The sequence below is a fragment of the Hippocampus bargibanti genome, linkage group LG03, assembly GCF_051943395.1.
Source record: "Hippocampus bargibanti isolate YZ-2025 linkage group LG03, ASM5194339v1, whole genome shotgun sequence".
Lineage (NCBI taxonomy): Eukaryota > Metazoa > Chordata > Actinopteri > Syngnathiformes > Syngnathidae > Hippocampus > Hippocampus bargibanti.
In genome coordinates this window covers 17,662,095-17,734,183 of record NC_142736.1, presented here as the reverse complement: position 1 = coordinate 17,734,183, position 72,089 = coordinate 17,662,095, and the positions used below count along the sequence as shown (strand labels likewise).

The following is a 72,089-nucleotide window of genomic DNA, read 5'->3' as shown; positions in this document are numbered from 1 at the left end:
CACTTTTTCTTCTCCAATTTTAATGGTCATTGTCAATTATGTTTCAGTTACATGTAATTGGACGATGATCACTGTATTTTTATGTTTTTCACTGAGTTGGCACTTTTTTTTAGGTAGAAATAAAAGTTTTCCCACCATCCGGCATATTACATCACTTTATGAGGGGTAAATTTTAAAAAATATCAAGGTTTGGTTTTATGATGCATTTGATGGCAGCCATGTGCACCAGTGGTTCACGCACCGATCTCACAATGCTGAGATACCGGGTTCAATTCCGGCTCTGGCCTCTCTGTGTGGAGTTTGCATGTTCTCCCCAAGCGTAAGTGGGTGTTCTCCGGGTGGTCTGGTTTCCTCCCACATTCCAAAAATGTGCATGGCAGGCTGATTGAACACAAAATTGTCCCGAAGTGTGAATGTGACAGCGGATTGTTGTTAATCACTGTGTTCAATGCGATTGATTAGAAACTGGTTTTAGATGTACCACACCTTTTGTTCAAAGACAGCTCGAATAGACTCGAGCAGTCCCGTGACCTTTGTGCGGATAAGCACATTGGAAATTAGATGGCTGAATGGATGTTTTTGAGTACACAAGTCTGATTTCCTGTTGACTTTCAAACACATCCATGTAACAAACAAGACATGCCTTTGCCAATGACAATTAGTATGATGCATTAGCAAAAATAATTGAAACTGAGAAGTAGTAAAAAATACCGCATAAAGTCCTCAATGCTGCCGCTCTTGTGGAGAACATCAGTCACATAACAAACAGCCATGAACACACAGTTTGAACAGCAAATCAATAAACCCATCATGTGATGATCAACAGCACCTACAAAGCACATCTTTCTTCCTGATTGCCTATATTTTGTTGGTACTGTGTTCAGAAGGACCTGAAGTCCTTTCAACATGTCAAACAATGTTAGGTTGACAGATGTTGCAGTATCATGGTGAGAATGTTACCTTCTGACATATATAAAATGTCCAATGAATTAAATTGGGAAATGTGTTTCTTTTCTGTCATCAGAAGTGGAAGCATAAATTGAATTAGGTTCCTCAGTTGACTCACCATTTGATGCCTGTTGAGTTCCGTATGAGCTTGTCGGTCCACATCTTTTTTTTTAATTGTAATTTTTTTTAAATACAGTAAAGTCTCGTTATATCGATATCGGATATATCGATAGTCCCGGTTATATCGATACTATTTCTATGCACGCACTGAGAAAATTACATGCAAACAGGGTCGGATATATCGATAGTCCCGGTTATATCGATATTTTTTCGGACTCCCTTGAATATCGATATAACGAGACTTTACTGTAAACGCTTGGCCAAAACAAACATGCGAATCAAACCTCTGAAGATGGAGGACACTGATTCGCTGTGGCGACCCCTTGAAGGGAACGGCAAACGGAAAAGAAGAAGAAATACGTTTATTTTACTTTACTCGCTGCCCATCTTTAAAATGTGTCTCAAAACTAATTAGTACTTTTGCCGTTTAATGGATTAGTTCAGAATCAGAATCAGAATCATCTTTACTGCCAAGTATGTAGAACACACAAGGAATTTGTTTCCGGTCGAACACGCTGCACTAGTATCATCATCAAAAAATTGCAAAGAGGCACTATACAGTTCAATTTGGGCAACTGTTTAAAGAGTTAATGGCTTGGGGGAAGAATCTGTTTAAATGTCTGCTGGATTTGGTGCGCATGGATCGGTAGCGCCTGCCTGAGGGGAGTAGCTGGAAAAGGTGGTGGGCAGGGTGCGGAGGGTCCAGAATGATTTTCCGCACCCTAGTTTGGATTCTTGCAGTGTGCAAGTTTATCTTATTTTCCAGATTATATGTCAATGAATGATTTTCATATTTTTTAAAAACATTTTCCATATATAAGGAGAACTGAATCATAAGGCGCATGGTCAGCTTTGGAAAAAAATGAAGGCTTTTAGGTGCGCCTTGTAGTGTGGATTGGAAAATACGGTATTCATTTAGCTCGCCCGTGATACTTGTTTGAGCACTTGGTATGCATCAATCGTTGTTTTAAAGTGTTCCATAAATACAATTGAGTTGAGTTGAATTGAGTTGAGAAGTGACCCATTTGAGCATGGTTCAAAACTTCGGGACTCACTTGCGACTTATTTATAATGTTTGTGATTGTTTTGAGGATGAGAAATAGCGTGACGTGGTATCACCATTAGTATATGACAGTGAGAGTTGTTTCATTTCCTTCTCAGGTGAAACATGAGGCCAACAGGGACCCAAGCATTCTATTAGCAATCTTTTAAGTGCTGAGACAAAGCACTCCACAGTTCCCAGCAGAAGCCTGAAAACCACTGAATGTACAGTATGCACTTGAGGCTTTGAAAAAGTCTCCTCCTGGCCCATTGTAGATGTGCAAGCCTGTTGCCCCACTTTTCACATTCTTTGCAGGTGTTTTGGTTTCGAAGAACATAATGTAGGGGGTTGTGCAGATTTGGAAGACATTTTAAATTCCGCATATACTAAAACATGCAGTGTCTGAGTAAATGTACTTGTCCTGAGACCAAATTTCAGAAGAAAAAAAAGCTAAAAGAATACTTGAAACATTTTTATTTTATGTTTTAAGTTGCTGTATCTTGTAGCTTTAATAAACGTCATATTTTAAATCAGAATTATTGTATAGGTTACATGTGTCCAACAAGAATGCATAAAATGATAGAAGAAAAAGCGATGAATCACCTGATATGCTGGACTTGACATCATCGGTTTTCCAAAAGAATGGATAGAGCAAAAATCTGTTGTTCTATTTTTCACATTTTTATCAAATCTGTATTTCCCACTACTTAGTTCAGAGGGGTTTATTTTGAAATAATAGAAATGCAAAGTATTCATTCCAGTGTTCAAAATTGACCCATCATAATGCGTACATTTAAAGGACAACCGACGTCTCCGGACAAGTTGTGTCCATAATTTGTAAAATTGCTTCCAATGACTTCTACTGAGCGTATTTTACAAAGATTCCATCGCATATAGCTATATTTTACGTTTTAAGACTCACTCTGAATATTCATTTTTTTTGAGTTGGCGACGAGGCCGTACGTGACGTCATGAAAGGACCGCCCCCTGACCGTAAAAAAGACGCATTGTAGTGTCCTTCCATCACGTCAATGTATTTTGCTGTACATGTTTGGTCTGAGAACCGTGTTGCAACCAAAGGCCGCCAGAAGAGGGAGTCCAAGCTCCATATAAGGAATTTATCAGCCTGTGGAAGCGGAGGTGGCCACTGGAGGTCGCCATTTTGTGCCTCTTTTCTGGTGATCCATTGTTGCCCCAATGTTGCCTCGAAATGGCATGGAATAAATTATTTAAACAATTGCAAACATGTATGCTTTCCTCTTCAGAACTATTTCAATCATATTCATAACTGGATGTGTAACAAGAAAGCATATTCTTCGAATCTGAAGACATTATTTGGATTCTCCAGCAATGCAAGACTTCTTGGCGTGACGTCATGAACTGGGGGCGGGACTTTCTGAAAACGGCCAATTCGCAGCTCAATTTTTGGCAGATTTTGGACACTTTACGTCAGGGGTCGGGAACCTTTTTGACTAAGAGAGCCATAAAAGTAAAATATTTAGAAATGTTTTTCAGCGAGAGCCACACGCACGCGTGCGCACACATACAAACGCTCGCGTGCGCGCGCACACACACACAGAATGTATTATTTAAAATAACTTTGTGATAGTACTCACCGTTAACATGGATGGTTTTCCGTTCCTCGTGTTTGGTAAAAATCCAGGAAAACGATCGGAATGAAATTCAATTTGCCGGTCCAGAGGCGAAGTTACTGCTAGCTAGCCTGCACACGGCTCATAAACTTCCACACTTGCTATCTGCAATCTATCGATGAGAAGGTTTTTTTGACTAAAAATATCATACCCTTTTGGGTATTTTAGATGCTATCAAATGTTTTTCTGATGTCAATTAAAAAACAAAAAAGTGACGTCGGTTGTCCTTTAAAGGACAACCGACGCCTCCGGACAAGTTGTGTCCATAATTTGTAAAATCACTTCAAATGACTTCTACTGAGCGTATTTTACAAAGATTCCACCGCATATAGCTATATTTTACGTTTTAAGACTCGCGCTGAATATTCTGGAAGTCTTGTTTTTGAGTTGGTGACGAGTCCTGGCGTCATGTCACGGAAGGAACACCCCTGTCCGAGAAAGGACATACTGTCGCAGTCCTTTCATCACCTCAATGCATTTTGCGGTACTTTGTTTGGTCTGAAAACCAGAATCAGAATCAGAATCAGAATCATCTTTATTGCCAAGTATGTAGAACACACAAGGAATTTGTTTCCGGTAGAACACGCTGCACTAGTATCGTTGTCAAAAAAAAACTGCTAAGTGGCACTATACAGTTCCATTTTGGCTACTGTTGAAAGAGTTCAAAGAGTTAATGGCTTGGGGGAAGAAGCTGTTTAAATGTCTGCTGGATTTGGTGTGCATGGATCGGTAGCGCCTGCCAGAGGGGAGTAGCTGGAAAAGGTGGTGGGCAGGGTGCGGAGGGTCCAGTAGGATTTTCCGCGCCCTAGTTTGGATTCTTGCAGTGTGCAAGTCCTCGAGAGTGGGTAGGGCGGTGCCAATGATTTTTTCCGCCGTCCTAACTGTCCGTTGAAGTCGGATTTTGTCCATTTTTGTGGCGGCCCCGAACCAAACGGTGATGGAAGAACACAGGATGGATTCGATGACAGCCGTGTAGAAATGTTGCAGCACCTCCTGTGGCAGGCCATGCTTCTTTAGCAGCCTCAGGAAGTACATTCTCGTGAACTTCACGTGAACTGAAATCGTATTGATCCGTGTTGATGGCGAAATTAGAAGGAAAACACATAAATAACGCAATGGTGAATCGTTGTGTAACTGGATGAGTAACAAGAAAGCATTTTCTCCGAATCTGAAGCCATTGTTTTGATTCTTGATATATAACGCAAGACGTCTTGGCGTGACACCACGAACAAGGGGGCGGGACCTTCTGAAACTGGCCACTTCCGGTTTCAAATTGAAGTAGTTTTTAGACACTTAAAGTCATTTTTATTTGTGTTTTGCATTTGACTATAAATATCATCCTGCGTGTGTTGGGTATTTTAGACGCTATAAAACATTTTTTCTGATGTCAGCTAGGAAACAGAAAAGTGATGTCGGTTGTCTTTTAAACTTGCAGTTGAAGTTTACAGTGTAACTCAGTGGTTCTTAATCATATTGGAGGCACCGAACCCCACCAGTTTCATATGGTCATTCACCGAACCCTTCTTCCAATGACTGTGCCTACTAACTGCAGTCTCGACTGAGGGGTGGACCTCTGTGGCGGAGGATCCACCCAACCCCTGAGACCGACTCACCGAACCCCTAGGGTTCGATCGAACCCAGGTTAAGAACCACTGGTCTAACTAAACCATAAAAAAGACAATTACACATGTATTTTAAACAACCACCAAACGTTGCATTTGAGTCTGCAAAATAAATTCTATACATCATCGGAAATGCCATAAAATAAATTTCATATAATTTATATGCCGGTTATAATGATTCAACAAATGATAATTTGAACACAAACGGCGAAGCAATTTAAGCAGAAAGACAAAATAGCCCAAAGCAAAGGGCACAAATTATATATCCTCTATATTGAAAGGTTATTCCTGAAATTTCCTGAATCACAGCTGTTGAATCAGTTTTTTTTATTTTTTTGTTTTTTGAGACATGACTTTATTTGACTGCCACCTCGTGGCCAAATTGTTTACACTAAAAGACAAGCCAATGAATTCACCATGATGGATCCTTCCATCTCTTTACTTTCCAATCAGCTTATCCTCATGAGGGTCGCGGGTGTGCTGAAGCCTATCCCAGCTATTTTCGGGCAGTCGGCATGGTATACACCCTGAACAGGTTGCTCAGGCACACATAGATAAGCAACCATTTGCACTCATACTGACAACTAGGGACACGTTGTTCTATTAACCTTCAAAGCTCGTCTTTGGAACGTGGGAAGAAACTGAAGGGTCCAGTGAAAACCCACGCAGGCACAGAGAGAACATGCAAACTCCACACAGGAAAGCCAGAGCCGGAATCGAACCTTGCACCTCTCCACTGTGAGCTAGGCCGTCAAGCTAACCAGTCAAACACCGGACCGCCCATCATAATCAATAAGCAGTTTTTTTTTCATTTTATTTGTTCATGTTATTATGACAGGTTTGCTATGAAATACAATCATTAAAATGTTTCAATATGAATGAATTAAACTATCTCAAAGCACCACTGTATCTATTGTTGTACATTGCCCCTTTGTGGTATGAAAAAAAAGGTTATCTTATACTAATTTAGGTGAAATTGTTATCAAATGTGAATTTATTGATACTAGTGCTCTTTATCTCATACACATTGTTGACAACGATGTGTGAAATATTGCTTGTTGAAAGAAGTCAATGTGCACTCCTCCAAGTTAGTTACAAACGAGATGACAGACATAGCTTCAGGACAGCCTACAACAGGGGTCGGGAACCTATGGCTCGCGAGCCATAGATGGCGTGTGTGTGTGTGTGTGTGTGTGTGTGTGTGTGTGTGTGTGTGTGTGTGTGTGTGTGCTTCTGTGTGTGTGTGTGTGTGTGTGTGTGTGTGTGTGTGTGTGTGTGTGTGTGTGTGTGTGTGTGTGAGAGAGAGAGAGAGAGAGAGAGAGAGAGAGAGAGGGGGGGGGGACATGGGGAGAGGGGCAGAGAGAGAGAGTAGGATGCTGTTTGGCATCGGACAGAAAGACAAAGAGGAGGAGTTTACTGTGCTATCCTAAGGCAAGTCTCCATTGTTCCCCCTCATCAAACACGCTGGTAGTGCTTTAGCCCCATAATGGCTACTGTGCTGGCCTGAGCCTCCGCACGCTTCACAGCTTCCTCTCCCTCATTGCTCATTCTCTCAGGCCTGATCCAGCCACATTCCAGAATGCTGATAAGAGGAGAGGAAGATTCACATAACCTGAAGAAACAAGAGGCCGATGGGGGCCTCTGATTTGGAATTTAGGAAAAAAATACAGAGAGCAGAAGAGATGGGGGACAGAAGATGTAGCAGAGGTGACTCACAAGGGTGTTAGGCGTTTATGAGGTGATTATGGAAGAAGGTGCAATCTACTCAGAAACAAATATCCCTCAATGGACAATGCCTGCTCTTGCTAACATACCAAAAACATACTATAATACAAGTGAGATCGTGACGAGCTCTGCATTGTGTTGATGTTGAAAGAGCACTTTGTTTACAGACTTTCATACCTGTTATTCATCAGTGATAGAAACCATGAAAGACAGCGTCAATAATAATAATAATACAAAACTCTCAATAATGGCTATAATTGACACGCAGAAAAAAAACACCTTTATATCTGCACATAAAGCAGACTAAAGTTCTGAAATCTGTTGTTGGATTTTTTTTTCAAACATCTATTGAAATAAACTTGCTCCTAAAATGGGACTCTGATGAAACCGTAACGTATTACTTATTCTCTACTGCCCCCTAACGTTAGGGAGCTTCAATTTTCTGTCCACTGTTTCCCAACGGAGTGTGCAATCGCACATATTTTACGGAAAAAAATCACACATATTATACTAGCAAATAAAAAAGTCACAAAAAGCGAATTCACGGAGTTGCTCAATCATAAAAAAATATATCAGAAAATGAGATCTCATTAAAGCCAACTTCTCTTTTATAAGCGCGATGTAACATTATCATCCATCCCTCCATTCTCCGTACCGCTTATAACAGTAACAATACCAAATGTATACATAAAAGAACACAGTCTAGTATACATAAAGGTTGACATAAAAGTATATGTTAAGCAACACAGTACAATTACAAACCAAAAAAACTGCTTATGGAGTGCACCCAAAAGGGACACCAGGAAAGAATGACCAAACATGCAGGATGCACAAAGACATGTACAAAGAAAAGTGCAAGATGTCAAGGCAGAAGCAACCGACCTCAAAAAATTATGCACCTTGCTTTTGAAAACTAAACGAATACACTAACAGGGCCAGTTTAAGTTGACTCTCACAGTCATTTCATAACCAATGGTCAAAGTGAAATGGACTTCTCTCACTGGCCTCAATTCACAAAAACGTTGAAACACTCCATGGTGCTATATCTAAAATTTGTGAACGTTTAAATCATTGTAAACTTCTTACAATACATTCATGGCATATTCACCAGTGCATGAAATTTGCTAAATTTCCCATGACAAACAATATGAATTCACTAGGATGATCTTAAAACTTGATGAAAAAACCTTGCAGAGGCTAATAAAAAATAGACAACCCCTCACTCCTATTCAAATGTCGAGGAAATCATTTTTAAACTTTTAAAACGTTTTAAACCGTTGATGTGAACTTTGTTGTTGTACAAGTAGGACATGTTCACAAATATTACTTATTGAAGAGGAACATGTCAATGTCTCAACTGAAAATGTCTTGAAGATGAATGTGATTGACATTTTTTTACCCCAGTATTCAAGAAGGCTTTGTGTGCTGTTGACAATTTTGTGTTTGGGAGCCTTTTACTGAGCATCACAATCAGAATCATCTTTATTGCCAAGTATGTAGAACACACAAGGAATTTGTTTCAGGTCGAACACGCTGCACTAGTATCATCATCAAAAAATTGCAAAGAGGCACTATACAGTTCCATTTGGGCTACTGTTCAAAGAGTTAATGGCTTGGGGGAAGAAGCTGTTTAAATGTCTGCTGGATTTGGTGCGCATGGATCGGTAGCGCCTGCCTGAGGGGAGTAGCTGGAAAAGGTGGTGGGCAGGGTGCGGAGGGTCCAGTATGATTTTCCGCGCCCTAGTTTGGATTCTAACTGTCTGTTGAAGTCGGATTTTGTCCGTTTTTGTGGTGGCCCCGAACCAAACGGTGATGGAAGAACACAGGATGGATTCGATGACAGCCGTGTAGAAATATTGTAGCACCTTCTGTGGCAGGCCATGCTTCTTTAGCAGCCTCAGGAAGTACATTCTTTGTTGTGCCTTTCTCAAGACAGAGTTGGTGATGACCTCCCACTTTATGTCCTGACAGACTGTGATTCCCAGGAACTTGAAGGTCTCAACGGTTGACACGAGGGAGCTGGATAGTGTGAGGGGTAGCTGTGGTGATGGATGTTTCCTGAAGTCCACGATCAACTCTACTGTCTTGAGCGTGTTCAGCTCTAGGTTGTGACGGCTGCACCAGAGCTCTAGCTGCTCCACTTGTTGTCGGTAGGCAGACTCGTCGCCGTCTTTGATGAGACCGATGACCGTGGTGTCGTCTGCGAACTTTATGAATTTGACAGCTGGGTGCGTTGAGGTGCAGTCGTTCATGTAAAGGGAGAAGAGCAATGGAGAGAGGGCGCATCCCTGCGGGGCTCCAGTGCTCGTGGTTGGTGTTGAGGATGATATTTTTCCCAGTCTGACCTGTTGTGTCCGTCCTGTAAGGAAGGACACATCTTCATCTTTATTAAGTTCATATGTTGCTTGTTCTGTAGCCACAAGGGGACATAAGCCAGTGTCTTCTTGTGCCGGTCCCAAGCCCGGATAAATACAGAGGGTTGTGTCAAGAAGGGCATCCGACGTGAAAGCTTGGACAAAACAAACATGCGAATCAAACCTCTGAAGATGGAGGACACTGATTGGCTGTGGCGACCCCGTGAAAGGAAAAGCCGAAAGAAAAAGAAGAATTCCAGAAGGCTTTGATACATTGCCTTTGTATACTGTTCACTGTCAGGGGAAATGACTAGACTGGGTTTGTCTTATTCAAGGTCTCAGTCACACTAACGATGAGGTGTCGTAAAAAGGGATGTCAGCGATTTTACACCCAATGGTGCTTTCACTATACACGGCAATAAAGTTAAATACCCTTACCTTTGAATTCCTAACTCCTAAATCTCTGAGTACTTTGCCTCTCAAAGAACAACGACTCTTTAACAGTTTGGGAAGAGTCTCCTTTAATTCTCTAATTCGTTGACCTCTCCCCCTTATTAGAAACGGCCATCTCGGCTGGCTTCATTGTCTCCTCTGCACTGATAAGAAGTCTATTATGAGATTCCTTTCACATTTACAAGGACTCATCTATGAGCACCATTAAATTCAACGTCTTTTACAGTGTTATGGTTTTTCAAAGTCACTCTTTTTCACCTGAACACTCACACAAACTCAAAATGCAGAGTCTATGTGATTCTTTTATTGTCTCACTGATGAAGAACGTTTTATCTGATGGTTCAGATTAATGGTTGGTCAAGGAATAAAAGCACACACCAGTAAGCTTTTGAAATCTTCCATTTTTGGAGAGAGAGAGAGAGAGAGAGAGAGAGAGAGAGAGAGAGAGAGAGAGAGAGAGAGAGAGAGAGAGAGAGAGAGAGAGAGAGAGAGAGAGAGAGAGAGAGAGAGAGAGAGAGAGAGAGAGAGAGAGAGAGAGAGAGAGAGAAATATCTAGTTAGAAATATTAAGCTGTTTTCGTTCTATTCTCAAATATGAATTTTTAATCCTAATAAAAAGAAAATATTGCGTCGTTCACTGAAAACCTTGCGTTCAGAGATAGAATATTTGTGTGCTTAATAAATATTAATTTCCCTACAATTCCATACAATTCACATTAAATAGTACAGTATTTGCGCCACAGTTGGACGGCACTTTGATTATTGCAAGTCATTAGTGCCCTCTTCTGTCAAATATTGGTCATCACACTCAATTTCATGTGTAGATTATGACATTTTTAAAGGTGTGATTTGAAATTTGATTTGAAGACAACTTGTGAAATTGATTATTTTCATCATTTGTAACAGAAGCAGAAGATTTATGTTGTAAACATGTAAGTATGCTATTATTGTTCTGTTTTTTTGTGCAGATCCCAAATCCTTAGGCTACATTTACATATATACATACATATACATATACTTTGTTTCTCCAGAAAAAAATGATAAAACGGGTAGAAAATATGGAGTACAATTATTGCATTGGGGGAAAAGAGTGTTTGCTCTGTTTTCGAGATTATAGTTCAGGGTGCCATTCTCACTTTCAGAAATTATGATGTCCAGTTACAAAAGTGGAGAGGAAACCAAACCGGGAATAAAGTATGTAGAACAAAAAGCGTGAGTGAAACCCCCTTAAGTAGATCCGTGATTTCTAAAATCACGTCTGGATGTGTAAAGAAATCACAAATACTGTACACTGTAGGACAATTTGGTTCACAGTGACAGGCTGTATGTGAAACAGACACATGCATTGTTGATTGTGTTGAACATTATCGTAAATTTACATTGGTACACTGTACACACTGCGCAGTGGCTACTTTACACTGTGGCAATGTCATTTCCTCAGTGCTCTCCATTCAAAATATAATAAAATATATTTGAAGAATGTTAGCTGGGTTCTTGTTCATCTATAATTTACATTTCCCGCAGGCTACGTGTGATTAAGTTAGGGATAAAATAGTTCTAGTTGAAGGAGAATGGGCTGACTTTTTTCACGACTCTCATCTAACCACAACAAAAGGCCTTCTTCAGGGCGAAAAGAGAAGGTATATATAAAAAGAAAAAGTAGGATAGTGTCAAAAAGAGAGACAACACTCTGATTGCTGTCATCAATCTTCTGTATCTCTGCAGGCACAGAGGTCGTTTAGAGATTGTGCAGCATTGCAGTGTGTAAAAGACCGATTCTAGGGCACCTGAGGGTGGTGAGCATGAAAAAAATAGATTGAAAGCACAAAAAGAAAAAATGTTAAATGTGATGGAGGACATTACCAAGGTAAGATTTGCAATAATAAAAAAGACCACGCAAAATTAAAAAAATCTAACACATTTTTATATATATATATATATATATATATATATATATCAGATTGTCATGACCCAATTCAAGTCAATACCAAATTATTTTTTTTAAATGTTTCTACATCACAACGTCACTCTTTGACATTTAAAGTTCAGTCTCGGATTAACGGCCGAAATAAGACAGTTTTTAAGACGGAACTAAGGAGAATCAATAGTGAATGTGACTACATAAAAAAACAATATCTGGTGTCAAACCAAGTCAGGCGGCAGTTGCAGTTGAAATGTCACTATGTTGTTGAAATAACTGTTTCAGTTACAACGCAATCATCTTAGCGAGAGAAGAAGAAAAAGATGAAGACACAGATTGTGGGTCAAGCATCAGACCGGAGGCTGGTGAGTCACATCTGTTCATGAATCTGATAAATGTTTGAAAACTTGACTTGCCTGCCTGCTCTCCAATCTTGCTCTGTTATTCACGTTTTACTTCATTATCTCTCACATGTGGGTGGATGTCCAGTCACATGCACAGCTGTAGTTTTGGTTTCATTCTTTTTTAGCACTTTTGATCCACATTGTGTAATGCAGTGGTTCCCGACAGGTGTGCTGACAATTTAACAAATGTAATTTAATTGATGATAAATGTGTTTGTTCATTTAAAACATATACATTATACATAAAATTGTGTTTGGTGATATGCCTGTTGCGTTAAATGTTGTTCTTCCTGGTTCAGCGCTCCATTTGTATAGTCTAAATATTAAATCAGCAGGAAGCAAGATGATATACAAAAAAAAGGAATATTTATTATCAGGCAGCTCGAGGATGTTCTCCAGGGGAGAAGCTATGCCAATGGACAGCGATGTCACTTTGGAAAGGACCTATCATCTGCTTGATACTTCTTCTTTCTTCTTTTCCTTTCGGCTTTTCCCTTCAGGGGTCGCCACAGCGAATCAATGTCCTCCATCTAACCCGGTTTTGTGCATCCTCTTCTCTCACACCAGCTACCTTCATGTCCTCTTTGACCACATCCATAAACCTCCTCTTCGGTCTTCCTCTCGGTCTCCTGCCTGGCAGTTCAAGGCTCAGCATCCTTTTCCCTATATAGTCGCTCTCTCTCCTCTGGACATGTCCAAACCATCTCAGTCTGGCCTCTCTGGCTTTCTCTCCAAAGCCTCTAATATGAGTTGTCCCTCTAATGTACTCATTCCTGATCCTATCCAACCTGGTCACTCCCAAAGAAAACCTCAACATCTTCAGCTCTGCTACCTCCAGCTCTGCTTCCTGTCTTTTCTTCAGTGGCACTGTCTCCAGTCCAAACATCATGGCTGGTCTCACCACCGTTTTATACACTTTTCCTTTCATCCTAACTGAAACTCTTCTATCACACATCACACCTGACATTTTTCTCCAGCGCCTCCAGCCTGCCTGGACACGCTTCTTCACCTCTTTTCCACACTCTCCATTGCTCTGGACAGTTGACCCCAAGTACTTAAAATCCTCCACCTTCTTTATCTCTTCTCCCTGTAGCATCACTCTTGCACTTGGATCCCTCTCATTAACACACATGTATTCCGTCTTGCTGCGACTGATCTTCATTCCTCTCCTTTCCAGGGCATATCTCCACATCTCTATTTTCTCCGCCACCTGCTCCCCGTTCTCGCTACAGATCACAATGTCATCTGCAAACATCATGGTCCAAGGAGATTCTTGTCTAACATCTGCGAGATACAATCATGAATATTTATTATTAGACTGAAACATGATAGCTAGATTTCTATAATAAGTACAAGCTGAGTACATGTATACTGTCATGATCTGGTTGACGACCAACGGGGGGCGCTGTCGCCCCCGCCTCCACCTCACAGGTGCTGGTCGTCCCGATCAGATTGGCGACCAGCGGGTAGCGACGTCAGCCCTGCCTGCAGCCTCGCAGGTGTTGGTCGTTTAATCATTGACATTTAAAAGAACACCCGGCACGACCATCCGGTGCTGATTCATGACATATACTAATTAACATATACAGAAAACTAAACTACATACATATATGGACTTACTAATTGATAAGAATAAGTAGAAATGAAATAACATAGGATGTTTTTAGCATGTGTATCTAACTAATTCTAACAATGCCGTGCATTTTTTTAAAGCTGCGCCCTCACTGAATTAAGTTTGCATGTTCTCCATGGGGCCTGCAACGGTTTTCTCCAGGTACTCGGTGTCCTCCCATGTTACAAAAATATGCAAGACAGTATTACTGAATACTCCAAGTTGTCCCTTGGTGTGAGTATGAAAGCAGATGGCTGTTTGTCTTTTTGTGCCCTGCGATCCAGAAGCCCCCACGACGATTGTGAAGATAAGCGAATAGAAAAATGGATGGATGGATAAAAATATTTAGGGTTCATTCTCACTTTCCACTTGAAGTTTGTTAAAATATGAAACAGAATAGAGAGTCACGTTCACATCGATACAATGAGGATGACTTTCAGCATAGACGCTTTTGTGTGTTCAATTACGCATTTAAGTTCCATTCCGTCGTCACTATTACCCGTAGAATGTCTTGTGCCATAGGGCAACACTTGTGCAGCCTCCAGATATCAACCATCCATGAAATGAGGAAATCTATAATGCAGTTCATTATGTTTTCTTTAAATGGTACAGGCTTGTCGAGCAACCATCAACCACCCTCCAACCAACCTTAATAATATAATATATATATATATATATATATATATATATATATATATATATATATATATATATATATATATATATATATATATATATATATATATATATATATATATATATATATATATATATATATATATATATATATATATATACTTGCTCGTTTTTATTCACACTGTCTACCATCTGTGCTTCGCTCTCAGTAAAACAGATGAACAAAACGCATTTTACATTGCATATTCACAGGTCAACTAATGATGTTACAAGTAAGAACAATGCTTCTTTCATTCTGAAATGATAAACATAATAGTCTGCAAATTCGAGCTGACTTCCTATGATCTAAAGTAGGTCTGACATATTACACAATGCAAGTTGCACATTTCCTGCAATGATACGTTCAAAGCAACGATAACACCTTGGCTGATGAAAAGTGGAAGTCTGATCATAAACATGAACTTTGTGGTATGACTTCCCATTTAAGTACAATTATCATGAAAGATTTGAATCCAAGACTGGAATATATGCGCCTTAAAACTGGACAGAGAGACTGGCATCCTGTCAGTAAAGTACATTTGTCATATGTCTTAATTACTGAAAAACGTTGATTTCTGTCTTATACAGCCAGTATATGGAACATTCATTTTCTTCATGAACTAGATCAAAGTACATTTCAAAAATGTTTGAATGAATGACTTCAGTTGATAGTTCATAATTCTACATATTGAAGAAAAAAATAACGTGTGGTGAGAAATGCCAAGCAGGAGTGGCAATATTAAGTACCCCCCAGCTCTGTTCCTGTGCTAAGTTGAGTCATCAGACTTGCGGCTGCACATTATAGACAATCCGGTGAAGAAAGAGGTGCACCTAATGGCGTGTTGGCTCTGATGATGGGGAAAGTTTTGGTTTTTTTGTTGTAGGTGTGGAAGAGTGGGTCAACTTTTCATTCAAGTGTCCAAAACATGCACCTGCAAATTTGATGACGCGACTAAAATGTTGATGATTAATCTCTGGCCTTGGGTGTCCTGGTGCCAACTACAGATCTGCCATACATTTATACTTGAACACTGTTTTATGGGCATTTCACGATAAGCACCTAAATCCTATAACAGAACAGAACAGAACGGGTTCTAATTTGGGGCACATTTCTCCCAATCATTCCCTTCCAGCTCTCAATGTCATTGTGCACATGAGCATGGAAAGCCTTCAGCAGAGCGATGGGATCCAAAGTGGGAGTGCTCACCATTTCCCGCTCCAAGAAGTCCAAAAAAAGTGGACACTCTGAACTTCTGTTTGTTGCATTAACTACAAAAAAAGAGACGATTTCAAGGAATATTGTTCGATGTTTATTTCACCTACGGAGAAATGCACTGTGTTGTCGTGAACATTTTTCTTTTAATTTGTGCTTCAGCAGCAACAAGTAGAGGGCAGCCAAGCTGAAATTGTACAGAGTTGTGAGCATGGCAGACCTCCAAACCGATGGTGGCAAACAAAGTGGCAGCTTCAATACACATTCCAAGTGATGATGATTTCCGTTGTGGTATGAGATTCATTGACAAGTACCACATTTTGCGGATGTAAAAACGTATTGCCAACATCATAGAAGTACAGTCGAGTACTTGCAAGTACTGTTGTAAATTGTTGCAAATTAAATATTCACATTTTAACTCATTTTCACAATACAGTGTACTGTACTTATATATGGGAAGAAGAGTGGAGCAGATGTTTGTTAGGAACAAAAATATTTAAGAATTTAAAAAAAGAAAGAAATTAGCACATGTACTGGTCACACATGAATGGGGGCAAAATGTCACCATTAGGGTTACAGTCTATAGATGTGAACCTGATACTTTAGCAGAACGGTACTTGCTAATGTGCAATATTTTGGTATGTAAAGAAAGTATGATCTTTAGAAGGCTGTTGCACCCCGTTTTTTTTAAACTTCATCGCTACCCCGGTCCATTGGACTAAAAGAAATGGAAGTTAGTTTTACGAACTCCATAGCCAACAGTTTATAATGCAGGATTTGTTTTATTTGTACATATTTCCCTAATGTTTGTATGGTCGGATAAAACAAACGTTGTGCTTCATGGCCACAATTCCAAAATATATGTTTGTCCACAACAGCATTCATCCCCAAATGAATATCATTCCAGCAGTGAAAAATGCTGCTTATAGCAGAATACTTCATCAACAGAAAGACATGCCCATTTCATGGTAAGATCAGAGCATTGTCATCAAATGGTGAGTATAGTTTTGCTTTTTTGATTGTTGCTGTGCTGATGACCATTTTGTGTTTGGGAGCCTTTTACTGAGCGAGTTGCTTGTTCTGTAGCCACAAAGGCACATAAGTCTTTTTGTGCCGGTCCCAAGCCCGGATAAATACAGAGGGTTGTGTCAGGAAGGGCATCCGACGTAAAAGCTGGGCCAAAACAAACATGCATATCATACCTCTGAAGATGGAGGTTACTGATTCGCTGTGGCGACCCCTTGAAGGGAAAAGCCGAAAGGAAAAGAAGAGTGAAGTATGGTTGTGGTAGCAATATGCTGAAGGTCTGTTTTTCTTCTTTTGGAGCTGGGACGGGAAAAAACGAATAGTATTCTAAATTCTGCTTGATTGGATTTAAGTGCCTTGTATTCTATAATTAGACTGCTTCTGGGGTGGAAAAAAATATTCCTTAGCAGCATCAAGCACTAAATGTATCATGGATGAATTTCTTGCACTATTCTACATAATCACTGTTTTGTGATATTATAGGTGTGCAGGTAGGCAAATGACAATATTTACCATGTATTCTTACTGGCACTGTTAATGTCACAAACCTTGTTTCCATTTCCCATCTTACTGCCCTGTGTGTCATGTTTGCTGGGAGGCAGCCTCCTTCTGATGATGTCACAGTGGATAACTAATTAGGCCACTGCATTGACGGCTGTTCTTTTTACACACAGTCATAGTCAGTGTTAATACTTTCATTTCCGACAAAGACAACTCAAGGAAAGCACATTATTGTGACAATGGATTCGTGTTAAAACATCAGAGGAAAACAGTCAGGAGGACAACAATGTGTGACCTGCTTCATTAAATCTCATCAGTGTGAGATGAGTAAGAGGTGATAATTGAGTGATAACAGACAACAGACACTGAACTTCAGGGAGGGCTGCCTTAGTCATGATTTAATTTCACCCTAGAAATAGGGTGAAATTAGTGATTCAGATCATTATCCATTGCACGGATAATGATCTGAATCACGTATCCTTGTGAGGGTCACGGTGTGTATGAACCTATTCAAGCTGATTTGGGGGATTCGGCGGGGTTCCCAAATTGGATGTCAGCCACTGTAGAAATGTCAAAAAAAATGTCTCTGTTCATATAAAAACGTGGGCTTGAGCAATATTTTGAGGAATAGAATAACGAATAGTTGAAGCAAATGTATCAATAATAATAAAAACCATCATCATGACTATAAATGGGTAGAATCTGGACTATAAATCTCCTGCAATTAATTAAAAAATACATGATTGGCTGAAGACTAAATGTCCATAGATGTGAATTATTGTTGTGATTGGCTGGCAATCGGTCCTGCACCCTGCAATAGCCTCCATGTCAATTGCAACTACAGTGAGGAAAGCAATAATATTGGATCTGTTATGAACGCTTTGGTTGCAATTGCATCAAGGATTTTGTGTAATATTCGTTATTAATTAATTGTTTTGTTATTTGTTGCAGCATTCATCTGTTTTGCACCACGTCGAGCAAGCACTTCATCTCGGTGTTTGCAAATGCTCTGAAATACAGTATTTTTCAAATATGTAGGCAAAAATAAAACTATCTGGGTGGGTTGAAATCCACCAGCACCATCTTTTTTTGCATTCGCTATTTATTACATGGCTTTAAAAGTCACAAATGTGGCAATAAAACAGGATGCACAACATCACAATTAATCTACAGCATTTCATCAACATAATCATAAGCATCACCAGTCACCACAAAGCACCATCAACAGAACGAATGTACAGTGGGAAGAAGTTGAAATAAAAAGACGAGTGCATTGGTAAATTCATTATTTCATTCAATTCAATCCTTAATACAAATGTACTGCATGGACGTAAACTTGTCGACTCTATGATCTATGTGCTGTAGGTCTATGAACACCTAGTCGTGCCTAGGCAACGGCGTGAACGCGCATGGCAGCCTGGCTCGTCGCAGAACCTCCTCAGCTGCATCTGCTCCCTCTGCTGTCTTGGCTTTTACGATTAATCGTGGGGATGGCGTTGACAGCGGGAGGCGACGGATGGGCGCTTGTACTCGTGTAATGGATGACACGGTCATATGAAATTACCTTTAAGACTGGAAAATACCGCCACCCACTCTACAACCACGACGTCTGTGGAGCAAGACGACGTAGCGAGGCCGTGGAAAACTCAAATGTTTACTGATGGAATCCTCAATTACTGGTACATGGAGAAACCGACAGGGAGGACTCGCAAATAATTAAAACGGAATCTGCTGCTGCTAAAAAAAATTGGAAAGAACATGCATCTGCATCAGGTGCTGACGGGAGCGGTGAACCCGGGGGATTGCTGCTACTCGGTGGGCAGCGTGAATGACGTCCCGTTTACGGTGAGTTTTATTTTGATATTATTTTACCCGAGTTGATGGGAACAAGACATGCTCCGTGGTTGGTTAGCTAGCTAGCCTCACACCAGCTGCTACACGGGGGCGATCGAGACCGCTGAAGCTAAAGCTATCGGCTAACCGGGTAGGAAGCTAGCAAATGCCGCACTGTAAGAATCCCAAACACCCAAGACTTCCCTTGCCTTCCTCATTGATAGTCTGCACTGCGTTAAAAACACCTTTAATGACTGCCATTTCCTCGCTAACATCGACACTTGTGTATTACTGCTGTTATTTATGTAGCTGATTAAATGTCATTTACTCAATGACCTTTATAAGCATGTTGTCACGTTACAATTACTGCAAGGGAATCCCTTTGCGCATCCATTATTGTAACTAGAAAATACTGTACTTTATAGTAGTCTGGATGTAATCGTGCTCTTAACGGGGAGGGGTCTGTGTGCTAAGCGTGAGCGGCATTATAGTATTTGGTTGTTGAAGTGACTTAGCTCGCAACCATTTGGCGTTAAATCCTTCTCACGAATCATTAGTCATCCCAGCATCAGCCATGACGTAGACGACCTTATATGGATACACACGTGCTGGAACGTTCATGAGTCTCGGAAATAATACCAAACTTCTGCGATGCTCACGAAACAGTGTAAATGCACATTTTCTCGCGCTTTTTAGGCACGCACGGTATCGCACGCCCCCACCCCGAAATACTGTAAAAGCAAAATCTCTGTAAACGTGACTTCTTGTTGGAAGGGACAGTACATGGGATCTTTCTGAATCCCTAGTCATTACAGACTAAACAGGCGTTTCCGGTTGGGTCATTGGTTTACACCAATGTCAGCTGTACACCAAGGCACTACCCCCACCACCATCAGCCATCAACAGCTACGAATGGGCCCAGTGTGATGGACTCCAGATTAGTTGTTGCAGTGATGTCATTCATGTGAACTAGCTACAGACACCCCACAGGGTTCCCATCCCTTGGTGTCATCTATCCTTTTCATGATTGTTTTCACATATTAATTCATACCCAGTGGCATGTACTGCTTGTAATGACACCTTGATCATGTTAATTGACCAAGACTTATGTAGTGTTTGAAAACAAACAATTTAAAGTTATTAAATGCAGACGTGTTATAAAATTTGAGTGTACTTAACAAATGTTCAGGGTGTCCCCGCATACTGCCCAAAGACAGCTGGGATAGGCTCCAACACCACTGTGACCTCATTGAGGAGAAAGCAATTCGGAAAATTAATGAATGAACGAATTAACAAATGTACTACACTAAATTAAAAGAAAAGCAATTAAGGCACTCTAATATTCTGCACATTTTGAGCATTTAATTTTGTGATTTTCTCTCATACTCTCATACTAATCTGTTTGCATGCAGGCTAAGGCACTTTCGGATTTAACAGTAGATGCATAAACTTTTACATGGTCTTTTTGGTACAAATACTCTTCATCTTGATGTCTGGCAGCTTCCCCACATTTCTCTCTGTCTGCATCATAATTGGTCAATATTGCATTTTATCTAGCAATATAAGAATAGTCTCACAGTGGCCACTGATGGTCAGTAATTTGGAATCGTCCACTCAATCCCTTCCAATTACCTTTGACATTTCCCTCTCTGGAGCATTTCGCTGCCGAATGTGAAGCGGTTGGGATGAGAATCAGCACCTCCAAATCTGAGACAATGGTTCGCAGTCGGAAAAGGGTGGAATGCCCTCTCCAGGTCGGGAGGAGATCTTGCCTCAAGTGGGGGAGTTTAAGTATCTGGGAGTCTTGTTCACGAATGAGGGTGTGAGGGAGCGAGAGGTCGACAGGGAGATCGGTGCGGTGTTTGCTGCGATGCGGACTTTGTACCGATCTGTCGTGATGAAGAAGGAGCTGAGCCAAAAAGCAAAGCTCTCAATTTACCGGTCGATATACATCCCAACCCTCATCTATGGTCACGAGCTATGGGTTGTGACCGAAAGAACGAGATCCCGGATACAAGCGGCCAAAATTAGCTTTCTCCGTCAGGTGTCCGGGCTCTCTCTGAGAGATAAGGTGAGAAGCTCCGTCATCCGGGAAGGGCTCAGAGTCGAGCCGCTTCTCCTCCACATAGAGAGGAGCCAGATGAGGTAGCTCGGGCATCTGATGAGGATGCCCCATGGGCGCCTCCCTCGTGAGGTGTTCTGAGCATGCCCCACTGGCAGGAGACCTCGTGGACGACCCAGGACACGCTGGAGAGACTATGTCACCTAGCTGGCCTGGGAACGCCTCAGGATCCGCCAGGACGAGCTATAAGAAGGGGCAGAAGATGGATGGATGGATGGATGGATTTCCCTCAAATGGACAATTTTAATTAAACCAAAAGATTAGTGATAAGCAAAATGGTTTTAGTCACTTTGTTGTAAAGTGAATGGCAAAGGTGATGATGGTATTGACCTTTGGGGATGACAGTGATTTATTTTCTTATGTCCCATGAGACACTGCCCTGTAAATCTCTTTTTTTTCCTTGGCAGCCCACTATGAAACTATCATGACTCATACCTGAGTTTTATGACATGCTCATCAAAGGTTTATTTCATGTTATACTCCTTTAATATTTTGTTCGTGCAAGCTGCATTGTAAAGATTAAATCAACATTATAACAACTTTTGGACAGTTTGCTTCAAATCTCTTGTGACTGTTCATATAAAATTCGAGGCAGGTGCAATGACTGCCGAATGTGTGCTTTGTCTTTTTGTTTATGTTTTCTTCCAGACATTTGCTGCCTCCTGAAGTTTATTAAGTCATTTGAATGAAGTCTGACTCATTATTTGTCGAACTGGGGATTTTCTATATTTATGGCAAACTTGTCCTCTTCTGCCCTCATGCTAACCTCAGAGAGAGGCTGTGAATGCATGTGAAGTTTGCTCTAAGGCTTGTGCATCATTGTAGAGGAGAGCTAGCTCTGGGGCAAAATTGTGCACTTTGCCTTGAGGCCCAAGTTTCTGCACTTGGGGCTTTCCCTCTCTGTCCGAGAGGACGTTTGAAGAGCACTAGATAATCTGTCCAGTGTATTTTCACTCATACTGACCACCGTGGGCTCTTGGGTCAGACCCCTGGAATACGCACACAACACACACAAGCACAATAGCGTTTGACACAACTGAATTTCCAGCTAAAAGATATAAAATGTCATTTTCCCACGCTATAATCATCACTGAAATAACTTAAAATTGATAAGAGTGAAATTTGCTGAAATAGATATTGACAGCCACAAGACTTCTGGGTCTTGTCACAGTTGCAGGGGTTTCAATTGTGCCTGTGCCATGTGTCCAAAGAAAAGAGATGCTGCACCTCCTGTAAAACAAACAGGCTCATTTATATTCTGGGGTTGCTTTGCCAAACACATTACAGGGTGTATTCAATATGTAGTGGGTGCAAAGAAATCTCAAAACTATCCTGACACACGTGCAAAATGTGCCGCCCCATTTCAGAACAGACAGATTGAAAAAAAAGATGAAACATTCAATTTGCAAAACACCTCAAACTTGAAGGTTAGGATAATATACTGATGAACAATAAAGTTATAATGATATGTTTTTTTGGACACAACAACACAATGTAAACCAGATTGTCTCAAAGTAAACCTTTTTTTCTGTTGTAGTTTGCGTGTAAAATGTGAAACACCACTCTCTGTAATAAAAGAATCTGTTACAAATTAGATAACAAGGAGACAGTATGAACTTAACACAACTAAAATGTGAAACAGTTGTCTGTAAAAATAAAGGACTTCAACATATGATCATATGGCAATATACCGGGATCTAAAATTCAGTGACTGATGGCAGCTATCAATGGCCTTGTGCCGCTCAGAAGACTATTATCTCGCCATTGTCCAACAAAGATGAGTTGTATTTCTAAGCTAAGATATGTGTCAGGGAATGCAAAAACTGGCTTTTAAATAATAGCCGAAGGACAAACAGTTGGTCTGCATGTGCATAGCCCCCCGCGCCCCCCAACCGCCAATTGACATTGCCAACTACTTGACTGGCATGCGTCCTACCAGTCATCTGTCACTTTTGGCTCAGTGTGAGCAGGGATCGTTCAGTACTTTGTTGTTTGTACACAAAGTAAAAAAAAAAAAAACACGGCGGCAAAGCAAACATTTTAAGTTGATCAAAGCATGATAATGTTGCTGATAACTGTATCTTATTTACGTACTGCAAGACTAATAAAGGTAAGCCCAATCTTGGTATAATAGTCATTTTAACAATCACTGAGAATGTGGTTAAAGTTCTTGTGTTGAGGCTACTGCTCACTTTTTTTACACCACTCCCAAGAACTTCATATTTTTAAATGTGTCATGATATGTTTTCAAATTGGATCTTGCATGTTTTACCTGTTCTTGTTTTATTGGTTGTACGTTCTATCAGGTTGGTTAAGTGTTGAATTATTAAATTGCTTGATCATATAATTTTTGCCTTAACCTTCCCATCTTGTTTATCTTATTCAAGTGCAATGCATTCCTGTGTTTATGAAATACGACCCAATAATGCGTCGAAATGAATGTATCATATTTATTCATTCTTACTGTTGCTGATTGTTGTTCATTGTGTGAATAGTATCACCCCATTAAGTGTCTTATTGCATAACATTTAATTAAAACGTTTTTGTAACTAGTGTAACTACTTTTTTCTCCCAAGATGTATACATAGTATTGCCTGTTTAATTTAAGTTAGGAAGAAAGAATTGCATGCAGATTAAATGTTCAAATTGAGTTTACAAAGTAGAATGAGTACTACTCATAATGCGACAAACATGTTCGGGAACCACTTTGTTAAAAAACAGTCTCTCTGTGTCCACAGCAGTCCATCATGCTGCTTCCAGAAGCCATGCTCCAAAATTAAAAAAAATGCATATACAGGATTACAATAGGTTGGAGGGTGTCAAAGTACATTTAGGTGATGCAGACTGTCTGAATACTCAAGAGCTCTCACTGAGCTAAAAATGTTTAATTTGGGTTAAAAAAAATATGTCAGCGAAGGCTTTTGACTGCGGCAACTAATCTCGTGCAGAAAAGCGTTGGGAGCAGCTGCAGCAGCAGAACATGTCTGCATGGTTGAGTTAGTCATTGGAAATAGGAGGCATTGGATGGAAGAAAGACAGAAGTGATCCCACACTCATTTCCTTTAATCGACATCCACTCTCCTTGCCATAGTCAGTGCATGCACACATTTTTCCCCAAAGAAAAGTGTTTCTTAAAAAAAAAAAAAATTCAAACAACCGCTCTTAAGGTTCAAATATTTTCAGAATTGCCATTAAAAGATGCTCTTTGCAAAGCATGTCTCATCGGTTCTCCAAAAATTTGACAATGACAAAACTGTCCTCCAGAAAACCGGAATTGACTCTTGTGTAAAATCACCACTTGGGTATCCCAAAATTAACCAATGACAAAAAAATTTACAGGAAGTCATTAGAAATCTCTCTTTCTAATCTCTCTTTCTATAGACAAACAGATGTATTTTAGATTATACCCGGGGGAGGCCACGCCATGTGTCTATGGCCTGCCAAAAATACATAAAGAAGGGTTCCCCCTCAGGCCTATTGTTTGTAGCATTGACTCCTCTACATACAATGTAGCCAGATATTTAAAAACTATCTTAGCTCCGTTGGTTGGTAACACAGAATATCACGTAGAGAACACCACAGGGTTTGTAGAGAGGATCAAAGACCTCATATTGGAACCTAAGGCAACATTGGCATCTTACGATGTGACTTCTCTCTTTACATCTGTCCCAACCCCAGCAGCAGTCTCAGTGGTGAGGACGAGACTGCTGGCGGACGTTTCTCTGCATGAAAGAACCAAACTTAAACCGGACCACATCTGCCAATTATTGGAAATCTGCCCTAATACGACATATTTTCAATTTAGGGAGAAATTTTACAAACAAATTCATGGTTGTGCTATGGGCTCACCAGTTTCACCCATAGTGGCTAATCTGTACATGGAAGAGATGGAGAAACAGGCCCTCACATCCTTCCCGGGGACAAAATCTCGACACTGGTTTATATCTGTGGACGATACTTTTGTCATAATTAAAAAAACAAGAAATTCAATCCTTCACAGATCACCTCAATTCGGTAGACATCAACATTTACTCGTGAGGACATCAAAGAGAACAAACTAGCCTTTTTGAATTGTAAAGTAATTATAAAAGAGGACAGAGCGCTAGGAAGTCTTTAGGAAGGCTACGCACACTGATCAATACTTACTTTTCGATTCCAACCACCCTTTACAACACAAACTAGGAGTTATCAGAATACTAATAAAACTAATACCAATAAGCGTTGAAGGTAGAGAAAAGGAGTTAAAACATATCAGGAGAGCACTCACAAACTGTGGGTACCCTCAGTGGGCATTTAACAAATGTCAGAAAGAAAGAATAGGGAATGAAACCAAAAATTCTGAAGATACAAAAAGAAGAGGAGTAGCAGTACCTTACATTGCAGGAGTTTCTGAAAAAACTAGAGTCCTTTGGCAACACAAAATTCCTACTTATTTCAAAACGATAAACACTTTAAGGCAAAAATTAGTGCATCCAAAAGATAGGCTGCCAAATGAAAAACAAAGTAATGTAGTTTATTCAATACATTGTAAGAATGAAAATTGTAAAGAGCAATACATTGGGGAAACTAAACAAATTCTCAAAAAAAGACTATCAACATTGCAGGGATAATACTAGTGGGCCTCAATCGGCAGTACATTTGCACCTAAATGCTAGTAACCACTCATTTGACGACAATGAGGTTAAAATTTTCGCGAAAGAACATAGATGGTTCAAAAGGGGAGTAAAAGAAGCGATTTTAATAAAACAACTAAATCCTTCATTAAAACGGTTTGGTGGGGTGAGGTTCAATTTGGATCTGTCATACAATAGCCTGCCTAGGCAACATAGGATTAGTAATATTAATGAGGTGATAGCGGTCGAAGTGGGGCAATCAGGCTCGTCGTTAGTCAGGACAATAGGAAAAAGCAGTGGAGTTGCAGTGAGTCGTCCTCTGCTCCCCCCAACCTGAGAGCAGGGACCTATCATAGCAGAGTCCGGCACCGTCATGTCTGGAGGGTAGGGATATATATATATATATATATATATATATATATATATATATATATATATATATATATATATATATATATATATATATATATATATATATATATATATATATATATATATATAGATAGAGAGAGAGAGAGAGAGAGAGAGCTACAAGTACCTTGGTATACCACAGGCCAATGGCAACCTCGAACTAACAACAAGGAAAGCGGCTTCGAACAAATACCTCCAGCGGGTGAGGCAAGTCCTCAGAAGCCAGCTCAATGGCAAGAACAAGACCCGGGCAATAAACAGCTATGCCCTGTCAGTGATCAGATACCCTGCAGGAATAATAAGGTGGCCAAAGGAAGAGATTCAGACCACGGATGTTAAGACCCGAAAACTCCTCACCATGCACGGAGGGTTCCATCCCAAGTCCAGCACCCTGAGACTGTACACAAGCCGTAAGGAAGGCGGCCGGGGACTAGTGAGTGCGAGAGCCACTGTCCAGGATGAAACATCCAAGCTCCATGAATACATCAAAGAGAAGGCTCCAACGGATGATGTACTCAGAGAATGTCTCAGACAATGGGGAACAGAGGATGAGGTGCTGGAAGAGGGACAATCATGGGAGGAAAAGCCTCTACACGGGATGTACCACCGAACCATAGCAGAAGTGGCTGCACAGAGGCACTCATCCTGGCTGCCCAAGAGCAGGCCCTGAACACCAGAGCCATAGAGGCAGGGATATACCATACCAGACTAGACCCAAGGTGTAGGTTGTGCAAAGAGGCACCTGAGACAATCCAACACATAACTGCAGGGTGTAAGATGCTGGCAGGGAAAGCCTATATGGAGCGCCATAACCAGGTGGCTGGCATAGTCTACCGAAACATCTGTGCGGTGTATGGACTGGAAACCCCAAGGTCCAAATGGGAAACACCTCCCAAGGTGGTGGAGAATGACCGAGCAAAGATCCTGTGGGACTTCCAGATACAGACCGACAAGATGGTAATGGCCAACCAACCAGATATCGTGGTCATAAATAAAGGGGAAAAGAAAGCCGCTGTCGTGGATGTAGCGGTCCCGAGTGATGGAAACATCAGAAAGAAGGAACATGAGAAAATCGAGAAATACCAAGGGCTTAGAGAGGGCTGGAGAGAGCCTGGAAGGTAAAGGTGACAGTCGTGCCTGTGGTGGTCGGAGCACTCGGGGCAGTGACCCCCAAACTCGACGAGCGGTTGCAACAGATCCCGGGAACAACATCGAATATCTCGGTCCAGAAAAGCGCAGTAAAGTCTGACACCTTCAAAAAACTACAGATGACGGCTGAAGAAACCTTTTCATCGATGGACCACTCCTGTACGACTGAGAGCTTACACAGACACCTCTCTTTCTAACATTCACTAATTTTGTATTTTTTCTGATTCCACACACATGATTGCGTTCGTCTGTCAACATTCCTAGTAATATTTATTTAATATGTATCCAGAGTAAGCTCCATTCTTCGTATAAACATTGACCAGACTGACAAGCAGAATCATACTTAGCGATGTCCATCAGATAATTAGGTTGGAGGGGAATTCCTGCTTAGTGAAAGATGACAACATTGTTGATGGCATTGTGATTCAGAAGGGTCAACTGTTCTATTGATGATATGATATTGGATTTGGCGTTCAGTATATTGCATTGAATACTGTATATATCCACACCCTCACTAAAATATACTGAAATATATCAGGTTAATCTTTGGCCCAAAAACAGCCAAGTTTTCTTTATATCGGCTATTTCTTTTATCTATTTGGTTTCTTATTTTAATCAAATTATCTGATTTTATCAGTCTTATTTCCTGTTGTTTAAAATATACAGTAAAGTCTCGTTATATCGATATCGGATATATCGATAGTCCCGGTTATATCGATACTATTTTTATGCACGCACGGAGAAAATTACATGCAAACGGGGTCGGATATATCGATAGTCCCGGTTATATCGATATTTTTTCAGACTCCCTTGAATATCGATATAACGAGACTTTACTGTATATCTAATGTCGACATACCTGCAAGTCTATACTGAGCAAACATTAAAATGAAAACGACTCAAATAGCGGTAGCCTAAGAGACATTTGCAGGTCCTCCTGTGTTTTGTATACTGGTATATTTACAAAGTAGAATACTAGTCTGTTATCGGAGTGTGGTCACTGATGTTACAGTGGGTACACTCGCCTAATTTGTGTGCAGGCAGGGTGGGTTCAGTTCACACTCAATTACGATGTGTGGAAATGATTGGATGTACATCTCAGATGTTTTTGTATTGTACATCTTGCACCCTTTGACTGACTGATGACCAGTTCAGAGTCGCCAGTCAAATTTAGCTGTAATAGTTTCCAGCATCTCTCCACCCTGAATAGAATAAGCAGTCTTCAAAATGGATGGACAGAAGCAGTTGTTTTCCCATGTGCAGAGATGCTGATCATCCCGGCAAAGACAGTCAGCATTAAATTTTGATACCAGAGATGATAAGTAGTCTATTTTTATACTGCTGGTGCTGATGTTGTAATTATTTCACAGTAACTAAACTGTATTCGTCAAGGAGATTAGTAATGTGATTCCAAATGTTTATTTTAATGGTTTCATTAAATATCATACTGCCACACATCAATATTATGCTCTGAAAAGTAACACATACCCTTGTTTGCACACCTCTTCCTCAGCACCATGTTTGTTATGCATGAGACTGTATTGCATGGAGGTGGTGAAAGAGAAACAGGACGCATAAACCAAATGAACAACGATGTGATGAGAGACTCCAGTTCGTGACCGGTGTACTCATGTTTACTTGTCTGGCTCAGAGGCCTGCTCGGTGGAAATTACTCGCTCTTATAAATAGTTCAAGGCAATCTACAGCTTCTACAAAGCAGCATCAGACAGTGCGTGACGGTGACCGCATTTTAATTCTGTCGTAATGCGCTGCAGCAGATGCAGCAAGGGACGAAGAACGCACAGACTGCAGTTTTCCTTGTACTTCCCTCTCGCCGTGTACCGCGTACAAAGCTCATCTTGCTTCAACCACCGGGGCCATAACCGCAACAATTAGTTTGTTTTTGAAGAGTGATTGTAAAGCGTCCCTACTGTGTGACTCAGTGGTTCTCAGCCTCTCCTCCAATTCTCCTGAATAATGAATGATACAAGCTGCTTTTCAGGGACTGCTGTTGCTCCGTTGCCAATTTACTTTGCTCTTTAAAATTTAAATTTGAACATCAATCTAATCATTTAGCATAAAAATAGGTTTTGCCTATGACACAGATTAGTTTATGATGTTGCTCTTCTTTCCCTGACATATTTTCATCAATGTCTATTACACATTAATGATGAAACATTTATTACAGTAAAGTCTCGTTATATCGATATTCTAGGGAGTCCGAAAAATATCGATATAACCGGGACTATCGATATATCCGACCCTGCGCGCATGTAATTTTCTCCGCGCGTGTATAAAAATAGTATCGTAATAAGCGGGACTATCGATATAACCGATATCGATATAACGAGACTTTACTGTATATATATTGTAATCACAAAGCAAGTACTGTACATTGAAAAAGGATATGGGCTAGGTCGATATGGGTAAATGTCAATTCCTGAAACACTAAGTTGATGTTGTATGAGCCTCTCCATTTCAAGTGGTTTACTTTTTGTATTGAATCAATGATATACATGTCAAACTATTTTCTGCACCTTGCTATTATTGTATAACTTGTTTGTGCCTGTTTTTTCTTTCTTCTTTTCATAAGATCATAAAATGCCCATTTTAATGTTAACCTTTTTATTTACAGGCCTACGGCTCAGGGTGTGATGTAGTGATCTTGGCTAGTGACTTCGAGTGTGTGCAGATCATCCCAGGAGCTCAGAATGGGAACATTCAGGTGGGCTGCGTGGAGTGCTCCGATCAGCTTGGCAGGGTAAGTTTTGACCTCATACTCAAATTTGTTCCCTTGTGCAATGTGTTTTTTTCTACGCTTTGTCTACAGACAAACCACTGCACACTTAATAAGTGAATAAGTAGTTTCCAATTCGGTGCATTTTTCCCCTTGTTGGCCACAGTTCTTAAAGTGTGTCCAACTCTTAAAAGGCAGCAGATAGAAGATGATGGACAACAAGAAGAAATTTCACTGTTGTTTGTGATGATGGTGTTGACAATTACACACAAAAAATCTTATTTTTCAACTCAACAAATTGCTCTCGAGTATCATGTTCATCTTAATATATTTTTGGAAAACATTCATTTTTACTAGAGTTCTTCATGGCTTTGAAATGATGCTTTTATATAGATTGCTGCCTCCTACGGAAACACAGTCTGCATCTTTGAACCTCTATGTACCAACCCAAACAAACGCCACAAGGTAGGCAGATAAATGGTTATTTAATAAAAATGGTTGTTTCAAGAAAAATACCACGAGGTGAGCGAGGGAGCCAATAATATTGCATGGTGTGTCTGTGTGTCTATATGTGCGTGTTTTGCTCTCTTGTCACTAACAGCAGCTTAACTATCAGTGGCAAAAGACAGGGCAGTTCTTCCTTGATGCCATCACCTACAACCTGGCGTGGGACCCACAGGGTATGCCGATGCTTTTTGTGTGTTGAAGTCAACCTTGTAATGTATTTATTTAATTTTATTTCCAAAACAGTCTAATTGAATCCTCTACATACAGCGCTTGGACTCACTGACCACATTTATTGCTCAAAGAACTCATACAATTGTGAATTATGTCTCCCACATAATACACATGATGCTCCCTGCTCTTAAGTCCTTAACTTGGCCGTGAGACGTGTCACCTACTGCCTTTGTTTCCTCAGGGTACCGTATCCTAGCAGCAACCGAGCGTCTTCAGCTGTGGGCTCCGCCGCTGGCGGACACCTTAATCGAGGAGGAGGATGTCCAGGCGTCTGAGGACAAGCTCCATCCTGTTCTAAATGACTGGAACTGTGTCTGGCAGTGCAAGTGAGTCTTGTTTATGCATCTCTGGTGTAGTTGACAAGGGGAAATGGGTACTTATTTTATCTCAATTTTCAAATTTGGAATTTGCAAATATGAGAGAATATTTATGTGGGGTTTTTTTATGTATTTATTTGCTTCAAGACCAAATGCTTCAAATTGAACATATGCTGATATGAGTCATGTGATTTAACTTCAGTCAGTATCCGTTGCGCAATTGTCATTTTATGACAAACTTATATTCATTAAAATAGAAATGGCAGCTTTTAAAGCACAAAATGCATGCGCACACACACACGCACGCACGCACGCACACACACACACACACACACACACACACACACACACACACACACACACACACACACACACACACACACACACACACACACACACACACACACACACACACGCACTGTTTCAAACTGCTACTCATGAGCTAGTGAGCTGTCTTTTGCATAAAGCTCATGTGAATATACTCCCGACAGGACTGCTGCATCTGTGCATGTTGCCAAGTGGTCCCCTGATGGAGAGTACTTTGCAACAGTTGGGAAGGTGCAGATACTGTGATTTTGCAAAATAAGGACACCTGAATAAATAACCAGCAATGATCTTCATGTCTGTATTTATCTGCATTTGCGTGTTTGTCAATCTAGGATGACTGTTTACTCAAAGTGTGGTATCGCACCACGGGCTGGCGTTCTGCAGTGGTGGTGCAGGACCCTTCAGATAAGAAACCTCTCACTGTTCACTTCTCCTTTGTTTACCTGGCCCACCCTCGCTCGGTCACCGGTATATCCTGGAGAAAAACTAGCAAATACATGCCAAAGTAAGAAATAAACCCACATTTGCTAAATGAAGTCCTGCAATTCCTCAAAAGATGTACATCGAGTGCATCCTTCATTTGTCTTTTTAGGGGTTCGGTGTGCAATGTTTTGCTGACATCTTGTGAGGATGGCGTGTGTAGACTGTGGTCTGAGACCCTTCTTCCAGAAGACAGCTTGCTTGGGGGCCAAATAACTGAGAACACACAGTCATTTAGCTCTTGCTTGCCAGGCTTGCCAGGCAATAAAGATAAGATTCAGCATGCCTTGGAGGTATCCAACACAGGATGGTTCTTGTGAACTGAACAGAAATCATCTATAGCAAATATGTATTGTTTTCTTTGCGACATTCATCTTTAACCATGAATTACTAATTATGCTTTGTTGGAACAGTCTATTCACCACCTGAAGCATCTGCGTCGGGGAAGGCGACGATCATCTGCTTTGGTAGCTCACAGTGAGCTGCTCCCCTCTCAGCTTGGCACACAGGATGCGCACACTCACCGTCACATTGCTCATCATGCCAACGCTTTGTGTCACTTCCACATTTCAGCCAGTATTAATCCCAACACAGGTAGCCTTTTCCCCCCGAAGCAGCTGTCTTAACTGCTTTTCATATCTGTATTGATTTACTGTGTCTCGATGATCCATCTGTCTCTGCTAGCTCTTTATTCCTTGTTTTCACTCGCAGACATCCCCTTATTGCTGGCAGATTCTGCACTCTTCAACACAGATGATGGCAACGGGGCAGGAGGATTCGTGGTTCATTGGCTCAATAATAAAGATCTAAGTTTCACCTGCTCAATGGATCTTTTTATGCTACAGCTCCGTAAATTCTCAGAACAGCACCTAGACCATGCCACAGAAGACCCCCTGTATCCTGAACGATCCCCTATGAAGTTTGACTTTGGTATGACCGCAGTCCATTGGACAACCCTAACTAAAAAATTCAATGCATATTAGCACAAGCGCATGGTTAAACACCTGTTGTTTCGGACTTTTAGACCTGGATGAGATATCTGACATGGCCTCATCTGACCTTGGAGAAGAGGGGGAGCCAGGGGAGCAGGGAAGCACAAAAGCATCCTCACCAGGATCCAGCTCCAGCTTACCTTTGCCCTCAATGCTGCTAGAGAGAAGGATGGAGATTCTAACCACAGAGTGGAATAAGAGTCCTGACATGCTGTTCACCATCCACCCAACTGACGGTTCATTCCTTGTTTGGCATGTCAAGTACTTGGATGAATTTAACCAAGGCATCTTCAGGCAGGTTCAGGTAAGTACAGCTTTGTTGATATAAAAACATTGCGGTGTTCTGTTTGTAATGTCCCACGAGTGTAATTGTTGAGTGTTTTTCCAAAATATTAACTTGCCTGCTTTTAATCACTGCTTACTGTGCCGCATGCTCATTCAGGCATACAGTACACTCACTGATGATTATAATGGAGGAGGATTTGCCTCGTTCAGGAACCTCAAAAAGGCTACTGTAATTTCTCAATATCGGAGCGTAGTTCAGATATCTCTGACAGTGTGGATTAAAATTCCTGACGATTATTTTGGAAATGGAGACAGTTTGATACATTTTTTGCTTTGTCTTTATTTTGACAATTAGATCATGTATGCAGTTTATTGCTATGACTGGGAAGCAATTGTTATTCTGTACATCAAATCTGTGTGAACAATTGTGGTTTTCTTTCCTTCAAATGTGCCTACAGGTGTCCTTTTCCTCCCGTATCCCAGTGGCATTTCCTACAGGTGATGCCAACTCTCTGAGTAAAAACATCCTGATGTATGCCTGTACTTTGACCGAAAGGGAGAGTTTTAGGGCAGGCGAGCAGGGAAGGATGGGTCAACATGTTGCTCACTCTGCCTCAGCCTCGGCTGGCCTTGGCTTTCCTGCCTTAGCCTCCTCTTCCTCTCCTAATCTTGGCACCAGTCCTGCCGTCATGATGGTCTCCAAGCATGTTGACGGATCTCTTAACCAGGTGTGTTTGCATGTGATTGTGTGTTTGTGGGAGGTGAAGTGAACTCCTTTTTTTATATGCAAGCAGAATCAATGAAAAAAATGTGTTCGTTTCCAGTGGGCTGTGACATTTGCAGAACGCTCTGCGTTCTCCAACGTATTGACCGTGTCCCACAAATTTCGCTATTGTGGCCACCGTTTTCATCTGAATGACCAAGCCTGTCACACAGTGCTACCACTGCTGCTAACGTCCTCACACCATAATGCACTGCTTACACCTCCGTCGGCTCCTGGAAGCATAGATGGGGAACAACCTCCCACCTTTCCCCTTCCAAATGGACTTCTTAGGTAAGGGGAAAAGAAAACACGCTATATACTCAAACAGGAACCAGACAAGGTAAGGAAAATACAAGTTACACGTATTTCTCGGTTTGTTTATCAGAAAGCAGCTTCGCAATGCAGCAACAAGGACCTTCCATGACCCCAATGCCATCTACAGTGAACTTATCTTGTGGAGAGTGGATCACATTGGACCCCTGTCATGCACCGGAGGCGTCTCTGAACTGGCTCGGATCAACTCTCTACACACCTCTGCTTTCAGCAATGTTGCTTGGCTACCTTCACTAGTTCCCAGCTCTGTACTTGGTAAACATGACAAAGCTGTTCGTTGTTTGCAATTTGTAAAGATGACAATGTGTGTAAAAAAAGTGCAGCACCATTTCATTCTCTTCTGTGAAGCTGTTATGCATTTCATATTTACAAATTCGTGATATCAACGTTTCAGATCATTAATGTACCTTCAACACCATGCAATACTCAACTACAATATGTAAAGGAAATAAACACCGTCCAACTATGTGTTTTTCCTGACAGGAACGTACTGCAATAGTGCCAGTGCCTGCTTTGTTGCATCAGATGGTAAGAACCTTCGCCTGTATCAAGCTGTGGTCGATGCCAGAAAGCTACTGGATGAATTGTCAGATCCAGAAACATCTGTGAGTGGACTAACACACCAACGCCCACACACAAATGCTATGTGATAATCAGAATAATATGTCACCTTTTTCCTCTATTTGAATCGAAATATATTTTAGGCGCTAACTTGTAGGGTGTTGTGTGTCATGTTTGATGCAAAACTAATCAAAATGCACTGTAATATCGTCACTATAATTCACACACACTGGAAAATCATTTAAACCATAACCTTGATTGGTTCATAATCACAGTTTCTGCATACCAGTACTTATAATCATTTTGTGTCATGTTCAGAAATTAGTTGGTGAAGTGTTCAACATTGTCAGTCAGCAATCCACCGCCCGACCTGGCTGTATCATAGAGCTAAATGTCATCACAAACCAGGTAAGCCATTGCTCTATATTTCACATCAGCTTCCTAAAAACATCCAGATCTTGAAATGTCAAAATGGGGGTACACAGAGCATATAAATGAATGTTTTCTATTTCCATGTCCAACACAGTGTGGTGCCAATACCCAACTGCTGCATGTCTTCCAAGAGGACTTCATTCTAGGTTATAAACCTCAAAAGGAACCAGATACACGCACACCTGTCTTTCCATCTGGTGAAGGTGTAGTACAGGATCTAATTAATGCTGCATGCCGATGTTTCTGAAAAGTGGCAAACCAGAGTCAAATGCATTAGAAGATTGCATTAATTACACTCTTCTGTAACCAGATTACCACCCCCCTCCTTTTTCGGAGAAGTTTTTCCTGGTGGTGATAGAAAAGGATCTGAACAGGAACTCAGTGCTACAAATGTGGCACCTCCACCTTCAGTCTGTGCAGGCGTGTGTTGGTAAGAGAGGGAATCATCTTTATTTTAACTAAAGCATTATTTTCTAGTTTTATTTGATGATATTCAACCCAATAATCGGGTCTCCGTTATAATGTGCTGCACTAACTCACATATGTAAAATAATGGTGGAATACAGCTGTAATATTAATGTATTATTGTGTCTAGATGATCTGAACCAAGATTCTAGCTTCCAGAGCCAATTAATGGTTCCCAATCAAGTTGTGAACCCTGACTCCTCTCCAGAGACCTCCCCTGTCAGACCTCTTCCCCGCTCAGCCTCCACAATCAACTTGCAGTCAGCCAGCAAACTCATCCTTAGTTCCAAACTGGTGTACAACAAGCGACTCGACCTGCCCCATGGAGTTGAGGTGACCAGAGCCACGCCATCTGCTGGTAAGCCCAAGCATTGCCCTCACTCACGTCATGCACAAGTTGCAAGATTTGAACGTCAAATCTGTTTGAGTAGTACAGTGAACCCTCGTTTAGCGCGGGAGATACATTTAAAAAATAGCCTGTGATAGGTGAAATCCGCGAAGTACAATGTAGTCAGCTTTTTTTTTTTACAATGAAAAACTGTAAATACTGCAGAATGAAACAAAAAATAAAACCTCTTTTTTAATAGTTTAAAGAACGGTGTTGTAAAACAATATTTTGCTGATGCACCTATTCGTCCTGACTCCGCTGCGCTGTAGCGTCTTTTTCTAGTGATGGAGTCTTTCTCCGAGAGAAGAACATTGTTATCGTAGTTATTGGCATTCTTTTGTTTTTTTTTGCTTTCTTTTTTGGAGAATAGCGAACAGCTCATGGAGCAGAATGCTCCATGAACTGTTCAAAGCCAGTGTGTTTAAAAAAAAAAATTCTGCGATGCACTGAAGTGAACCGCAAAGTAGTGAGGGATCACTGTATTCATTAAAAAATCAAAACATGTTGAAAATTATTGCCATACTAAATACTAGGTCGAGATAAAGAAGAGGTTTTCTGGCACCACACGGAACAGATTATTTCCATTTTCTCATTTTTCTTCCTCTTCTTTCAGGCCATCTCAGTTCCTCCTCCATCTACCCTGTATGCTTGGCTCCTTATCTGATCGTGACTACCTGCTCTGATTCTCGAGTGCGGTTCTGGCGTTGTGCCGTCGAGGGTGATCATGGAGATAGTGACTATGAACAGGACAAGCGGATGTACCGCTGGGAGCCGTGGGCTCTAATGAACGAGGAGGAAGATAACAACAGCGCTGTGTTTGTGTCTGGACGGCCGGTTGCCGTGTCATGCTCCTACACTGGTAGGCTGGCCATTGCTTTTAAACAGCCACATCAAGGACAGGTAACTTGTTTGAACGTTCCATTGCTATAAATCCCCCCAAGGCAAGGCTTTGTTTCGCCTCATTTAAATAGATGATTTCATTTCCTCAGGTGCAATGTCTTTTTTATTATAGTTGACAAATCATATGTACATGGTGCACATCATAGCTCTCCAGCAGGATCTTCGCATCTCCAAAATTACAACGTTTCTGAAAATTCCCATTTAACGACATGTTCCTTTAGTGACCAAGGACTGACCGTCTTGTCCAAAATTATTAGCCAAATAAAGTCAGTAAATATAAATTAAAGCATCTATGTGTAATGTAGTACCAGGAAATACCTTCTCAATGTCGATTGGCTGTCATCAATGAATCGGACGGACTGTGCTTGCTTGAAATGATGACGAAATAATGACTGACAGACCGATGTTCTCACCACTGATTTAAGTGGTACAGATCCATTACCGCCACCGGCAGTACATATCAAAGTCTTTACCCATACCAACTCACTGATTAGATAAAGAAAGCGTTTACATTTTTTTTTTCAAGAGGTCTAAAAGGCGTCATGGGTCCAATATGAAAAGTAATTTGCTGGCTAAGGCAGAAAAGAACCCACATGCAAACTTACCTTTTTGAATGAGCAGTTCCCTCTCCACAGAAACATTTCATCTTTCAGTTTTTTAAACACATTTTATTTACACTACTATTTACACTATTTTGATTTTGCATTTGATTTATACAACTTTCATTGTTTCTGTACCACGTTATATTGTTTATTTTTTTCCACAAATGTTTTCCCCCTTCTAGATTTCTGGAAAAGAGTTCTCCATGCACGTCTCTATCTATGAGTGTGAATCAACTGGTGGTTCAGAATGGGTTTTGGAACAAACTCTCCACCTAGAAGAATTTAACAGACCCTCATCAACATTGGACCCAAGAGTCAGCGTGGATTCTAACCTTTTTGTTTACAGCAGGTGAGGAGTATACTGCATATGTCAGTGAGCCTATTTACCGCTAACAGCTGTCTTAAATCTAAAAGGGAATTTCTCTCTACTAGCTCGGACCTGTACGTGACCCGAGACCACAACTCACCCAACATCAAACATTACGTCCACCTGGATTGGTTGTCAAAAGAAGATGGCTCTCACATCCTTACAGTGGGGGTTGGATCCAACATTCTTATGTATGGTCGCATCTCTGGAATGGTTAACGAGCAAACAAGCAGCAAAGAGGGTGTGGCTGTCATCACCCTTCCTCTGGGGGGCAGTATCAAACAAGGGATCCGCTCTCGCTGGATCCTACTCAGGGCGGTGGACCTTCTGTCCTCTGTGGATGGCACTCCATGTCTACCAGTTTCACTTTCTTGGGTGAGGGATGGCATCTTGGTGGTGGGCATGGATTGTGAGATGCATGTATATGCCCAGTGGCACCAGGACAAGAAGCCTGGTGAGGGAGAGGAGGGCAACCTGTCATGTGCTGACATTGCTGAAGGTCAAACCACAGCTTCTTCTTCAGTATTTGTGGGTAGAGCCAGGTCCAAAAGTGTGTTTGAAGGGAGCGCCGCAGTGGATGAGGCCCTACGTGCCCCTGCAGGACTTCAAGAGGGAGGACTTTTTGAGGCAGCTCACTCATTGTCCCCAACACTACCCCAGTATCATCCCACCCAGCTCCTTGAGCTCATGGATTTGGGAAAGGTTCGCCGTGCCAAGGTGAGTGTCCCTCATCCCCTAGTTGTGGTAGTTCTCAAACATTTTACACCATGCACTGTATGAAAAAAACATTTCACATTAACGTCCTACATTAACTTGAATGTAGGAAAGTTAACAAAATTAAAACCTGTAATAAATATTACATTAAAATAGAGCACTGGTCGTAAATGCATTCATTCATCTTCCTGACCGCTTTATCCTGACGAGGGCTGTGGGGGGTGCTGGAGCCTATCCCGGGTGTCTTCAGGCACTAGGCGGTGGGCACCCTGAATTGAATGCAAGCCAATCGCAGGGCACACAGAGACAAACAACCATCCACTCTCACACACACTCCTAGGGACAATTTTGATTGTTTGATTAAAATTGTACCTGACAGTAAAATGAATTTAATCCAAGTGAATTGTTGTCAAAATCAAGTACAACTGAACTGTAGTAAACAAATGTATGGTACTGGATCAAAACAAGTATAAGAGGGAACTAGACCTAACCTAAGCATTTCTTCGCAATACTATGCTGTATGGGCGGCCCGGTAGTCGGGTGGTTTCCTCCCGGTCCTCCGGTTTCCTCCCACACTCCAAAAACATGCATAGCAAGCAGATTGACCACTCCAAATCGTGCCTCGGTGTGAGTGTGAGATTGACTGTTGTACGTCTTTGTGTGCCCTGCGATTGGCTGGCAACCAATTCAGGGTGTCCCCCGCCTCGTGCCCGAAGACAGCTGAGATAGGGTCCAGCACCCCCGCGACACGAATGAGGAATAAGCGGTACGGAAAATTGATGGATGGACGATGCTGTATGTGCATTCCACTAGTATAACCATGATATCCTGTATCGTGGAACACGAATTGAGAAGATGAATCCACATGAGTAAATTTAGAATTTAATTCCTCATTCAGTCACTTTAAAAATCGTTATCTAAAGTGATTCTTAAAAATACCGCTGGACGGAGCTTGAGTTCCACCAGTGTTACACAAGCCACACGTTGATGTAACCACTATAGAAGTAATATTTCACTCAAATTTCCTGTTTATGTTTATCTTTCTGTCAGGCCATTCTTGCTCATTTGGTGAAATGTATTGCTGGAGAGGTTGCTGTCGTAAGAGATGTCGAGGCAGGTGAGGGTGGAGCCAGGAGGCACCTGTCTCGAACCATCAGCGTGACAGGCAGCACAGCAAAAGACACAATCGTGGCCGGTCGTGACGGAGGGCGGGATTATACCGAAATCAACTCTATCCCCCCATTGCCTCTCTATGCGCTCATGATAGCTGATGAGGATACTTCTTTCAAGGGTCCAGAAGACACTACCAAAGGACCCAAAGTGGTTAATGGTGAAGCAGGGCACAGGTCTGCTGAGGACCAATATGCCGACCTTTTCCAGGTTTGTACACAATGTAATCAAAGGCATTTTGTCATTGAAGATTGACACTTATTTCTATTAAAAACGGCACTGTGTTAACAGGTGCCAACAGTCACCACGGATGACTTTGTCAATTTTGCCACTGACAAACCAGAGAAGAAGTCGCGAGTTATCAACCTCTCTCAGTACGGTCCTGCCTACTTTGGACCAGAACATGCGCAGGTGTGTATTAAAAAGCAGAACGCACTCTCAGTAAGACTGGAAAAAATAAGCTTGTTTTATTAACTATTTATTGCCTACTTTTTTCGTTTTTGTTATGTCACGTAGAGATTCACGACAATTTAAATGCTTTGATAATTAATGTCACATCAAATTTACTTCTTAGAAATACGTAATAATACTAATACGACAATTTAAATGCTTTGATAATTAATGTTACATCAAATTTACTTCTTAGAAATAATAATAATAATAATAATAATAATAATAATAATAATACATTTCAAAGCTCTTAAGGAGAAATAGTCGACTAACATGGCTACACAACATGAAATACCTTCATGGCTTATCTTTTACCAACATATACTGTATCTTGTGCCTCTCAAGGTGTTGTCCAGTCACCTTATGCACTCCAGCCTTCCTGGACTAACTCGTCTTGAGCAAATGTTCTTGGTGGCCCTGGCTGACACGGTAGCAACCACTAGTGCTGAGGTCACTAACTCCAACGATCAACAATACACAGGTCAATATGCTACTGTTTTTTTATTATGTTTGGACTGTGCTTGAGAGGAAAGCAATTTCATCTGCGCTGTATCTTGCACATACTCTCGAGCATATTTGACAATAAAGCTTGACTTGACTTCCCATGACATGGCCCGCTTACTTTTTGTTTGCATGATTTTATGATTTTTAACTGGGGCGATGATTTGGATATCGATAAAGTAGGCCACAGTTTATCTAGCAGTTTCATGTAGCATTATCCAAATGTCCTTGAAAATTAATCTCACCAAAGGTGAAGAGTCCTGATGTTGCGACTCTCCTTTTAAAGAGCAACCGACGTCACTTTTTTGTTTTTTAACTGACGTCAGAAAAACGTTTTATAGCATCTAAAATACCCAAAACACACAGTATATTTTTATTCAAATTCAAAACACCAATAAAAATGACTTAAAGTGTCCAAAATCTGCAAAATATTGAGCTGCGAATTGGGCATTTTCAGAAAGTCCCGCCCCCAGTTCGTGACGTCACGCCAAGATGACTTGCATTGCTGGAGAATCAAAACAATGGCTTCAGATTCGGAGAATATGCTTTCTTGTTACACCTCCAGTTAGGAATATGATTCAAATAGGTCTGAAGACGAAAGCATACATGTTTGCAATCGATTAAATAATTTATTCCGTGTCATTTTGAGGCAAACGGGCGGAGGGGAATGTCTCCCCCAAAAAGAGGCAATAAAATGGCCACCTAGCTGTGAGGAATGCATCAGCCCGTTTCCACAGGCGGATACATTCTTTCCATGGAGCTTGGACTCCCTCTGCTGGCGGCTTTTGGATGTAACACAAGGGTTTAAAAAAACAGTACAGCAAAATACATTGACGTGATGGAAGGACCGCTACAATGTGTCTTTTTTACGGTAAAGGGCAGTCCTCTTCTGACGTCACGTACGGACTCGTTACCAACTCAAAAACAAGACTTCCTGAATATTCAGCGCGAGTCTTAAAACGTAAAATATAGCGATATGCGGTGGAATCTTATTAAAATACGCCCAGTAGAAGTCATTTGAAGCCATTTTACAAATTATGGACACAACTTGTCCGGAGACGTCGGTTGTCCTTTAAGCGAAAATGTTGTCCCATGTCACCATGCTAACGGAAAAATGTCATTAAATTCCAATCTTTTTTTTCCAAAAGTGCGCATATTTTTAAGTACTGGGGTTATATTAGAAAATGGCCGGAAATTAAACCGCCTTGGAAATTGATCTTACAGTCTTTAGGTTGGTGAAAGGTTAGGAACATTAGAATTCGCAGGATTTTTCTTGATTGCGGATTCCTGAATATTGGTTGCCTTCAGCCATCAAATTTTTGTGCTAAAAGGCATTGTTTCTGCTATTGTAGACTGCTCTTTTCCTTATCTTTTTGTCTTTTCTCTGTAATTTATGATCCCACTTATTTAGTCTTTTGAGCAGAAGACATTAGCAGGTTGTTCCAGCACAGAGACAGTAGGAAGGTTCAGGGACAAGAGAGAGTGACAGGAATGCACGAAATATAGCGATACAAAATGATTTTTTTTTCCCTTTAAAATGTAATAATGTTTAAAAGGGAAGCACTCCTGCTGCTATCATAATCAGAATCAGAATCAGAATCATCTTTATTGCCAATTATGTAGAACACACAAGAAATTTGTGAATGAATAACAATTACAAACCTGGTATGTTTGTAGGAGGTGAGGCTCTGGATGAGTGTGGACTGAGGTATCTGCTGGCCATGCGTCTTCATACCTGTCTGCTCACCTCTCTGCCCCCACTTTACCGCATGCAGCTGCTTCACCAGGGTAAAACACTTTGCCCTTAATTTGATTTAATACGGTGACCTCTCCAGTTCATTGAATCTTGACAGTTTCTTCATGCCATCGTCACTCTTATTCTATCTGTCCTTGTTAGGTCTGTCAACATGCCATTTTGCCTGGGCCTTTCACTCTGAAGCAGAGGAGGAGCTGCTGAATATGGTTCCGGCCATGCAGAGAGGTGACCTACAGTGGTCTGAGCTCCGAGCTGTTGGTGTTGGTTGGTGGATACGAAACATTAACACCTTGCGGAAAATGGTGGAAAAGGTACCTAGATATCCAAATTCAATATTTGTAGTTAATTGAAGAGAAACTTCTGAAATGCCTCTTTTACAAAATCGTTTTTGTGCACTTGAAAGTAACACTTTGGTGATAATCTCAGTGACTTGAAGAAGCTCCAGTGTCGCTTGTGCCTCAAAATAATCTTCCCAAAACATTATACAATTAAATGCCAAATGTATTGATTTTTATACTGGCACTGTGTTCGATATATAATTTCGTTGTAAAAAGTGGAATTTTATTTTTTGTAAATGCTTTTATCAGTTGGGCAAAGCTGCATTCCAAAGGCACAATGACCCTTTAGACGCTGCTCTCTTCTACCTGGCAATGAAGAAAAAGGCTGTCCTGTGGGGACTCTTCAGGTGGAACTTTTTTTTTAATTAATTTCCAAAAATTGCAGGGTCTATATTGGTTTGTTTTCATTTGTAATTTTTAAAGCAATTGTTTATTTATTTTATTTTTCTCAGATCCCAACATGATGAGAAGATGACTCAGTTCTTCAAGAATAATTTCAGTGACGACCGCTGGCGAAAGGCGGCTCTAAAAAATGCTTTCTCCTTGCTTGGGAAACAGCGCTTTGAACAGTCTGCCGCCTTCTTCTTGCTGGCTGGATCACTCAAAGATGCGATAGAGGTATAAACAACTTTCACTTTGTATGTACACTCAATAAGTATTTCTCTTTTCTGTGCAGTATTATTTCATGCATTTATGTGGATTGCTCAAAATAGAGATCCTTGTTGTTTGGCAGGGAGCTGATTATATGGCAGCTCTAAGCCAAATTATATTGATAACATTCAGCAAAAGTCCACATATCTTTCCTTGACCAAGGTTTAATATACCAAATAGTCAAAACAGTCAAAACAACAAAAAATAAATAAATAAACATTCTTATACGTCTAAACTTGCATTCAAGATGTGTTTGCAATCTGCCTCTCACATCCCATCTCCTGTGTTTTGGTGCGTAGGTGTTGATGGAGAAGATGGAGGACCTCCAGTTGGCCATGATAGTCGCTCGACTGTATGAAGCAGACTTTGAGAATTCATCCACCTGCCAAGGCCTACTTTATGAGAAGGTTCTCGGTTGTAACAGGGATGGAAGTCATTACCAATGTTGTAGACTTCATCCCGACCCGTTCCTGCGTAGCATAGCATACTGGATCATGAAGGATTACACCCAAGCCCTGGACACACTCTTAGAGCGCATCCCCAAAGATGACGATGATAACCCTGGTGAGTTGCTTTGAGACATTCAGTTAATTATTTGCTAAATCTTACAAACTTTCATCAAGCCTTTTTTTTTCTTCAACAATATTTGCATATTTTTTCTCTACCACACTAATTTGTGTCTTAGACGTGATGGTCAAGTCTTGCAACCCCGTGGTGTTCAGTTTCTACAATTATCTAAGAACTCACCCACTCATCATCCGGCGACACTTTGCAAGCTCAGAGGGTACAGCAACTACATTGGGTCTCACTGCAGAAAAGAGTGGCCCTGATGAGATCAACCTCATCGAGCGCAAATTGTTCTTCACCACAGCAAATGCACATTTCAAGGTGGGTTCACTTATCTGGCTCTTACCACTCTCAGTCTCCCATTGCCCTTCCTCTCTTATCATCAGGAACCAAAACCTTCCTCGACTGTTTCAAATTGCAAATTGGATTCTTAAAATGTGCAGTCAAAAGCATTAAACAAAGACTCATTGACAGATATTCATATGACTTATTTCCCTTTTATCTTCTACCTACAGGTGGGCTGCCCAGTTCTGGCCCTGGAAGTTCTCTCCAAAATTCCCAAAGTTACAAGGAAATCAAGCTCGTCTCCCTTGAGCAAGGCTTCATCCCCGGGCAACTCAAGCCAGGAACTCAAAAAAAGCACAGATATAGAATGGGCTTCGCCTACTCCTCCTGCATGGGGCGGAAATGAAAGTGCAGGTGCGATGGACTGGAGTCAGTCCATGAGCAAGTTGGAGGACGATGAGCTGAAGCTCGACTGGGGGGATGACAAGGAAGACGATGACGATGACAATGAGGATTGTCTGAATATGAAGAAACTTGCCACTGCGATTAAAGAGGAGGGAGCGTTTGAATCTAAGCCGCAGAGAGATAACTCACAGGTTGGACAAGTACCTTTGCAGTTTATCAACAGGGGAAGACACTTTTCTTATTTAAATAAGTGAATAAAATACTATCATTTGGTTTACACTATAGAAATGGGAAATATTTTAGTCACTTGAAAAGCTTGTAGTGACTTTTAATTTAAAAAAATGGTCATTTCTCTTTTTATGTTTTAGGGCGAGTCTGAAGTGGATGTAATAGCAGAGCAGCTGAAGTTCCGTGCCTGTCTAAAAATCCTAATGACAGAACTGCGCACATTAGCCACTGGTTTCGAGGTGGATGGAGGCAAACTTCGTTTTCAGCTCTACAGTTGGCTAGAGAAGGAGATAGCAGCCATGCATAACATATGCAACTACAAGGTCTAGTAGTCTCCTTTTTTCCCCCAGGGAATCTTTGAAATCAATGACATATATCCTTTTTTGTTCATGAATATGTAGGTAGAAGGCAAGGATCCTGAGTCAGAGTGCTGGGCAGAACGAGCAGCATCAGTGGATATATCAGATGACCTGTTGGAGAGAACAGACGCTGGTGCCTATGAGCGTCACCAAATGGAGCGGCGGCGCCTTCAAGCTAAACAACAGCATTCGGAGCGGCGCAAGGCTTGGCTGAGAAAGAACCAGGCCCTGCTCAGGGTTTTCCTCTCTTACTGCAGCCTGCATGGAGCCAAAGGAGGAGGAGTCACCTCTGTACGCATGGAGCTCCTTTTCCTTCTGCAGGAGAGTCAACAGGTAGACACATACTCATTTATTAATAATAATAACAATACATTACATTGTAAAGGACAACCGACGTCTCCGGACAAGTTGTGTCTATAATTTGTAAAATGGCTTCAAATGACTTCTACTGAGCTTATTTTACAAAGATTCCACCGCATATAGCTATATTTTACGTTTTAAGGCTCGCACTGAATATTCCGGAAGTCTTGTTTTTGAGTTGGTGACGAGTCCTCACCCTACGTCACTGAAGGACCGCCCCTGACCGAAAAAAAGGACACATTGTAGCAGTCCTTCCATCACATCAATGCATTTTGCTGTACTTTGGTCTGAAAACGTCGTGTAGGACCAAAACGAGGCAGAAGAGGCAAGACGTCTTGGCGTGACACCACGAACAAGGGGGCGGAACCTTCTGAAACTGGCCACTTCCGGTTTCAAATTGAAATACTTTTTAGACACTTTAAGTCATTTTTATTGGTGTTTTGCATTTGACAAAAAATATCATGCTGTGTGTTTTGGGTATTTTAGATGCTATAAAACATTTCTCTGATGTCAGTTAGGAAACAAAAACGTGACGTCGGTTGTCCTTTAAGCGCCTTTCAAAGCTCTCAAGGCCACTTTACAGTCACAGACAAGCATAGGTACTATAATAAATAAAATATACAATACAAAAAATACATACAAAATACAAATACAATGTAATAAATAAAATACATTTATAAATAGAAACAAGAGAGAGAGCTACACAGAAAATGCAATTTTAAATAGGTGAGTTTTGAGATGGGAATACCAATGTATTCGGTATATCGTACATTTGCAACTTGCTTGATGCCGATCACTCTTCTTGGCGCAGTAAATGAAGAATTGACAATATTTTCTTCTCAGGAGATCACAGTGAAGCAGCTGCAGTCTCCCCTTCCTCTCCCAACCACCTTGCCTCTGCTCTCGGCCTGCATTGCCCCGACCAAAACAGTTATCGCCAATCCCGTGCTTCATCTCAGCAACCACATTCATGATATTTTGCACACTATCACCCTCATGGAGGCTCCGCCGCATCCAAATATCATCGATGACCGGGTCAGAATTAAGTTTAATTACGTGCTCAGGTCTTTCAGTGTCTTTTGAGTTAAATATTGAACAATGTTCTATGCTTGCTTAATTTTCCACTTGCACTTTTTTGTGTATTGTTTTTATTCTGACGGTTTTAAATTTTGTGACGCACTTTGTGGTTTTACCTGTGAAAAGTGCTATCTAAATAAAGCTTACTTACTGACGCAAATGAACTTTTTGTTTTGTTCTCAGGTAAACACCCTTCACACACTGGCAGCGTCTTTGTCTGCTTGCATCTATCAGGCGTTGTGTGACAGCCATAGTTACAGGTAGTCTACTGCTATATTTCTCGCACATTTGAATGTTGACTGGCCTTTTTTAATATGCGACTGGAGTGCACAGTTATAGTACTTTCTTTCTGATTTATTAATTACTATTTTTAAATACAATTTCCCTGAGAAGTGACGGTTGTGCGATAAAGAATAATGCCAACTCAGACAGAGAAAATACAGTTTCCACTGCAGATGAAGCCTCATACCATTTTATTGACTTTGCAGTAGCCAGACTGAGGCCAACCAGTTTACTGGAATGGTGTACCAGGGCTTGTTGCTCAGTGAGAGGAAACGACTTCGCACAGAAAGCATAGAGGAACATATCACTCCAAACTCTGCTCCGGCTCAGTGGCCAGGTAAGAAATTATGAAATTATTACTTGAAAAGGCAGATTACCACCACTGCAGTATTTATTTCTTGAATGACTTGACTTTATATTCTTCTGTTTGGCATGTTCCTGATAATTAGCTCAGAGTTCAATTGAGTTTTAGCCATAAAAATTAAAGTCTAAATATTAATAAAATTGCCTCTGAGAGAACGTCAATGACAAGATATCGAGGGACTATAAAAAGCAGACCAAGGGGTGCAAAGCAGTAAGTCTGTGTTTATGAAAATAGGCAGATGGTGTTCTATAATAGCAGCTTCATGGCCTCTGGGAAGGAAACAGAAAGACAGACTCCGCTCATTATGTTAATGCTTTGTGAATCGCCTTTATATCGTGCGTTTTTGTTCTTTGATATGATGGTATTTGATAATGTTATGCATGTGTGATCTCTTTCTGCAGGTGTGTCGTCCCTGATTTCTCTGTTGACGTCTGCCAGGGAGGAGGACCAGCCGAGACTCAACGTGCTGCTGTGTGAGGCAGTCATGGCTGTTTATCTAGCCTTGCTCATCCATGGCTTGGGCACTCACAACAGCAATGAACTCTTCCGCCTTGCCGCACATCCTCTCAACAACCGCATGTGGGCCGCAGTTTTTGGAGGAGGAGCCAAAGTCATAATAAAACCAAAGAGGCCCGAAGCCCCACCAGGTATATCTCGCAAGTGTTTTGTTGTACAGTACTGTCTTTTTATATAGTCTGAGTTTGTTTACCTGTCTCGACACTTCAGTACCTTGGCCCCATCTTGTTGTCATCACATCTTCGATTGTAATGCTTCTCTCTGAAATCTCTAAGGGGGGAAATAAACCCATCCACTCAGCCCAGTGTCCTCCCTCGGATGCCGTTGTAGATATATGGTGTCCTGTGTGAGTGTGCACTCTGCCCTGTGTCCTAGTGCCAGATGATTTTGAGGCAGCCAGGCCAGAGGAGTCTCTGGAGTCACGGACACTTGAGCAAGGCAGCCTCACCCAAAACTACAAACCCATTTCCTCTGAAACACAATGGCCCAAACAGTGCCCTCCTCTCGTTTCAAGGGGAGGTGGGCCAGCCACAATGGCACCAGCAACTAAGACCAGCTGTGAGTAACAAGCTGGTGGTTTGCAGCTCTGGTTTGCAGGATTGAAGTGCATGGTAGATGTACAGGTCTGCACTGATGCCCCCCTTCATTTTGCTGTGTGGTTAACGCCGAATGTCAATTATGAAATTTTAAGTGGATTTTTAATAAGACAACAGCATATTTTTGTGTTTGTTTGCTGTGTGTGTTGTCCTGCATGTGTGTGCAATGTCCTTTGTGCTCAACTCACCCCTCCCTGTTGTGTCACTGAAACAAAAGATGGGGCAGGCAAGGAAGTTGTTGGTGCCCGAGCTGATCCCCCACAGTCTAATTCTGAAGTTATGGCTAAACCAGGTACACCCTGTGGAGTTCTTAGAGTAATGAAGTAGTGGACCCAAAATTCTAGAAATAAATTTTATTCAAGAGTGTTCGTTTGATGGTAACAGTGTATGGTGGTGTGCGCGCCAGTAGTTTGAACGTATTTAGAACTCGGGATTTCATTTCAGACGGACTCACTCGGTCGCAGTATATTAAACCAGTTGCCTGAAATTCATACTGGACAATGCTATGACTTTATTCTGTGGAGGAGAAGATACAGATTGGCATTTAAACTAAAAGTGAGAGATAGCAGCAAATGAAGACGAGCGTTTGAAGAACAAAGGTAAAATGAAGGCGCTCCTAAAACCCAACTGACTCCCGGGAATCATTTTAATAAATCATTTAATCCTGACCTTTGTAGCACAGTTAATGCCACTTTGCAAATAAGTAGCCACACACACTTCACATGGTACACCTCAGAAAACTGATAGAACGTTGTCATTATTATTTGAGCTCCTCAACAAAATCCCAACCCTCATTTATTGGTTCTGTCTATATATTTGGGATAAACTGCATTACTTTCACTAATACAAGAATGTGTGTGTTATATTTGTGAGTCTAACTGCTCCGTCAACTCTGTTTTGTGTTGTGTCTTGTTTTGTCTGGTGCAATAGCTGTGATACTCCTGCAGGATAATAGTGCAGGTGTGTGTTTATCCACGTATATGTGTTCTGAATGTATGTCCAGTGCATTTTTGCACAAATTACATCTTGTCAATTGGATGAGTACACTTGCACTTTTCTGGCTCTTGATGCATTTCACTACATCCTGGTGTATTTCTAGATATTTTGCCAGTGCAGTGCTACAAAGTCTCAGAGCCTCCCAATCCTGCATTTTGCCGTCTGGAGCAAATTTAATTCAAATCTGAAAGATGTTGTCTGGTTGTCTTTCCATCAGTGGTGCACCCCCAGCCCCCAGCTGAGGATGGTGACCGATACAGGCGCAGATTTAATATGAGGATGCTGGTACCTGGTCGCCCTGTGAAGGAGACGCAAGCCGCCCCACCACCGCTGCCCACAGAGAGACCCACTTACAGGGAGAAATTTATTCCCCCAGAGCTGAGCATGTGGGACTATTTTGTAGCCAAAGTAAGGCATTAATTGCAATTATAACAGTTATATCAATTCATTGAACGTGATTGAATCAATCAATAAAATGTAATTGTTGACATCGCAAGATACTTGACAGTAAAATGAAGCAAAAAGTTTACATTGTAATTTCCATTTTAATGAATGAAATGTGCTATTTTAAACTGCTGATTGTGTTGCCTCCCACCCCCATTTATTTGGCCATCTCAGCCCTTCTTGCCATCGTCAGAGAGCAATGCCTTGTGTGACTCGGATGAAAGTGGAGCAGAAGATAATGAGGATGACGATGACGCATTCCTTTCCAACACGCAGATGACTGAGCACTCTGACCCAAACTCATACAGGTAGGCTGTACTTCTTTCCGAGCCCATCTTTTGGGAATCTGCATTTGGTTTTAACAATCCTGTGTGCTGTCACTTTTTCAACCTTAGCTGGGCTCTGATCCGCTTGGTCATGGTGAAACTCTTTCATCACTGCATTAAGAACTTTCTCCCTATCACTGGGCTTGAATTTACAGGTACAAATATACTCATCCTCTTTTGGTTACTCTCCAATGAACTGTAATATATCCAGCTAAATAAATTGGAATATTTTGTGTTCTTTTTTCTGCTACAGACTTGCCAGTCACCTCACCTTTCACAAATGCTGTGTTGAAGACTCTTGAGAACTGGGAACATATTTTACTGGAGACCATGAACAAATTTGATGGTCCGCCACCCAACTACATTAACACTTATCCTACTGACCTCAGTGCTGGGGGCGGTCCTGCCATCCTGCGTCACAAGGCCATGCTGGAGGCAGACAACACTCCTTTCAAGTGAGATTTAGATCAATTACGTATTTACTCTCAAAGTCGTGCAAAATGCAAATTGTCCAATTAATGAAAACACATAAATTTTGAAAAATTGTTTATAAATCAGCAAAAGGTTTTTCTATTTGCATGGTGGTTTTTAAGATGTGTTGATATGGCTGTGTCCCAATATGCACCCTTTTCCACTAACCCAAGGGTGTCACAATGTCTTTCGCAACATGTTATATAATATTGATATGATAATATTGGGGAAATCTTTAAAATAATAAATTCTAATGTGTTTAAATGTTCATGTCTGTCAGGACAAAAAATCACCAGTCCTTTCCAGCTCGCCGCCTGTGGCATTTCTTGGTCAAACAGGAAGTTCTTCAGGAAACCTTAATTCGTTACATCTTTACCAAGAAAAGGAAGCAGAGTGAGGTCAGTCGTCTACCTGCTTTTCCAATACATGTATTTATTTTGTTTTGTTGTAATTCTACATGAAATATAAGGGAAAAAAGTATAAAATGGGTGAAATATCGTTTAGACAAATCCTACCTACCACCTGGCTTGGCTCCTGAGAGGCATCTGCAAATGAAAATTAGGTCTGCTTATGGCCGTCCATATAAGTGTTTTTGTGGGGGTCTTTGTCTGGTCCCTCACTTAAGAAAAATTTGCCCTGCTGACCTTGGGGCTTTAAGTGCCAGACAACGTAGTCCCTTGGATCATTGGGCCATACAAACTATCCTGGTGGAGGTGTTGGTATATATTCTATTTGCATATACTCTTCACAGAAGGCGCAAAATGAACGACGGTACCATTTTTTTGGCTTCCAGTAGACTCAATTCTGGGGTGCAACAGTAAATCAGTTTCCACATCCATTTTGTCTGGGCAATTATTAGACCTCAAGTACTTCAGGCCCTGAACATGTATGTGTTGATATTGACTCCTGAGATATTTTCAAGTATGTGACAGTAACATTTGTGTTATCTAGAACTGTTCATGACTGTGTGGTTACTCAGGTACACATAAAACTACCATATAAGTCTTTGACAGTCCACACTATTTGCATGTTGATCAGGTGACCTTATCATAAAATGCATTTAGACTATACAGTATTGTATACATTTCAAATCGTGTCATCCCTTTTGGATTTTCATTTTTTATTCCGTGTTTTATTTTGTGTGTGCATGCGGTTTTTGTGTTGTCCTGGTTTGTGTTGTGTTGTGTTGGTGTGTGGTGTAGTCTGTAGAGAATCATGTGGACCATGTCAGGCCAAACTGCGTAGCTGGAGCTCGCAGTCTCTACAAGGTAGTGTAACCTAGTATCGCCAGGCTGGCTTCGTCTGTCCCAACTGTTTGGCATAGTCACTTCTTGGCAAAGCTTGAAGGAGCAATATATATATATACAGGTAACATCCGAGTTGCGACCCGGTTCCGTTCCAACAAAACCGTCGCAAGTCAAACGGCCGTAAATTGAAAAGCATTCAAAGTGGCTGACGCGAGAACGTGATCAGAACAAATGACGACACCCTGGCATCTCCTATATTACAGGATAGTATATGATGTCAATCTGTTGTATTTAAGCAACGTTTTCGATTGAATACTATTATATACCAAAATGTTTACAGTTCAATTATAAATCTTATAACTTTTAGTGTCATTTTAATTATTTTATATTTCGTATTATTCGTCTTTATGACTGTCGGCGCACACGCTTTCAACACGGCTTCCCACACATGCGAGCTCTCCAAAAAAAACAGCTGTCCAAAAATCGCTCTCCCTGCGAACGGAGAAGCCAGAAGAAGTCACCTGTCTCAAAGAGGTGGCGACGGTGAACACCCCCTCCCGATTGCTGTGCTGTCATGCTGGGGGCGGGGCCACGCCTCCCCGCTTCCTTCTTCAGGACAGCGGGTACGAAAATGGGACGCTGTCAACTTGTAGTTGTACTTTGTATTACCCTGGACTTTGTCTTCGGTGCTCGGGCCGATCCGGCCCCCCTTCCCCACACACACACGCACACACGCGCACACACACACACACACACACACACACACACACATACACACACAGTAATCCTTTTGGGATTGTTCCGTTTCTGCACCACCGTGTGCGAGTTGCTTCTCGCCATTGTTGGGGTTCACATTTCCCCACCCCACTCGTCGTTTTTTGTATTCTTTATTTTTGATTATTCTCCTGGTCGTCTTTTTAGGACCAGTGCGTTGTGTTGGAGCTAAATAAATCATGCACAGACCTGTGTCTCTGTCGCGTTGCTGGCTGTAGCCGTGGCAACCCAAGAATTAAAAAAAAAAAGTCTGGCGGTCGTGGTCCTAAGTACGGATGGTCGTAACTCGCGCCGGTCGTAAATCGGATATTACCTGTATATACAGTATAGTGATTCATGTCTCCTCTCCAGCTTGGCTTGATGATGACTACCCCCACAGTTGTTCAAGCATACAGTCTAGTTGAGGCTAATCTTTTTGCCTGACGGGGATGTGTATGCTTTCCACTGTCAAACCTCACATCCAATCCCGACCAATAACAGATAGATGTTCCTTATGTTTTCCACTCGTTTGGGTTTAACAGCATTGAAGTTTTCTTCTAACCCACAAGGCACACAAAGTATATTGACTAACTTGCATGTTCACTGTCAGGGCTGTGATTTATTTTACTGTGATAACCAATTCTCACTATCTGTCCACTTCTGATATACGATAAATCTGATCTTGTCAGATTTTTCTTGCACTACTCATTTCTTGTGAACTCAACTCTTCTACTGCTGACTTCACATAATATACAGTCGCTCCAAATTATTTTTAAAAAATATGGCTATAACTGTGAGAGGTTTCTTCATCTTTCTTTCTTACTCAACTAACCATTTCTGTTACAAGGCCTGAATATGTCCAATGCTGAACCTTCTTTTTTTCTGCTCTCTTGATGTGTATCCAGGTGGAGGCAGATCTGGGCTACCCAGGAGGCAAAGCAAAAATCATTCACAAGGAGTCTGACATAATTATGGCATTTGCACTCAATAAGGTAAAATGTGTAATCCCGGGTGAATGTTGGTTCTTCTTAGTTTATATTGGGAAAATATATCATCACTGATCCTGCCTTCATTGAACACATTTGTTTGGATATCACAATAAATTGTGACGGCTCTTGACAATGGAGATAAGTGGAAGTACTGTAATGTGCTGAATAGGTTGTGGCTGTATTAGTTTATAATCACAAGTTTTGAAACAGAACACAAAAAAACAGGACCTGCCAATGGTTCAATATAATAATTTATAAAGGATTTGACATTTGAAAAGAATAATATGTACCTGAAATGTTTAAATCTGTCAAAAACGGATTCAAAGAAGCCTGAAAAAAACCTCAACACAAACCATTGAGACTCTTGAAATAAGTGGCTTCATGTAGAGTACTTTTAATAATTGGTGCTCCTGCTTTTGACACTGTTTCTTGGAAATGAGAGAAAAACCTTAATTGCATGGTTCCTCCTGCATCCGTCACGCTCTCCAACCTGCTCACATGCTTTCCCAGGCGAACTCGAATGAAATAGTGCTGGCCTCCACCCATGATGTCCAAGAAGTGGATGTGTCAACACTGGTGGCTGTTCAACCTTACACGTGGATCGGAGAGGACTTTGATAAAGAATCACGCAGGTTTGATTTCTCCTGATGCTTTCTTAAAATCACTTAAATCAACACTTTTTTCCGAAACATCTTGTTAGAATTGTAAAAGTATGCAATGCTTCGACAGCTCTGACGACGTCGACTACAAATCATCTCACACCAACATTGCTCAGGCCAGCTCTGGTCCCTTTGCACCACCACAGATCCCTGTCTCTGCGTCCATGCCGTGGCTGGGCAGTGGGCAGACCAGCATGGGAGCCAGTGTGGTAAATGCTCCTACACACACACTCATATCCACACACAAAAAAAAAAATGTTGTTTATAAGTCCCAACCTTGTTAGCTTTGCACTCACATTCGCAATTATGGATAAGTAAGAATGAACCTCTTAGACATATATTTGGACTGTGGAAGGTGGCTAGGCCATATGTAGACAAACCACGGAAAATAATGTGGTTGTGAAAACTCTGCACAGGACAGGCAATTTAAACCCAGAATGGTATGTATGTATAGGGAGTTCTCACTCATTGCCACCAGGGGGAATCTAAGTTTACCTCTGAGGCAAGCGAGAACATAGACCCTTGTGTTTTCCATTAAATATGTTACAGAATGGATTTACACTACGCAAAAAAGATGGGTGGGGATATCCAACCATTTAATCGATATCATTGACATCTGTCCGAAGGTCAATTCAATGCTATAGGAAAGTAGTACTACTAGTGCAGCACTGTGCTTTACAAATAAGGTTTAAATGAATGCTGGGGGGCAAAAATGACAGAAGTAGTGTTTTTTTTAATTCTTACAAATCAGATAAAGTCAGGTGGCCATTAACCCACTGCCCAGAATTTTGAGAATGGAACGTAGTATATTGAAATCAAGAATATTGAATCAATGCTTCAAACAGCTCTCCATAGATGGCATCAACTTCAGAGAAATACAGTTCCACTCATCTCTGGCCAGCGAACTGTTTCTGAGAAGTTTGTATTTTTAATTCTTATCAATGTGGAGGAAAACTCAGCTGTGTCGCCTAAACAGCTGGCCTGCTGAGTCTGTGGCGGCTGATATAGGCATCGAGTGTGCTTGCATGGCTGAGATGGACACAGATAGCGGCCACTCTCACAGCCGTGTACCCAAGGTGCAGCTTTGCGTCACGCTTACATGCGGCCTGGGTTCTCCCTGTTCCCACCGTGTTGATAAACCCGTACTCTATGATGCAGATTGCAAGATGGGGAGGGGAAAAAACTTGTAAGATGCAGGTTTCAACCTGTATAATTTTGCATTGATTCGTCAATCACCTTTTTCCAGATCATGAAGCGGAATCTTAATAATGTGAAGAGAATGACGTCCCACCCCATATATCAGTATTGTAAGTATCTTTTTTCACTGTGTTTTCACAATGCTTTCGTAGCTAGCCTTAGACAGTAGAAATAAAATTCCACCCACTTTCCAGTACCTGCTTGGTGCAGCATCATGATGGCCTCTGTGTTGTAATCTCAGTCAACCACCACAGTTTATCCAAATTACCTCATTCACTTCACAGTCCTCCCCTGTGTCTTCTGGTGTGCCCCAAGGTTCTGTCCTGGGGCCCCTTCTCTTTATTATATACCTTCTTCCCCTTGGTGATATCTTCCGCAAATTTGGAATTCATTTTCACTGCTTCGCGGATGACACCCAGCTCTACCTCTCCAGTAAACCCGACGCCTCTCTTCCACCTGCATCCCTTACACTTTGCCTCTCAGAAATCAAATCCTGGGTTTCTCATAACTTTCTCAAACTAAACAGCGAAAAAACTGAACTTCTCCTTGTCGGTACAAAATCCACCCTTCACAAAGCAAACAGTTTCTCTCTCACCATTGACAATTCTACCGTGTCCCCCGCCCTTCAGGTTAAGAGCCTGGGTGTCATCCTTGATAGCACACTATCTTTTCACTCCCACATAAATAACATAACCCGGTCTGCATATTTTCACCTCCGCAATATCAATCGTCGCCGTCCCTCTCTCACCCCTCACACCACTGCCATCCTCGTCCACAGTCTCGTCACCTCCCGTATCGATTATTGTAATTCACTTCTTTTCGGGGTCAATCAAAAATGTCTCCATAAACTCCAACTAGTCCAAAATTCCTCAGCCCGGATCATCACAAAAACCCCCTCATTTCACCACATCACTCCTGTCCTCCAACAGCTCCACTGGCTCCCTGTTAAACTCCGTATTGAATTCAAGATACTTCTGTTTACATTTAAAGCCATCCATAACCTTGCCCCCCCCTATCTGTCTGACCTAATTCAAATCTCTGTTCCTACTCGGGCCCTCAGATCCTCTTCCTCCCTCCACCTCTACACGCCCTCTGCCCGTCTCACAACGATGGGGTGCAGAGCTTTCAGCCGCTCCGCTCCTAAACTCTGGAACTCACTTCCACCCAACATCCGCAACATTGACTCCCTTCCTACTTTCAAATCTCACCTGAAAACCCACCTCTTTAAACTTGCTTACATGGTCTAATTTATTATGCTGTTTTATTATTTATTGCTTTATGCATGATTTTACTGTTTTGTGTGTTGTCTTTGTTGTAAAGTGTCCTTGAGTGTTCAGAAAGGCGCTTGTAAATTAAATGTATTATTATTATTTATTATTACATAAGCTCTTAGAATTGGACATACTCTAGGATACAAACAGTTATCTGTTTGGCCTTGGAGTTCTCTCAACTGAATGAGATTCGAGTTATACCGGCAAAATCCAATGAAACTGGCTAAATCCAATGATGGCCTGTGTACATTATTTGACATAAAGTCAAAGGAACATCACATATGGTGCTGTTGCAACATTCTGTGCATGCCCTCTCCTCAAAATGTATTATTTAAAAAAAAACAATAACAGTATTTTCTTGGTTTTCAGAAAGTTTCTAATAACCACTATATGGTGCCATAGCAAAGCCGAAGCATTTTATTTTGGTGCAAACATAACACGTCAAAGAAAAATAACAATTTACTTCTATTCAAGCATGGTTCTTCCAGAATCTGAGTATGTCTTTTTTTGACTGGAACTGGGACCTTTGACAAGGTAGAAGAAATTATGAACAGTTCACAATAGAACTCAACTGTATTTATAGAGCAAAAAGCCAACGCTGCATACAAAGTGTTGTTCATGGAGCAACTATCATATACACAACAATAAAGCAATGCATTAGTCACAAAGTCAGTAGAAAGCACCAAGTAGTAAAACTAAGATCAAGTCTGAGTCATACAGAGTAAAATTCCAAAGACTACGGGTCAGTTTTGAGACGGGTTTTAAAGATCTGCAGGGAGGGGGCTTGCCGAATGTTCAGTGGGAGGTCATTCCAGAGAGAAGGACCAGCAACGGAAAAGGCTTGATCCACTCTTAGCCTCTGTTTAGTTTTTAGTACTTCTAATTTTGTCTGGTCAGCAGACCTGAGGCGCTAGGAAGGTGTGTAGGGGCAGATGAGCACAGTGTCACACACATACACACACAAAACCTTAGAGATGAACACGGGTGTGTGAAATATTCAGGTATTCCAAAAGTACCTAATATTGATTCAACAATTCATATGCATGCATGCATTTGTGTTTGCGTTTATCTCAGACATGACGGGAGCCCAGGATGGCAGCGTGAGAATGTTTGAATGGAACAGACCCCAGCAGCTCATTTGCTTCAGACAAGCAGGCAACGCTCGTGTCACTCGACTCTATTTCAACTCCCAGGGCAACAAGGTACACGCAACCCGGATACGCATTCACGCGCGACTTCATTCCTTCTGTTTTGTCTGTCTGATGAAATTTCTCTTATTGCTCTAGTGCGGAGTTGCTGATGGAGAGGGATTCCTCAGTCTCTGGCAAGTCAACCAGACGTCCTCTAACCCCAAACCTTACCTGGTGAGTTCACCTCGACATCTGCCCAATTGCTTTCTAACTCTTGAGGCTTTGTGCTGGCCATTTCTATGCCCCGCGCTTTCTCTTTTTAATCTTTTTTTATCTTTATTTGTCTCACAAAATAGAAATTCCCAATTTTACAGCAGCAAAACTATAAAAGTTAGAAGGTAGAACGTCTGTGTAAGCTCTCAGTCGTACAGGAGTGGGCCATCGATGAAAAGGTTTCTTCAGCCGTCATTTGTACTTTTTTTGAAGGTGTCGGACGTTTCGCTTCTTATCCAAGATGCTTCTTCAGCGAACTAAAGTCTTACTGGTAGTATCGGCCCTATATATATATATATATATATATATATATATATATATATATATATATCGGCCCTGTATATCCCTAATGTCCAGATGTAGCGGCGCCGAACACTGCTATGATAGGTCCCTACTCTCAGGTTGGGGGGAGCAGAGGACCACTCCTTGCAGCCCCACCGATTGTTCCTACATTCCTGACTAACGACTGGCCACATTGGCCCACTCCCTCCGGTATCCCCTCCAGTATCCGGTATCCGTAATGCTGATGAAGGGATAGAAGTACAGATGACAGCTGAACAAACCTTTTCATCGTTAGAAAGTAGAAGACCAAAATATATAAAATGTAAATACAGTGACTCCTCAGCTCATGAACTTAATTGGTAAGGCGAAAAGTTCGGCTGCCGAACATTAATTTCCCATAAGAAACCATTAAAACTGAGAATAATCCGTTCCCAGTCCCCTAAAACATAATTTTCTACTAAATAAGCCTTAAAATTTACACAAAATATTCCTTATTTTATGTATAATAAATGTGCTATTGTGTTGTAATTAAAGAAATAAACTACTGTATAATAAAGTTGTTTTATTTCCCTTTGTGATGGTCGTTGATGTAGTTGCCTCTTGATGATATCCGAGTGAAGTTGCCGTGCTTTGTCAGTGAGAATACCCTCACTCACGCTGTCCCCTGCTCGCTGCTTTTCATTAATCCAAATCAACAGAAGTTTTTTAACCTCTTCTATTGCCTGAGACCGTTGCTAAGACCACACAGAAACACCCTTAGCCACACGTAGCAATGGTCGACTTAGCATACTTGTACTGGGACGCTAAGTCAAACAAATGCACACCTCGTTCGTGTTTTTCAATGACCTCCTTCTTCTGCTCGATTGTAATTTTCTTTAATGTCTTTTCAGGCTTAACACTAGCCTGTAGTGGGGTATTTTTCAGTCCCATAATAGCAAAAGTACTCCACTCGATAACAAACCACGTCTGCACTGAAAGAAAGGGGGTGAAGAAAACTAGTTCGCCAGCCACCGTGGCGCTGTGTGGGTTGGTTCATCTGCCGAAAACGAGTTGCTCGCGAATTTAATGTTTGTAAAACGAAAAGTTTGTGAGCTAAAGCGTTCGTCAGCTAAGATGTCACTGTATAAGCATATTAAAAATGGGTAAGTGGGGGTGAGTCAATATATAAAATAAACGCCATTTTTCCTCTGTCCCCAAAACTGTTTGCAAACATGCTGAAAAGCTCATTATATCAAAGAAGCGCTGACATCCTAATGTGTTTGATCTCACCGGCAGAGTTGGCAGTGCCACACAAAGACCTGTGGTGATTTCGCCTTCATTACGTCCTCAAGCCTCATTGCCACAGCTGGGCAGTCCAATGATAACAGGTGAGCATGGAGTCTTGGTCTCAACAGCACCGCTCTTTCCCTTTTTTGTACACAATGACATGATTAATCTTGGGTTTTCACAGAAATGTTTGCCTGTGGGACACTCTAATTTCACCCAGCAATACCATGGTCCATGGTAAGAAAGCCAACCATCATTCCCCACGCATTTCCCCCCATATGTTAAATCCTCCTCTAACAACATTTATACTTGGTTCTTTCTGTCCCTTTAGCATTCCCATGTCATGAGAACGGGGCCACCGTGCTGCAGTATGCTCCAAAACAGCAGCTGCTGATCACTGGAGGCAGAAAGGGCTTTGTGTGTGTGTTTGACATTCGCCAGAGGCAGCTGCTCCACACTTTCCAAGCCCACGACTCCGCTATCAAAGCGCTGGCCCTGGACGCCTTTGAAGACTTCTTTGTTACCGGCTCCGCAGAGGGCAATATGAAGGTGAGACACCAACACTCCTCTCCAAAAGCACATTTTACAATGTATAATGACCACACTATGCATACACACACACAAAGCATTTATACACACACACAAAGCATCTGTACTGTGTACATTTGGTACCTGGGCTTTACCTATTTTAAACCACCGTCAGAGGGGGAATTATTTGTCGGGGGAGATGTATTGGAATTCCCATCAATGTTTCTACAGTCGAGTGGCAAATCGTGTCCTGTTATGCCCTATTGAAATTGAAATTTAAAATGTTAATTTTCAAAACCAATTGGCCCTTTATGATTCAGTGGGGATGTGAATATGTACATATTTCCCAATGAATGCAACAATTCATATGAAAATTGAACTTGTGTATCTGAAGACAGAAATAGCTAGTTGCAGCCCTAGCAAATTTTTGGTCATCTTTCTCCAGGTGTGGAAGCTTGCTGGCCACGGGCTCATGCACTCCTTTGGCAGCGAGCATGCCAAACAGTCCATCTTCCGCAACATCGGTGCCGGCGTCATGCAGGTGGAAACGCGTCCCGGGAATCGCATCTTCACCTGTGGGGCGGACGGCACACTGAAGATGAGGGTCCTCCCAGACCGCTACAACATCCCCAACAGCTTGGTGGATGCCCTGTAATTTTCCAAAGAGGAACTCATAAAGGGAAAGGGAAAAAAAATCGCAAACACTCATATAACACTCACGAAGATTAACAGGTGAGCTGGTCAAAGGTTTGCCATCCCCTTGGCATCTTTTCAAGTGTCCGTAAGTCCACCTCTGAGTGACAAACGGAGCTGCAAGTGTGTGCGTGTGTTTTTTCCCCCCAAAAGCTACAAGCAGACGTTTCAAGCATAAGATAACATACCTGATATTAAAGCTAGATTTCTTGTTCTTTTATTGAACTCTTCCAGCGTTTCCATAGGGAAGCTATGCATGTCCTGTTCTCGTTCCGCGGTGCAATCACAGGTCTATTGATAGTGCTCTGTAAAAGTACTCTGGCAAAACTTTTAAAACGTGTGTACCTGTTGTCATTTTGTGCCCACAGCTGAACTCTCTTAGCATCTGTAACCAGCACTGTGGTTTGTTATTAAGTCAATGGTATCCAAAGTGTGAATCAGCTGAGCATTTTCTTTTCTTTTTCCCCACCACTCCACCCTCTTTTATGTCTGGCTTTTCTCAGCCCCTATGGAAAAGTCGATGCTGCATTGCTTCCCTGCCCCCAACTTACACGGACACTGACCTGTCCTGGTCTGGCCTTGTTTGTGTGCGTGTGCATGTGTGCGCGTGCGTGTGCATGCGTACGCGCCCGCGCATATGTGTGTGTGCGCGTGTATGTACAGTGACTCTGCTTTGTGTGCCCGCTCCCCTGCCCACAACTGCCTGTTTGTGGGGCAATATCACTGCTTGAACATTCCTGTTGGGGAGATGATGTTTTGTTCTTGTAACTGTGATTTCAATGTTTTCATCCATCTGACATCCCCACACATCATCATTCACCCACAGCGGAAACATAGGTCCACTTCTGATATTTTTTTGCACAAAAAGTTGATTTCTTTTTATTTTATTATTTATCGATGTTTGTTTGGTTGACAATTCCTGTGTTGAAAACTGTAACTAAATGCCTTTTATTTTAGGAATGTAAGGGGTTTTACTGTATCTGACTTGACTGGGACATGTGCAACATAAGTCTATTTGTCTGTAAGTGTGTGTGTGTGATACCTTGCTGGTTGTTTTTACTGTTCAACCAGATAAAATAGATACTTGCACTCACATTGTGGAGACACTAAAATGATTTATTTCAAATGGATTATGAAAGAAGAAACTGTTAAATACAAATGAATGTCTGGCTTTTTTTGGCCTAGTAGTCAAATGTTTGAATAGTTTTATGATATAAATCATAGAAGTATAAAATTAAATCTCTCTCTCTCTCACTCTCACTTTCTTTCTCATATATATATATATATATATATATATATATATATATATATATATATATATATATATATATATATATATATATATATATATATATAAAGTCTCGTTATATCGATATCGGTTATATCGATAGTACTGCTTATTACGATACTATTTCTATGAACGCAAGGACAAAATTTACATGCCGCAGGATCGGATATATCGATAGTCCGGTTATATCGATATTTTTTCAGACTCCCGAGAATATCGATATAAGGAGACTTTACTATATATATATATATATATATATAATACACATTAAGCATTTCTTTATTTTTTAGTTTATCTAACGGCTGAATTAGTTGTAGCTTTTTTCGGTGTATGAAAGTTATTTATTAAACAAATTTTATGTTTCTGTCCCATATTTCAGCCCTAAGTATGTATTGTATATGTTCTACCGGTGATCCTGCTGGTGTGTGGTGTGTGTATAAATATGTGTGCATGCACGGCAACACAAACAAGTATCACGGGCAAGTGCTTGCAAAGGCATTTATGCCAGAAAGAAAGAACAGGTCATGATGTGAAATTTACCTTTGTAAAGTGAATAAATTATTTTTATTTCATCTGATGATTTAGCAGTGTTGTCATTTTTTTTCTGTCCCTCAATTTCTCCACTGTGAGACTAATAAAGGCATATCCAATCCAATCCAATTCAGCTTCTTCACCAATTAACTATGGCGTGGTATGTACAGGATATGAAGAGATCACATTCGTGTCGCTAAAGTCATACAAATCTTACATCATCTCATAACTTAAAAAAGTTGGTATAAATGATATTTTGTTTGATAGAAGTTGTGAAAATATGTTAGGAACTCCAGAATGACACATCAATAAACATTGAGAATGGATTATCAATAACAGCCCGTTTTTTTCTAATTCCACAAATCATAATTGTTCTCTAATAATGTGGTTCTTGAACGTTTTATATCAAGTGCCTACTTCACGAATAACATTAAAACATAGGAACTAGTAGTACTAAATGTTGATAAAATGAGGCAGAGTTTTATTTCTAAAGAGTGTATTCTATATTATCGTATGGCAAATTATTCTACAGGTTTATCCTTAATGCTGCTTTTATAAGGGTGGGAGACTTCACTTAAAGTATGATATGATGATATATTGTACATATTTAATTCAACTTTACCCAAAATAATAGTGAAAATTTCAATGCAAATGCACTGTACTTAAAAAAATGGCTTTTAATTCATTACATAACCACACTCAAATCTACGCTCCCTTACCATATAGGTCTATTATTTTTTTTATTTTTTTTACTATTTTAGTATATATCTCTATTTGGGGAGTGTGTCTGTGCGGGGTGGATCAATTCACCTGGAAGTTATGTATGTGTGGCAGTATTGGAATAGTTAGCCAACAATAAACAGTTCATCAGTCAATGAAGCCAATCTTGGGAATCTGTCGTGAGCAGCGCGACTGAGTGGTGCTGTAGCATCGTCAGAAATCTGTGTTACCCCAATTTATCTCCTCTAACATTTTACTCTGTATTTTAAATTAGATTTATAAATGACTCCCTCCCCTTGTAACCGCCCCTGTATCCCGGGAGAGTGAAAAATCCATGAGGTGTCCCTGGTCCTCAATTTCCACTCAATAATCATTTCACGTGCAGCAGATTTATGCAAATGTGGTTGGTTTAAATACACAAACTATGTATGTCTTTATTTTATGTTTGGTTTGACAGCAGTCTTCTACAGCACTCGTCCCATCTTTGAATAAATAAATGCATAATTAAAACTGCATAGACCAGCGTGTTTTTGTTGTGATTTCATGCTAGTGTTGCCAGTGTCACCCGTTTCTAGCAACGTAACAGCGTTATATCAGTGTCTGAAACTCATGACTGAAAAGTTAGCGGACCCCGGGCAGACAACTCTGGAAAGTTGCCTGCCCGGCCATAAAGTTGCCTGTCCCATTTTTCACAACTTGAAACACAATAAGACGACTAATCGCAAAAAAAATAAAAAAGAAATAAAAACTATTGTTGCGAAATATAAAGTATTTTTTTTTAAATAAAGGAAGTACCTACCACAAATGCTCCCTGGCTTAATTTATGGTAAATAACCCTTGCTGAAGATTTGGCTCCAGTTGTCATTTGTCATCATGGTGCACAATGCAATGTTTGCGGTACGTTTTCTGCTCAAAGCCACGTGGCCTCCTCTTTCTAAGCGGCTTTCAAAACTCAAGTACACTTTTCAGTCACGGTATAGTCCGAAGCACGAAACAGGCTTCTGATTGGCTGCCGTGCTGAGTATGCAAATTGCCAAACGAACGGATTGTAACGGTTTGCTTGTAGCTTTTGCTTTATTGAATAAAACAAACATTTGATTTGAAAATAGTAATCGTTTTTTTTTTTTTTTTTTTTTTCTTGAAGAAGTTGTCGGCCACCTAGGACGTGACGTTTTGAAAGTTGTACGCCCGACGTAAAAGTTGTACGCCCCGGGCCTCCGAGCAGACGTTATTTCACACACTGGTTATATTGGTCTTACTGTTGTCCCGAGCAAAACCAGTAGCAAAAGTTGTCCAGATTCAAACATCAGAAAATGAAGACGCTGGATAACCGCCCTGTCAACTGAGCTACACTTTGCTGGTCCTACTGGGCGGCTGTGGCGTAATTCAGAGTAAATTACCCAGTGACAAAATGGTGTTTTAATCGTGGCTGTCGCCACCATTTCACAACAAAAGCATGCTCGTCTATGGTGTTTGTTGTTGCTGTTGTTGTTGTTAGTATGGATATAAGGAATTTTTGTTTGCTAGTTAAAGCAAAAAAAAATCTACTCGGTGATGCATCGTATCTCAAAGCCCCACTGTTTTTATTTCCAGTTTAATCCACTGTACGCTGCATGTTTAAGCCACTGCCACATTATGTATAGTGTGTACCATGGGATGGTTGACCCGTTTGCCAGTGACGTGCGGTGAGGTTCATGGCTGGTGAGGCACTGACGTCATCAATGACGTCACCACTCGTCTCTACTTAGTATTTGAACGGTAAATTCAGCGATTTTGAAAAAAAATCCAAAAACGGTGAAGTTAAATGTACAAGAACTTTAAAGTACAAATCACTAAATACATCTATCTGTTTAATTTATTTTTTCATTTGATATTTCCACGACAGCTTTCCATGATGACAGGTGAGGCACTGCCTCACCTGCCTCCACTGACCACACGTCACTGCCGTTTGCATACATTTTGGTTCTAAGAGCTAACTATGTACTTCAACGTATATACGTATATTGTTTTTATAATCTAGAATTTGATTATCAGTGTAAGTAGGTCATCACTCATCAGAAATGAAGTGGACCACGTAGAGTTTAACATAGTAGTTGTCCCACACATACAAGTGTCTGTCCTTGGGGCTGTAGGAGAGCATTGACAGCACTCCACCTGGAGGCCTCAGGTCAAAGGTTACATTAACCGGTTTACCCTTCAGCAGGTCATATGCAAAAGTGACTCTGGCGTCCTTGGTGTCCGTGACGTAGAGAACGCCACAGGCGATGAAGGCGTTGCCGGCCTTAGTGCGTGGATAGGTGGTGTTTATCTCGGAGGTGATGGAGAAAGTCTTTTGATCCAGTAGGGCCACCACGATGCTTTCGTCCAAGTTGGAGGCGTAGATCAACCAAAGGCCGTTCTCATCCGCCGCCATTTTGAAGTAGGTCTTGGAATTAGGCAGCAGATAGGCACGGTTGTGATAGAGAGCGTCATCTACAGCGAGTGTGAGGAGCTTCTTGGTGTCCAAGTCTAATCTGTCACACAATACGCCAGTTGTTTGCATTCAACAACTAAATAAATGCTTAGAGTTTGTATGTGTACAGTACACCTCATAGATGGGATGAAGTTATATTACGTATGCCCAAGTTTTATTACAAATAAAAACAAAGAGCATACTTCAACAACAGAATTTTGCTTACCTGGCTATGCTGGACGTGCCAGCGATCTGATAGTAGAAGAAGCCACTGTGCACTGCGTGACCACACCCCTGGTAGAATTTTCCAACATTCACAATATCACTGCTGTTGGATTGCAACGCCGCAATACTCTGATACTCCCTCAGCAGACGACCTGTCAGCAAAAAGATCTCATTCCTGCTTCAAAGTGTGTCTGTCCTACAGCGTGATGCCCGTCAATAAACCTGAAAAGTGCTCCGCCACCCATATGCGTTCGTCATTGAGCACAGCAGTGTCCTTCATCCATGTTCCAAATGTGCTTTCCATCTTTGTCACATTTCTGGGGTTGATCAGAGACTTTATCAGGCACTCTAAGGGGGAAACAAATTGAAAGTTAGAAGTAGGAGTGGAATGACATCTTTTTTAGGCCATTACCGTTTCCAGTAGTTGGCAGATTACAATTCCCAAAACCAATTAATTGTAAATGTGTGTGCGTGTGCACTATAATGAGCACCTTCAATGAATGACATATTTTTACATGTTTTCCATATATATACGTCCCTTTCTGACAACTCCATTCACTTCCAAAATGAGTAAACAACAATTTTATTTTCTCTGAGTTGAAGAAGTAGTATTTTTGTGACACAGTTTATATTTTAACAATAGCGAAGTATATCATGTAGTGCGACATTTATATCACAGCATTGAGGGGATTTTTTTCCTCCATTCTGTAAACATGTAAAAAACATTCTGGTGCTGTTACGGTGAATCAAACGTCAGTGCAATCACAATATAGTAACACTCGGATGTGCCATATTGCTTAACGTCCGTATTCACAACATGACCAACTTTGTTCAACTGTAAACATGGAAAGCTCACATTATCAGTTCATTCCATATATAAGGCGCACCGGATTATCCGGCACATGGTCAGCTTTTGAAAAAAATGAAGCTTTTAGGTGCACCTTATAATACGGAAAATACAAAATGTGTGTCTGTACTGGATAGACAGTTTTTTTAAATGCTTTTGCATGACTCCCTTTTGGTTGTAACTGTGTCATGAATTTTTGAACACACCATCCATTTTAGGTGCCTTCTCATGAAGTTTCCCGGCTGTCTTCACAAACAAGGTCTCATCATTTGAAATTGAATACAAGGATTCTGGGAAAGGCATGAAAGAGAAAAATTTTAAAAAGTTACTTTGAATTCCCAATAGCTGTTTAACCCCCTTCCCCCCTCTTTTCCCCTCAATCTCTTGTCCCTCACCCATGGTCTGAGCCGCTTGTAGGTGGGCTCTATGGTGCCTCGTTCTCAGGGGTCCCTTAGGTCCTGGAGGTCCAGGGGCCCCCGCAGGTCCAGGGGGTCCAGGAGGGCCAGGGGGGCCTGAACAAAAAGGAAAGCCACAGGGGTCATTATTATCAGAGTGACAACAGCGCGTCGGGCCTCACCCTTGATGATAACATCATTGATTGGTTGGCCATCCTCTCCGGGGGGGCCTTGTTCTCCTTGCTCTCCCTTTTCCCCAGGTTCTCCTTTTTCACCAGGCAGTCCTGTGGGAGATAACCAAGACTGTGTATATGCGCTCAACACAACTCTAAAAATGAACTGGAAAGTTCACTAAATTCTCATGACCGGTTCAACGTGTCAAAGCTTCTCCAGCTAACTTTGATGGCTTGTGTGAGCAACAATGAAAAGTGAGTGAAAAGTGACATAATAATTGTGGGAAATGTGAACAGGCCTCGTAAAATGTACTACCACCTCAATCTTACCCTTTTTTCCTCGTTTACCCTCTGCCCCAGGAAGCCCATTCAGTCCAGGAATGCCATCCGTCCCGTTCATGCCAGGCATGCCGTCTGCACCGGGCAAACCTGCAAAAACACATAAAATTTGTCGGCTCTGAACTGAAACGACAAGACACAATAAGCAGAATCTCATGGCGAGATTGAATTTCACATACCAGGTGGTCCTGGGGGCCCTGTGAGAGATAATTGAAGAACATTAGAAAATATGTGGGTAAATATAAAACATGCACGTGTCGGTTAGACAGTACCAGCTAGGCAGACTCCTTTGGTGCTGTTACAAATGTCGACCAACAATTTAATCTGGGGAAAAAAAGAGCATTTTAATTTTATTTATAATTTTAAGACACTTTTTGTCATCAATGTGGAATTAAAACATCTGCTGTCCCCATTCAATTTTTAAAATGGATGGATTTGAAGGGCTACATTTTCTGTATTTCAAGTTCCAAAAAAAACAAACAAAAAAAAAAACGCTAACACTACCACCCCTCACTGAGGAGGTGTATCACTTTGGCCACCAAACTATAACATTTTTGGCTTTGCCTGTGCTCAAAACACTATATTTGTTATCATTGACATGAATGAAAATCCCACGTATGTGTTCTAACTTCACCTCCCGAAGAAGAGCACACATTTTTGTGATGTGTTTGTAATTACAAAAAAACATTGTGTACTTCATAAAACCATACCTTAATAACACAATGAAATTGAAAGTAAACAATTAACTCATTCACTGCCATTCCCAAATTTATTTGGGAATTAAAAAGCATGACGCGAAGCCCGATTCCCGAATTTGTTAGGGTTTTGTTTTATCTTGCGGGGGTGCCAATAAAGTGCTGGTAAGACCTCTGGCAGTGTTTTTTCCTCCCACGAGGGGCAGCATTTGCCTTTTATACAGCCGCCCCATTGCAAGCTCAGATAACTCTAAACACATATCACTTAAGAGTTAACTGTTTTTTTTCTGAAGCAATAAGAGAGACTAAGGTTTCTTACGCTGCATGGAATGTATATGTAGTCGTACATCTCAATATTCAGTGAGTCCTACAACTTGAGTGAAAATGACAACAACTTTGGCACTCGAGTGGACATATTTTTGCACATCGTCTTGCAAGAGTTAAAGTTAATGTTCAAACACATTTTGTTGCATCAATTCAATGGACAATGTGCTGCTCCTCGTGGTGTGTACTACTTGGTGGCTGCGTGGCAATATAATGTAAACACAGAAATATGAAGGACAGTTTCACAATAGACTCATTAGGATGCAGTAATATTTGTGTTGTTGTTGTTTTTTCAGAAGATAAAAAACATTCATGCTTGCGTTCATCCATTTAAATATCCAGCCACCCATCCATTTATTTGTCTGTCATCTCACCGGCACCATGGAATAAGTGAGCATCATCATCATATCATCTTGCGTGTCTTGCTTGTGGAAATGATGGTTATGACGGTGCTTGTGTTTCCGATTGTGCTTTGGTTTCATCTCAGTTTCCTCTCCGACTTCCAGGCTGACCTCCTGCTGGTCGGTCTCCACATCTTCCAGATGGTAAAACTCCTTCTCCATCTCTGGCTCTCCCTCATGGTCCTCATCCATGGTCCTTACCTCCTTCTCTTGTATCACCTCTGATGTGTTCTCCTGCCCCTCATCCAGCTCAAGCCCATCACTCCTCTTGTTTCTAGAATATTGATACTGTGGTTTGCCCACATTCCTCTGAGCTCGTTCTCTGGTCACCTCCTGGAGAAACTCCACCACTGAGCTCTTCTCAACCTCGGTCATTCTGGCTCTCGCCTGCTCCAGGAGGACGTGTTGTTGATTCTGCTGGATCAGAAGCATTATAAGTCCCGCAAAGTTTAAGAATGCCAGCGTGCAAGTCCCGTATAGCACCAGCCGCTGAGGAAGAGTCATGCTGGGGATCGGTATCCACATGGTTACTGTGTCAGCTGCTTTTGTCTTGGTGTCACCCATACAACTCAGCATCAGCGGTCTACCAATTTGGAAATATTTACAGGCACCACGGTGGATTTCACCCAAAAAGCAGTCCTTCCTTGCACAGTTAAGATGAGCACTCCAAAGAGGCGAGGCAGTCAGTCAGTCAGTCAGTCTGTGACCACAGTGCCAGTTGTGTTGCTCGCCAAGTGGGATGCGTGCATGCGTGAGTATGTGTCAGTTATGTTGGAGTGGGCATGAGACAATCTTCTGGGCTTGTCTGTGAAGAAGCCCCTGCCTGTTCAGTCACCTGATTTATATTCAGCGCAATCCATTCTAGAGCATCGCCGTGGGCAGACATACGCGCGCACACACTCACGCACGTAAAAGCACTCACATTCTGTTAATATTCAGTCGTAGTGCAACATATAATTACGTTCTTGTTGATTTAGGACCACCTTCTTTTTCTTTTGTTATTTACTTCTCATTATTTCAAAACACACCTCATTGTACTTCCTCATTACTTTCTTGATTCTGATTCAAGATTCAAACCAAAAGGCACATGTGAAAATCACAGCTTATTTCCTTTCCTACTTTTTCAATTGTTTCATTGTTATTCCCTTCTCTTTCGTTTGTTCTATTTCTTTTTTCCCCAAATTTTCAAAAGCATTTTTAAGTATAGTTGTCCATTCTATGGGTAACCACCACTGAGCACTATTGACCAATTTAAAACAAAGACGGTTCAACACTGTAGTTCTCTTAAAAATTAAAGGTGCTGTTTAATTCAGTTCAAATGGAGTCAAATTTGGTATTTGCCAAAATGAGTAAGACAAGATTGAACAGCAAACCGCCATTTTCAAAGGACTTTGACCGGTGTTTCACTTGTGCTCCCCATTATGCTAAGCGACTTACATCAGTTATCAATGTGTTAAAGTCTCAGACTTTTTCACAAGTCAATTCGTGACCTCTCCTCTAGCAAGGCGTCCCCACCCCCCTCCACAACAACACCCCTACATCCCACCCCCGCAGCCTTCGTCCTTGTCACATCCTCAAAGCCTCCATCCACCAACTATGACGATGACCTGTTTCCATTGCTTCGATTTGGGCCATAAAAGTGACATTTCTGTTGGAAAATGACAGGTCTGTAGAGTTGCCGGAGGCCTTGATGCATACTCGTTGACGCTGAAAAAGTGGCTACTTCCTGCTTGCACGCAGTGCAGAAAGACAGATATCTAATTAAACTACAATAAATTCAAGATTCTGAATTCTCATACAAGGGACGGACATCTAAATGCCTCACACTTTAACTTTTCATTTTCAATGCACTCATGCAGTATCTTGAGGTTAAAATCTTAGAGAAGGAAAATGGATGGTTTGAAAGGGGAGTAAAAGAAGCAAAGAAGAAAAAATTTTATAAAACTGCAAAACCCTTCACTGGTGTGAGGTTTCATTTGGATCGTGCTTCCAACAGACATCTTAGATCGTTACCACATAGGCATCGTCATGCTGTCATGCTCTGATACCAGAGCGAATGCGGCAATCAGACTAGTCGGACATCATAATCAGTCAGTACAATATTTTTGTTTTGCAGCAAATTGAAGAACTGTGTGTACTCCCCAACCTTAGCGCAGGGACCTATCTTAGCAGAGGTCTTAGCAGAGGTCTGTCACCGCCACCCCTGGACAGTATATATATATATATATATATATATACAGTAAAGTCTTGTTATATCGATATCGGTTATATATAGTACTGCTTATTACGATACTATTTCTATGAACGCAAGGAGAACATTTACATGCCGCAGGATCGGATATATCGATAGTCCGGTTATATCGATATTTTTTCCGACTCACGAGAATATCGATATAACGAGACTTTACTGTATATATATATATATATATATATATATATATATATATATATATATATATATATATATATATATA

General features: G+C 41.2%; 2 protein-coding genes across 7 annotated transcripts; one reads left to right on the top strand and one right to left on the bottom strand.

The window, feature by feature from the left end:
• The first annotated feature begins 12,138 nt into the window (after positions 1-12,138).
• dmxl2 (Dmx like 2) lies at positions 12,139-62,520 on the top strand. 6 transcript variants are annotated; one of them, XM_088992353.1, is made up of 58 exons: positions 12,139-12,201; positions 15,902-16,030; positions 16,618-16,734; positions 18,218-18,542; positions 18,632-19,111; positions 30,030-30,155; positions 30,525-30,596; positions 30,733-30,811; positions 31,051-31,195; positions 31,678-31,744; positions 31,846-32,018; positions 32,106-32,286; positions 32,407-32,587; positions 32,705-32,923; positions 33,018-33,289; positions 33,729-33,998; positions 34,095-34,324; positions 34,419-34,621; positions 34,850-34,971; positions 35,246-35,335; positions 35,454-35,562; positions 35,670-35,789; positions 35,955-36,182; positions 36,826-37,112; positions 37,897-38,063; positions 38,147-38,798; positions 39,846-40,175; positions 40,257-40,376; positions 40,761-40,896; positions 42,594-42,704; positions 42,814-42,983; positions 43,260-43,357; positions 43,463-43,628; positions 43,961-44,225; positions 44,347-44,549; positions 44,744-45,109; positions 45,287-45,469; positions 45,548-45,838; positions 46,709-46,900; positions 47,126-47,202; positions 47,431-47,561; positions 47,990-48,235; positions 49,914-50,104; positions 50,315-50,448; positions 50,536-50,621; positions 50,720-50,921; positions 51,218-51,335; positions 52,140-52,205; positions 53,843-53,929; positions 54,437-54,558; positions 54,656-54,794; positions 55,832-55,892; positions 58,128-58,255; positions 58,340-58,417; positions 60,014-60,105; positions 60,189-60,241; positions 60,336-60,553; positions 60,978-62,520. In XM_088992353.1, exons 5-58 carry the CDS (start codon positions 19,025-19,027, stop codon positions 61,185-61,187), a joined length of 9,150 nt encoding a protein of 3,049 aa, XP_088848479.1. In that variant the 5' UTR covers positions 12,139-12,201; positions 15,902-16,030; positions 16,618-16,734; positions 18,218-18,542; positions 18,632-19,024; the 3' UTR covers positions 61,188-62,520. The 6 variants fall into 6 exon arrangements, with proteins under 6 accessions (XP_088848479.1, XP_088848480.1, XP_088848477.1 ...); XM_088992354.1 differs by having other exon boundaries at positions 16,618-18,542; positions 30,736-30,811; XM_088992351.1 differs by having other exon boundaries at positions 16,618-18,542.
• A 38-nt stretch (positions 62,521-62,558) lies between these two features.
• On the bottom strand, positions 62,559-70,398 carry gldn (gliomedin). Its single transcript, XM_088992350.1, has 10 exons — positions 69,589-70,398; positions 68,468-68,519; positions 68,375-68,392; positions 68,187-68,285; positions 67,866-67,967; positions 67,684-67,800; positions 67,495-67,578; positions 66,664-66,789; positions 66,443-66,593; positions 62,559-66,277 (listed from the first exon to the last, which is right to left on the bottom strand). Exons 1-10 carry the CDS (start codon positions 70,189-70,191, stop codon positions 65,812-65,814), a joined length of 1,818 nt encoding a protein of 605 aa, XP_088848476.1. The 5' UTR covers positions 70,192-70,398; the 3' UTR covers positions 62,559-65,811.
• Positions 70,399-72,089: the final 1,691 nt, after the last annotated feature.

Bases quoted from the DNA above. Each gene is read 5' to 3' on its own strand.
- dmxl2 (XM_088992356.1), top strand. From the start codon at position 19,025: ATGCATCTGCATCAGGTGCTGACGGGAGCGGTGAACCCGGGGGATTGC. The intron at 31,196-31,677 runs GTGAGTCTTGTT...TACTCCCGACAG, and splicing joins AACTGTGTCTGGCAGTGCAA to GACTGCTGCATCTGTGCATG. The intron at 58,256-58,339 runs GTACACGCAACC...TTATTGCTCTAG, and splicing joins TCAACTCCCAGGGCAACAAG to TGCGGAGTTGCTGATGGAGA.
- gldn (XM_088992350.1), bottom strand. From the start codon at position 70,191: ATGCTGAGTTGTATGGGTGACACCAAGACAAAAGCAGCTGACACAGTA. The intron at 67,968-68,186 runs GTAAGATTGAGG...TATCTCCCACAG, and splicing joins GGGTAAACGAGGAAAAAAGG to GACTGCCTGGTGAAAAAGGA. The intron at 66,278-66,442 runs GTAAGCAAAATT...ATTGTGTGACAG, and splicing joins GGCACGTCCAGCATAGCCAG to ATTAGACTTGGACACCAAGA.